At 36.3% G+C, this 72,089-nt stretch overlaps 2 protein-coding genes across 4 annotated transcripts in view; both read left to right on the top strand.

Annotated features, from left to right (window-relative positions):
• Positions 1–25,745: 25,745 nt before the first annotated feature.
• Positions 25,746–36,625, top strand: Prl (prolactin). 2 transcript variants are annotated; one of them, XM_006253912.3, is made up of 5 exons: positions 25,746–25,973; positions 27,595–27,764; positions 29,483–29,590; positions 32,269–32,448; positions 35,495–36,625. In XM_006253912.3, the coding sequence occupies exons 1-5, from the start codon at positions 25,946–25,948 to the stop codon at positions 35,684–35,686; spliced, it is 678 nt and encodes a 225-aa protein (XP_006253974.1). In that variant the 5' UTR covers positions 25,746–25,945; the 3' UTR covers positions 35,687–36,625.
• Positions 36,626–66,770: 30,145 nt separating this feature from the next.
• Positions 66,771–72,089, top strand: part of Prl3d1 (prolactin family 3, subfamily D member 1) — a 6,030-nt gene continuing 711 nt past the window's right edge. Inside the window, exons 1-4 of one of the 2 annotated variants that reach the window (NM_001083940.3) lie at positions 66,771–66,864; positions 68,029–68,183; positions 69,671–69,778; positions 71,586–71,765. In NM_001083940.3, coding sequence (NP_001077409.3) covers positions 66,834–66,864; positions 68,029–68,183; positions 69,671–69,778; positions 71,586–71,765 — 474 coding nt within the window. In that variant the 5' untranslated portion in view covers positions 66,771–66,833. Of the gene's footprint in view, positions 66,865–68,025; positions 68,184–69,670; positions 69,779–71,585; positions 71,766–72,089 lie in introns of both variants that reach the window. The other variant, XM_008771671.3, reaches the window with a different exon arrangement.

The raw sequence follows: 72,089 nt of genomic DNA, 5'->3' as shown, positions 1-72,089 counted from the left end.
CCTGTCTAAAATCAGTAGTTGCTGTTTGAATTCATGGAATGAACCTGGGAGCTTAATTCCTATGGGATAGTTTTCATAGTGCTGAAAATGCTATTCAATCAGAGTAGAAAACTTATCATTCATCATATCCAGCTACAAATTGCAAGGTACAGTAATGACTGTCCTGAAAAGACCTATCTATTGGTATAATAGTAGTATGAACACTTCTTAATAGAAGATAGTGACTAGCAGAGACTCACAACTAAGTTATAGTAGAATAAAAGACTTCAAAATGTTGAGCCATTAAGGGAACAAGTATTGACATAAACACACACACACACACACAGAGAGAGAGAGAGAGAGAGAGAGAGAGAGAGAGAGAGAGAGAGAGAGAGAGAAAGAGAGAGAAAGAGAGAGAATCAGACAGACAGACAGAGACAGAGACACAGAGAGACAGGCAGACAGAGACAGACGACAGAAAGACAAAGACAGAGAGAGATACAGAGAGAGACAGAGATGCAGAGAGAGACAGGGAGAGAGACATAGACAGACAGATATAGACAAATAGACATAGAAACAGACACCCTGGTCCTCTCCCCCGAAGGTTCAGGGATCACTGGAAAGAGTAAATAGAAAGAATGTGAGAGACAGATGAGATGAATTACTACCAAGGCAATATAGTATTATGGACAGAACAGGACAGTTGTACAAATGAGTCCATTGCCTTGGGGATAGCATAAAATCTGTGCAAGACTAAGACAAACAAAATTACTGCATGAATTGAGGAACTTGGCACACAGTCTTATCACTGGTTATGGAACTATTAGTAATTGTTAGTTGATGGGAGAGGGAGAGACAGTCTTCTGGCAAGCTGACAACTCTCTAGTGGGAACCCACAGATCCTTGAACACTGTGCACCACAGATTGATCTGGAGGGTTTAAAGAAAATGGAATACATAACTGAGTGAGTAAGAAAGAGAGTAGACTTGGAAAGAGTTTGGGTGTGGTAACATGATCAAAGTATATATGAAACTCTAATAATAAAGTAATAAAAATAATTAAGAAAATAAGAACTATCAAGAGAAAATGAAAGAGCACTGGGACATCTTGAGAAGACCTCATCTTTGGGTTATGAGCATGGAAAAAGATCATAGCAAAGGGAGAGAAAATATTTTTAAGAAAATTGCTCCAGAAAATTTTCTAACTCTAGAGAAGGAAGTTCATTCAGATAAAATAGGCCTACCAAAATCCTATTAGATAATATCAGAAAAGTATGCACCTATAACATGTTATTGGTAAAACATAGATGCATGTAACAAAGTATATATTAGATACATGTAATAAAGAAGTTGTATTAAGCACTACAACAGAAAAAGTCAAGTTATTTGTAAAGGTGGGCCTATCAAAATACCATCTCATCATTCAATAGAAAAATTCTGTGTAAGAAGGGCATGAAAGAATATATTCAAAATTCTGAAAGATCACAATGATACCCAAATTACTATAACTAATAAAATTATCTGTTAATATTGACAACAGCTTTTACCTCCATATACATATGTGCACATATAAACATGCACACATTAATGTACATCAACACAAAACATTAAAACACTCAATAAATAGCCATAGATCAATAATAATATACCTTTACTACAGGAAAATCATTTTAAATTTTGATACTTTAGACCAAGGAATTGAAAAATTATTTTAATGTAAAATGTGTACTGTATAGTCAATAATAATCTTATTAGGAACCATTTCAGACCAAACCTGACACTTGGGAAAACAATGCCAGAGATAGGAATATTCTCTGGGCAGGGAGATTATCCATTTTGTATTTATAGCTCCAGAAAGTTTATAGGATATGAAGTATCCAGGCAAAGAAAGGTTTTGTCCAGATAAAAACATTCATCCTTAGGCTAAAGAGATGACTGCTTGCTGTACAGGCACAAGGACCAGATGTCAATCATCTAAATCTATGTAAAAGCCCAAAATGGACACACCAGGCACACCTGGATCCCATAGCAGGAGAGATGCACATAGTCAGACCCTTGGGTTATACTGACCAGCTAGACCTTCCGAATCAATGAGTTCCAGGCCCAATGATATGACTTCTCCTATAATATAATGTGGCGAGTGATTGAGGAAGACATTTGGTGTTAATTTCTGGCTCCCATATGTGCATGCACATGTATATATCTGAGCACATATGTGCACAGGCACAAAAATCTAAAAACAAATGCTTTCTTTTTTTTCTATTCTTTTTTTTTCGGAGCTGGGGACCGAATCCAGGGCCTTGCGCTTGCTAGGCAAGCGCTCTACCACTAAGCTAAATCCCCAACCCCACAAATGCTTTCAGTGGTAGGTGACAAATGGTCTGACTTGCCCTACAAAAAAATGTTAACAGAACCCTTGTTAGATACAGTGTGTGTATACATGCATGTGTGTTTTAAAGCATATCTAGTTATTTTTTCTTTCCAGAAAATAAAGAGAATGTTTAATTTATCTCATTATTTCAAAGTTTGTTGTATGACTCTTACATAGCTTTTGGTCAGTTTTACTCTGTAAAAAATGTAAATAACAACAAAAGGGAGTGGTTGGGAGTCTGACTTTTAGACAGTTACTTCATTGTAAACGAATGAGATTATTAATGTTTTCTTCCAGTATAGTAACTCACTGTGGGTATGTGTACATGTATACATGTGTGCATGCATGCATGCGTGCATGTTTATATGTTTGTGTTCATGCATGCACACATACATAAAGCTATGTTAAAATAGCATACACACATAGATTTTACCTATGCTTAAGCAATTCAATGAAGCACCACTCACCCAATATTGACTAGATGAATGTATCCCTAAGTTTGGACAAGCTAATGGTTCTTTATGTAGTATTTTAGCCTTTATATTCTTCTAAAAAGAGGAGGACAGGTTGGTTCTATTCTGAATAGTCTGTTTCCAGCGATGAGTGAATCTGCTACTTCTGAGAACCATCTACCAAGCACATTAATGACCATATTCATGGAGCTTAGCCTGTTTATAGCCACCAAAAAGAATGCCTTGCAAAGTATTAGGAAGACCCAAAATAGGTATGCCAGAGATGAACTTTCATCATTTATTTCTATCTACCGTTGGCTATATAAATCACTAATCCTTGTGTTCGATGTCATTTACACAAGTACATAACCTCTTGGCTTTTCTATAGTAGTGAGCTAGATAACTTCAGTCCTGTTGTTGATAAATATTTATCTATGCATGTGAAAAAATTGGCAAACTGAATATATGTTTGAGGTAAAATACTTATTGGTCCTAATACATTTTTAACTGATGGTCCATTTGGTTTGTACTATATGAAGATTACTATCAAACTAAAGGATCAAAGTACTGGAATTGAAATAGGTAATCTTCCAAGGAGAAAGATTAGCATGGCATTTAAGGAGAGCTGGAAGGGCACACTTTCTGGTGAAGCTGAGCACAATACACTGGTGAGAAACTAGAAAAGTCATACCTGGCACCAGAAAGAAAGCTTCATTTAGAAAAGTATAATAAGGCAAAAAGTCGAATTGTAAATGAGGAAGGGAGACCAATTAGCATATATGTAGATACTGACATTCAAAATCAAAGTGAATGAACAAATATCAGGAAAATTAAATACAAATACTCCTGAAAACCAAAATATCAAGAGCTCTGTTAGTCTGGGATCAATTCTTCTTGGAATGTGTGAATAACACAGTACTTATTTGGGTGGGTGGCAGAAGACTGTGATATCAAGGTACAAAGAGAATGAATCAATGACAATGGCACTTGGTAGTTCAGAGCTCCTCTTAAACTGTAAAAAATCATACACATTTTGGATATTATCCCTCTCTCAGATTAGGGTTCGTTAAGATTCTTTCTCAATCTGTAGGTTGCAAATTTTTCCTATTGAGAGTCTCCTTTGCCTTACAGAAACTTTGGGTTCAAAGCCCTTAGATATTAGGGAAATATAAATCAAAACAACTTTGAGGTTTCCTCTTACAGCCATTAGAATGGCCAAGATCAAAAGCTCAAGAGAGCACAAGTTGGCAAGGATGTGGAGCGAGGGGAATACTTCGTTGCTGGTGGAAGCACAAACATGTACAACTACTGTGGAAATCAATTGTGGTTATCCGGACAACTAGGAGTAGTTCTGCCTCAAGATTCAGCTATACCATTCATGGTCATACAACAAATGCTCCAATGTCCCACAAAGACACTTGCTAAACTATGGTCATAACAGCATTATCCATAATACCCAGAAACTGGAAACAACCTGGGTGCCCCTCAATTGAAAATGTATAAAGAAATTTGTGGAACATCTACACAGTGGAATACTATTCAGCTATTAAAAATAAAGACATCATGAATTTTGCAGGCAAATGCATGGAACTTGAGAATATCATCCTGAGAGAGGTTACCAGTCTCAAAAGGACAGCCACGGTATATACTAACTGAGCCATAAAATACAGGCACCATGCTACATTCCCAAGACACAAAGAAGTTAAACAAATAGAAAGGCCCAAACAAAGAAGCTTGAATCTCACTTAGAAGGGAAAATAAATTAGTTATAAGAGGCAGTTGGAGGGAATTAAATGAGAGGAAGGGGTATGGGGAAAGGAATGTAGGGGTTCAAGATCAGGTGTGTGGAAGGACAGGAAAGATAGCTAGATGGGCATGAAAATGAATGGAAATCCACAGTTGAAGGAAGTGAGGATTTTGGGGGCATGTGCAGGACATGCCAGGGACCTATGGTAAGGATGGTGCTCAAGAATCAATGGTGATAACTTTAGCTGTGATTTACAACATTGAGGATATGGAACTTGAACAGGCCACTTGCTCTATCCAACAAAAACCCCAGTGGTTTTTGAGGTGGTTTAGAGAAACTGACCTGCCTGCAAAATTTCAATCCAAATTTATTGTGTCCACAGGAAAGGTAGGCACAGGGGATGGAGCAGAGACTCAGGGATTAAAGGGCAAACCAATAACCAGTCCAACATGAGACCCATCGAATGGACGAGCACCAATCGCTGACATTCTTAATGATACGTGTTATGCTGCAGAAAGGAGCATGTTGTCTTCTGAGAGACTCCACCCAGCAGCTGACTTAGACAGATGCTGACACATCTACATAAAAAACAGTGGTTAGGGAGGATTGCAGGCCCTGAAAGGGATAGGAACTCAACAGAAAGACCAACAGAGTCAATTAACTTATACCCCTCAGGCTCTCAGAGTCTGAACCACCAACAAAAGAGCATATACAGGCTGGCCCTAGGCCTCCCTGCATGTATGTAGCAGATGTACAGCTTGGTCTTCATATGAGTCCTGAACAACTGGAATGTAAGCTATTCCTAAAGTTATTGCCTGTCTGAGAGATATATTCTTCTAGCTGGCATACCTTCTCTGTCCCTCAGTAAGAGAGGACACACCTTGCCTTGCAGAGATTGAAGGGCCAGGGTTAGGAGGATAAGCAGGGGGCCCCAACCCTCTCAGACAAGAAGGAGATGGGAGATTGGGGAAGACTAGTGAGAGGCAGTGACTAGGAGTAGGGCAGTGAGCAGGATGTAATGTAAATACGTAAAAAATAAAATAAAATTTAAAAAAAATTATATACATTTAAATTGTCACTTAGGCCTCAAGGTTCATGGTCAGAAGGACCCACTCACATTCATGTTTTTAAAGTATTAGTATTTGCAAGGAAGAAAATTTTGCATTTACTCATATGCCTGAAAAACAAGTGACCATCCATCTCCTAGAATTTAGAATATTCTCCTTATTCACACATACAAGAAAAACTAATTTAAATAAGGTATAAGTGTTACCCATGAATATAGGTGTGAATTTATACTGTATGTATGTATGTATGTATGTATGTATGTATATATTATACTGTATGCACATACAAATATATACACATATATGTATATGTGTATAAGAGAGAGCAGATGCACACACATATAAGTATATATTACAAAAGCTGTTATACATACACTTTGCTTGCTGCAATAAACTAAAATTAAGAAATTATTTATTATTTCTGAGAGCCTTTTCATTGTTCCACAGTCTAATTTTGGGGAAAAATTTGTGTTGGATTATATACCCATTCCCCACTAGACTAAAACTATATACAATCTGCTTTATCTAATTATTACCATTCAATAGTATGTTAAAACATAATCATGCTCTAAACTTACTCAGGATTAGAAACAATTTAAGTCATCAGCCTTTCTTAAGAATAAATTTTTGTTTATTGTAATCTTGGCCACTGCTTAGGTTAGAATTCACTGGCTACAGTATTTTTATACTCTTCAGTTTGACAGTCTCAATTTTTTTAAATTTTAGAATTAAAACAATCCTTAAATATTTAAAACTCCCTGTCAGCATGAACAGTTAAGGTGACCTGACTACAGAAACATCCGTGGATAATATCTCTTGATATATGTTTTTACTTCTTTTTCTCAGATATAATAATTTAAAATGAAATACTGAACTTAAGAACAATTAATGCAAATAAAGAGAGTCAGTATTTCAGATAGAAAAGGACTTTTGATTATCCTCTTCTATCATTTCTAGTAAAAGTAAAATGAGTATACTTCTTTGAAAACACTAATAGGATCTACATTTATTTAACCTCAGATATCTTTATCTTTTTAATAAAGTTCATGGTTTATATAATAACCATGGGGATGTTTATATTTTCAAGGCAGGATATAAAAAAATGTGTTTTGTTAGATTTTAAAAGAAAGATTTATTATCTTCATAGTCTCATGAAATAGAATCCCCTACTATTCCTTATCCTTGCTAGGAAGAGTGGAGTAAGGAAAAAGAAGATGCTAGGCAGGGTAGAGGAAAAAGGGGGCAGAAGAAGAGGATGAGAAAGAAGAAAAAAGGAGCAGGAGGAGAAAGAGGAGAACAAAGAGAAAGAGTCAAAGCAGAGAATGAAGGGCTAATGGAGGAAGAACAATAGGAGGTCACAGTAGGGAAGGCTAAGAGTGGAGTGAGATAAAGAGGAGATAAACTAAAGAAAGACAACAGGAAAGGGTATAATAAAAAAGAATAATTCAACTTGAACATCACAAAATCTACTTGAACAATATAAAGAATGAAACACAGAATAGTAATTATAGAGAATGGACTACATCTAAGAGAAAAGGATGAGTAAGAGACTTTTTGTCATTATTGCATGGTTCTGGCCTGAGGGAGATGCTAATAATAGCATTAAGAGTAGCTAAATCACTGTTTGCAATCCCAAAGTCATTAGACAAGGAAAATGAAAACGAAAAGTAAGAAAGAAAATAGACTCAGGGGAGGTGCTTTGAATTAGGTGCCTTGAATTAGGTGCATACGTTATTGCCTGTCTGTGAGATATATTCTTCTAGCTGGCATACCTTCTCTGTCCCTCAGTAAGAGAGGAAGCACCTTGCCTTGCAGAGATTGAAGTGCTAAGGAGGATAAGCAGGGGGCTGAGCAGCAGGACCAAGGACCATAAACATATTTTATTTGTGTGGATGACAAGGGATGGGATTAAACATTAGAATCTTTTCTTTTTAAATCAGCAATTAGAGAAGAAAATAAACAATATTCTTCATGTACTATAACAAAACCCAAATACTATGTATCATGTAAAATGCTAAGAGAGTAACCAATTACCTGACGAGTGAAAACATGAAGACTTCATATGTCAGAATGAAAACACAAGAAATTTACATCAACTGATAGAAAGAGAAAATGCTCATGGAAAGAGAAAATTTAGAAATCTCAGCAAAAACAATAAGAGATATAAATAGAATGTATCGGTTGAGGAATAAAGATCTTGAAGAAAAATGAAAAGAGTTTCTAGAATCTATGAGTTAATAAAATTCAATATAGCTTCAATCAAATAGTAAACAGAAATAATCAGGTTGGTGAATATAGTATATTTATAGATGCAATTATGTTAATGAAATGCAAGAAGTGAATTCAATATCATGTACAAGAAAGAACATAGTACTAACACCTAGAACAGGAAAATTCCTGAAAATATGGAGTAGAAATCAATACATTTCACTCAAGAGGACTAAAACCACTATCACACATGAAGATTGACCTAAAATTACATAGAAAAAAAGGAAGACATTGGAAATAGAAAAAACGTAAATTTTCAAAATACTGAAAATTAAAATATAATATTTTTATACCAGCCAAACTCCTCTACAGAAATAAAAGCAAAACTGGACATGGTGGTGTACCCTGCAAATCTAGAATTTAGAAAGCTGTGAAGAGAAAAACAGGGGTTTATAATTAGTCTGAATTTATATAGTGAAAGTTTATTGCAAATATAAAGGTAAATGAGACAGGTCTTCCTGGTTGCTGCTGCCGCAGAGAGCCCGTGGGCAGCACCCCGCGAGCAAACTTGAGCCTCGGGACCACAGGTAAGACCAACTTGTCTGCTGCAAGAAAGCTGCCTGGTGAAATCGGGACACACAGAGGCAGAATTCCTCTAGGACCGGGCACGTCCTGTGTTTACCGGAAGTCCCACACCCGCGGATCCCGGCCGGCAGCAGCTCTCTGCTCCCAGACCCCATGGGAAAGAGAACTCACCGCCTGGTCAGGTGGGCACTCCTGAGGCTGCAGAGCAGAAGAGACCACCAACACTGCACACCCCTGCCCACATCCCTGGCCCAAGAGGAAACTGTATAAGGCCTCTGCGCTCCCGTGGGGGAGGGCCCAGGAGCGGCAGGACCCCTGCCTGAGACACCGCCAGAACCTGAAGGAAACAGACCAGATAAACAGTTCTCTGCACCCAAATCCCGTGGGAGGGAGAGCTAAACCTTCAGAGAAGCAGACAAGCCTGGGAAACCAGAAGAGACTGCTCTCTGCACACACATCTCGGACGCCAGAGGAAAACACCTAAGGCCATCTGGAACCCTGGTGCAATGAAGCTCCCAGAAGGGGCGGCACAGGTCTTCCTGGTTGCTGCCACCCCAAAGAGCCCGTGGGCAGCACCCCGCGAGCGAACTTGAGCCTCGGGACCGCAGGTAAGACCAACTTGTATGCTGCAAGTGACCTGCCTGGTGAACTCAAGACACAGGCCCACAGGAACAGCTGAAGACCTGTACAGAGGAAAAACTACACGCATGAAAGCAGAACACTCTGTCCCCAAAACTGGCTGAAAGAAAACAGTAAAACAGGTCTACAGCACTCCTGACACACAGGCTTATAGGGACAGTCTAGCCACTGTCATAAATAGCAGAACAAAGTAACACTAGAGATAATCTGATGGCGAGAGGCAAGCACAGGAACCCAAGCAACAGAAACCAAGACTACCTGGCATCATCGGAGCCCAATTCTCCCACCAAAACAAACATGGAATGTCCAAACACACCAGAAAAGCAAGATCTAGTTTCAAAATCATATTTGATCATGATGCTGGAGGACTTCGAGAAAGACGTGAAGAACTCCCTTAGAGAAACACAGGAAAACATTAATAAACAAGTAGAGGCCTACAGAGAGGAATAGCAAAAATGCCTGAAAGAATTCCAGGAAAACATAAATAAACAAGTAGAAGCCCATAGAGAGGAGACACAAAAATCCCTGAAAGAATATCAGGAAATCATAAATAAACAAGTAGAAGCCCATAGAGAGGAGTCACAAAAATCCCTGAAAGAATTCCAGGAAAACACAATCAAACAGTTGACGGAATTAAAAATGGAAATAGAAGCAATCAAGAAAGAACACATGGAAACAACCCTGGATATAGAAAACCAAAAGAAGAGAAAAGGAGCTGTAGATACGAGCTTCACCAACAGAATACAAGAGATGGAAGAGAGAATCTCAGGAGCAGAAGATTCCATAGAAATCATTGACTCAACTGTCAAAGATAATGTCAAGCGGAAAAAGCTGCTGGTCCAAAACATACAGGAAATCCAGGACTCAATGAGAAGATCAAACCTAAGGATAATAGGTATAGAAGAGAGTGAAGACTCCCAGCTCAAAGGACCAGTAAATATCTTCAACAAAATCATAGAAGAATACTTCCCTAACCTAAAAAAAGAGATACCCATAGGCATACAAGAAGCCTACAGAACTTGAAATAGATTGGACCAGAAAAGAAACACCTCCCGTCACATAATAGTCAAAACACCAAATGCACAAAATAAAGAAAGAATATTAAAAGCAGTAAGGGAAAAAGGTCAAGTAACATATAAAGGCAGACCTATCAGAATCACACCAGACTTTTCACCAGAAACTATGAAGGCCAGAAGATCCTGGACTGATGTCATACAGACCCTAAGAGAACACAAATGCCAGCCCAGGTTACTGTATGTTGCAAAACTCTCAATTAACATAGATGGAGAAACCAAGATATTTCATGACAAAACCAAATTTACACAATATCTTTCTACAAATCCAGCACTACAAAGGATAATAAATGGTAAAGCCCAACATAAGGAAGCAAGCTATACCCTAGAAGAAGCAGGAAACTAATCGTCTTGGCAACAAAACAAAGAGAATGAAAGCACACAAACATAACCTCACATCCAAATATGAATATAACGGGAAGCAATAATCACTATTCCTTAATATCTCTCAACATCAATGGCCTCAACTCCCCAATAAAAAGACATAGATTAACAAACTGGATACCCAACGAGGACCCTGCATTCTGCTGCCTACAGGAAACACACTTCAGACACAAAGACAGACATTAACTCAGAGTGAAAGGCTGGAAAAAATTTGCCAAGCAAATGGTCAGAAGAAGCAAGCTGGAGTAGCCGTTCTAACATCAAATAAAATCAATTTTCAACTAAAAGTCATCAAAAAAGATAAGGAAGGACACTTCATATTCATCAAAGGAAAAATCCACCAAGATGAACTCTCAATCCTAAATATCTATGCCCCAAATACAAGGGCAACTACATATGTCAAAGAAACCTTACTAAAGCTCCAAACACACATTGCACCTCACACAATAATAGTGGTAGATTTCAACACCCCACTCTCATCAATGGACAGATCATGGAAACAGAAATTAAACAGAGACGTAGACAGACTAAGAGAAGTCATGAGCCAAATGGACTTAACGGATATTTATAGAACATTCTATCCTAAAGCAAAAGGATATACCTTCTTCTCAGCTCCTCATGGTACTTTCTCCAAAATTGACCACATAATTGGTCAAAAAACGGGCCTCAACAGGTACAGAAAGATAGAAATAATCCCATGTGTGCTATCGGACCACCACGGCCTAAAACTGGTCTTCAAAACAATCAAGGAAGAATGCCCACATATACTTGGAAATTGAACAATGCTCTACTCAATGATAACCTGGTCAAGGAAGAAATAAAGAAAGAAATTAAAAACTTTTTAGAATTTAATGAAAATGAAGGTACAACATACCCAAACTTATGGGGCACAATGAAAGATGTGCTAAGAGGAAAACTCATAGCGCTGAGTGCCTGCAGAAAGAAACAGGAAAGAGCATATGTCAGCAGCTTGACAGCACACCTAAAAGCTCTAGAACAAAAAGAAGCAAATACACCCAGGAGGAGTAGAAGGCAGGAAATAATCAAACTCAGAGCTGAAATCAACCAGTAGAAACAAAAAGGACCATAGAAAGAATCAACAGAACCAAAAGTTGGTTCTTTGAGAAAATCAACAAGATAGATAAACCCTTAGCCAGACTAACGAGAGGACACAGAGAGTGCGTCCAAATTAACAAAATCAGAAATGAAAAGGAAGACATAACAACAGATTCAGAGGAAATTAAAAAAATCATCAGATCTTACTATAAAAACCTATATTCAACAAAACTTGAAAATCTTCAGGAAATGGACAATTTCCTAGACAGATACCAGGTACCGAAGTTAAATCAGGAACAGATAAACCATTTAAACAACCCCATAACTCCTAAGGAAAAAGAAGCAGTCATCAAAGGTCTCCCAACCAAAAAGAGCCCAGGTCCAGACAGGTTTAGTGCAGAATTCTATCAAACCTTCATAGAAGACCTCATACCAATATTATCCAAACTATTCCACAAAATTGAAACAGATGGATCACTGCTGAATTCCTTCTACGAAGCCACAATTACTCTTATACCTAAACCACACAAAGACACAACAAAGAAAGAGAACTTCAGACCAATTTCCCTTATGAATATCGACGCAAAAATACTCAACAAAATTCTGGCAAACCGAATTCAAGAGCACATCAAAACAATCATCCACCATGATCAAGTAGGCTTCATCCCAGGCATGCAGGAATGGTTTAATATACGGAAAACCATCAACGTGATCCATTATATAAACAAACTGTAGGAATAGAACCACATGATCATTTCATTAGATGCTGAGAAAGCATTTGACAAAATTCAACACCCCTTCATGATAAAAGTCCTGGAAAGAATAGGAATTCAACGCCCATACCTAAACATAGTAAAAGCCATATACACCAAACCAGTTGCTAACATTAAACTAAATGGAGAGAAACTTGAAGCAATCCCACTAAAATCAGGGACTAGACAAGGCTGCCCACTCTCTCCCTACTTATTCAATATAGTTCTTGAAGTTCTAGCCAGAGCAATCAGACAGCAAAAGAAGATCAAGGGGATACAGATCGGAAAAGAAGAGGTCAAAATATCACTATTTGCAGATGACATGATAGTATAATTAAGTGATCCCAAAAGTTCCACCAGAGAACTACTAAAGCTGATAAACAACTTCAGCAAAGTGGCTGGGTATAAAATTAACTCAAAGGAATCAGTTGCCTTCCTCTATACAAAAGAGAAACAAGCCGAGAAAGAAATTAGGGAAACTACACCCTTCATAATAGACCCAAATAATATAAAGTACCTCGGTGTGACTTTAACCAAGCAAGTAATAGTCTGTACAATAAGAACTTCAAGACACTGAGGAAAGAAATCTGTGAAGACCTCAGAAGATGGAAAGATCTCCCATGCTCATGGATTGGCAGGATTAATATAGTAAAAATGGCCATTTTACCAAAAGCAATCTACAGATTCAATGCAGTCCCCATCAAAATACCAATCCAATTCTTCAAAGAGTTAGACAGAACAATTTGCAAATTCATCTGGAATAACAAAAAACCCAAGATAGCTAAAGTTATCCTCAACAATAAAAGGACTTCAGGGGGAATCACTATCCCTGAACTCAAGCAGTATTACAGAGAAATAGTGATAAAAACTGCATGGTATTGGTATAGAGACAGATAGATAGACCAATGGAATAGAATTGAAGACCCAGAAATGAACCCACACACCTATGGGCACTTGATTTTTGGCAAAGGAGCCAAAACCATCCAATGGAAAAAAGATAGCATTTTCAGCAAATGGTTCTGGTTCAACTGGAGGGCAACATGTAGAAGAATGCAGATCGATCCATGCTTATCACCCTGTACAAAGCTTAAGTCCAAGTGGATCAAGGACCTCCACATCAAACCAGACACACTCAAACTAATAGAAGAAAAACTAGGGAAGCATCTGGAACACATGGGCACTGGAAAAAATTTCCTGAACAAAACACCAATGGCTTATGCTCTAAGATCAAGAATCGACAAATGGGATCTCATAAAACTGCAAAGCTTCTGTAAGGCAAAGGACACTGTGGTTCAGACAAAACGGCAACCAACAGATTGGGAAAAGATCTTTACCAATCCTACAACAGATAGAGGCCTTATATCCAAAATATACAAAGAACTCAAGAAGTTAGACCGCAGGGAAACAAATAACCCTATTAAAAATGGGGTTCAGAGCTAAACAAAGAATTCACAGCTGAGGAATGCCAAATGGCTGAGAAACACCTAAAGAAATGTTCAACATCTTTAGTCATAAGGGAAATGCAAATCAAAACAACCCTGAGATTTCACCTCACACCAGTGAGAATGGCTAAGATCAAAAACTCAGGTGACAGCAGATGCTGGCGAGGATGTGGAGAAAGAGGAACACTCCTCCATTGTTGGTGGGATTGCATACTTGTACAACCATTCTGGAAATCAGTCTGGAGGATCCTCAGAAAATTGGACATTGAACTGCCTGAGGATCCAGCTATACCTCTCTTGGGCATATACCCAAAAGATGCCCCATCATATAAAAGAGACACGTGCTCCACTATGTTCATAGCAGTCTTATTTATAATAGCCAGAAGCTTGAAAAACCCAAATGCCCTTCAACAGAGGAATGGATACAGAAAATGTGGTACATCTACACAATGGAATATTACTCAGCTATCAAAAACAACGACTTTATGAAATTCGTAGGCAAATGGTTGGAACTGGAAAATATCCTGAGTGAGCTAACCCAATCACAGAAAGTCATAAATGGTATGCACTCATTGATAAGTGGCTATTAGCCCAAATGCTTGCATTACCCTAGATGCCTAGAACAAATGAAACTCAAGACGGATGATCAAAATGTGAATGCTTCACTCCTTCTTTAAAAGGGAAACAAGAATACCCTTGGCAGGGAAGAGAGAGGCAAAGATTAAAACAGAGACTGAAGGAACACCCATTCAGAGCCTGCCCCACATGTGGCCCATACATATACAGCCGCCCAATTAGACAAGATGGATGAAGCAAAGTGCAGACTGACAGGAGCCGGATGTAGATCGCTCCTGAGAGACACAGCCAGAATACAGCAAATACAGAGGCGAATGCCAGCAGCAAACCACTGAACTGAGAATAGGTCCCCCATTGAAGGAATCAGAGAAAGAACTGGAAGAGCTTGAAGGGGCTCGAGACCCCATATTTACAACAATGCCAAGCAACCAGAGCTTTCAGGGACTAAGCCACTACCTAAAGACTATACATGGACTGACCCTGGACTCTGACCTCATAGGTAGCAATGAATATCCTAGTAAGAGCACCAGTGGAAGGGGAAGCCCTGGGTCCTGCTAAGACTGAACCCCCAGTGAACTAGACTGTGGGGGGGAGGGCGGCAATGGGGGGAGGGTTGGGAGGGGAACACCCATAAGGAAGGGTAGCGGGGAGGGGGATGTTTGCCCGGATACCGGGAAAGGGAATAACACTCGAAATGTATATAAGAAATACTCAAGTAAATAAAAAAAATAAAGGTAAATGAACACTAAAAGGAAAAAGAAGGGAATAAGAAAGGAAGGAAGGGAAAAAATGAAGGAGGGAGGAAGAGAGAAAAGAGTGAGAAGGAGAGAGAAAATATATAACTACAAAGTGAAAACATATTAGAAAAATTTAAGTAATAGCAAAAATTTTATAAAATGTATAAACATGAAAGAAGTAACCTAGATTTGTTAATAAAATTCTTTATAAAAATGACATAACAAATAATCGTGGCTCTTTATAAAGGAGAGAAAATCCCCAGAAATGCTCAAAACTATTTATTTTTCTTTTCACACTCTAAAAATGAAAACACACACAGCTGTTTAAAGCTAAAGTAATGATCTTTTGTGCTTTGCATAACTTCTGTCCTCATAGTGTATTATAAAAACAGAACATCTTATAAAGTCTGCATGTTATTATGATTCAAAGGTTTCAATATAATATTATTAATGCAAACTAGGCAGAGATGAATTAAGAGATGCTTTTGAAGTTGCACAGCAACTACTAAAACTGCAAGGGCTTAGACTGATCTAATAAACATCACAAGGTAGTGACCATTATTTCAGTTCAATCAAAGAAAAATAGATACATTGAGTTCCCATGGGGTAAGGATCATCAATGCCCTTGTAATGAAATCTATCATAGAACTATATTAGTATAACTGCATACTTTGTTGCATGGCAGAAACTCTAACATTTCCAGGCAGATTGTAAAGCACAGGCTCAGTAACAAGAATTACTAGACCTTCAATTCAACTCTATTCATAAGTAATTATTCTGACATCCTTTCCGCAAAAACACATGCAAAACGTTTTCTCAAAAATATTTTGAATGTAGTCTTGGGGGTTGGAGAGGTAGAGAGGAAAGCATAAGTTGGAAACAGAAGACAAGAGTAACATAAGTACAGCTATATCCAAAGAAAGAGAAGATGCAAATATATGGATAAAATCACGATAGTAAAGGAAACTTTATACACCATTATAACAGTACACAGCATATTATGACTTGAAAATTCTAATAAGTATATTAGAATCATATATGCTAAAAAGAAAGTAAAATAAGGAAGAAAGATTAAATGCAGAAATATGATAGATTTAATATATATAATAGATAAGATAAAATACATAAACAAATGACATCTAAATGATGTGTAATATATGGCTGGTTAGATAGATGATAGATGAACAGATAGATTAAAGGTCGATTAATAGATAGGTAGATAGATATAGAGTGGTAGAAGATCGTTATGGATCAATGAATGAAGATGCATAAAAGGAATAAACATATGTAAGTAGATGAACAATCGAGTGATGAGAGATAGATGAGTATATCTAAAATGAGCCAAAAATTGTTTTGAAATATTGAGTATGAGGAACACTACCTCTGAATTTCTCTATGACCTAATGTATATTCAAAAGAGACAAAGAAAAGAGAAAATAGGAAGTTGTACTTTATAAACCACCTTCCCTTATGCAGTGACTTGTATATGCACTTATATAACTCTACAAAAATTAGTAAATTACAATTTGTTCTGAAAAACAAACTTATTTCTTCATTAACAGCCTTGCTTTAACTCATGCATAACTCTTTCTACTATGATTAAGCTTAAGCTACTATTTTATACAGTAATGAAAGTAGAACAATCTTAAGGTCTTTTTATGAAGTGTTTTGAGATGTGTCTTAGAAAACAATAATTGGTGTAAAGAGGGCTCCCATAACATTACAAAACACTCAGCTGTATTTTTAAGAGGATCAGGTTTTTTGAAATTCCACTGAAATAAACTGCAAGGCTTGATTTATTTTTCACAAGGTCAAAGCCATGACATTTCACAAAGCCTTTGGTCTTAACCTTGGAAATCCAGATGCTCAGGATAAAGGCAGAGAAAATGAGCAGGAAATCTCTAAAGGTCCTTTTCTATTATTGAATGCAAATATATTCATTAAGAAAGTGGCTAAATATAAAGGTATGTTCTACTTTTAATGAATTTTTTAATAAACAAATAATCAGTAGTTGTACATTTGAATCTAACTTTTGGAAGTAGGAGTGCTTGAGTGGAAACAGGATGGAAAAAAGATTCTACCTGCATCTTTCTTTTCCACTGTTTTGTTTTATACATTATCTGTGGCATGCACATTCCTTTTTTATTTTGAAATTAATGCCCTCAGATCTCCTAAAGGACAACTGAAAAATCCACCAATATCATTTTCTGTGGTTTTTACATATAGTTGCTTTGCTAAAGGTTTAGAAATATTATGAAATTTAAAAAAATAGAAAAATCTTAAAGTACTGGTCAGGTATTTAATAAAATTTAAATAATGTGTTTAAAATTGTTTGCAATACAAATTGAGGATATACTCACCAACATTTATTAGGCATATATAATATATATGCATTATACATTATATAATATAATACTATAATATTATTATATTATTAATATATAACATATAATCATATTAATAATATATACTATAATAATTAAGTATATTAATAATATATTTTAGATTATATTATATACTATATAAAGATACGTACTCATAAGTCTGAATATATATATACATATATATATTCATATGTATATAGGCCTGCCATGGAAAAATTGTCCTGTGGTATTTATTCATAGTGAAAGCTTTTAAGCAATTCATAACATTAATATGTAAGTGTTCATATTACAACAGGTTTCTGGTCTACTTTATGGAATGAAAAGTTTGGACCTCAATGAATTTAAAATGTAAACAAATTTCAAGAATTCACTAAAAAACATTCAGGCTTTCAAAGTTTAACAAGCAATTTGTGTTAACACTCTAATTTTGTTGACACAAAAAGTTATAAAAGTTTTAATTGAAAATTTGAGGTTGAGTTAACAAGGTTTGTAATGTTCTTCAAAAATGCGCTAATCTGCTGGGGATTTAGCTCAGCGGTAGAGCGCTTGCCTAGCAAAGGCCCTGGGTTCGGTCCCCAGCTCCGAAAAAAAAAAAAAAAAAAGAAAAAAAAATGCGCTAATCTTTATAGTATCCTGCTCAAGTGACACTATTATCATTTGTATCTAGTGGAATGTCTTCAAGTATTGGAGGATCTTCCTTGAAGTGCAGAGCAGGATCTATCCTTTTGCATTTCTTGCTTCTAGTCACTCACTGAGTGGTCTGCTTTGTCATGCTATGCCACTGGGAAATTCTGCCAGCTCTACCATAGGCCACTCAAAATAGGATGTATAGAGATGGAAATCTTTAGAACTATGAACCTTTCCTGATGCTCAGTCGGTTGATTATCTTCATAGCTATTATAATGGTAAAATCTGGTAATAGAGAAAATATGTAGAAAAAAATGTAATGACACTTCTTAAAAATGCCTGTAATTAAAAAATGACAAGCACGCCCACCAAATCTCTCTGGTGAAAACTGGGAAGGAAAATCTGTTTATATTGAATCACATTGCATTATGAGCAAACTCCATTTATAAAGAGAAAAGCTTTCAAGATATTTGTCTTACAGGCTTCTAAATATATTTTTATTATAGCAGTTAATTGCTGTAAAATATAAAATGTTATCTTTATTATTTTTAATATGTATTTATAACACAAAACAATGAAATTCATTTTGACAATTCTGAATATCATGTACTTTGATCATCCTCTATTCTTCCTTCTTCTTAAATGATCAAGGCTTTCCTGAGAATTAATGTCTCATTACTGAAGAGTTTTTCTAGGATCCAAATGTGAAAACACACATGCTCATTGCTGCTTCCATATAATTAGCCTACAGCCTTCATTATTGCAATGGATACTTTGTACGTGTTGCTGGAGTTTACCAGAAACTAGAGTTCATATGTGTTCTCTTTGTCTCTGCTTGAAATCAATGCCCTTTTCAGGAAGATATGCCCACTACTCCTCTATTCCATTGACTTCTAAAACATGAGTACAAAATGGCCTGCAGAAGAACGAATGTTCAAATGCCACGTCACCCATAATGTTGTTAATAATACTACCTCTCTCACATAGTTGACAGGTAACCTTTTATCTCCTTTTTATCTTCAAAAAATCTGTGATTTTCATTCTACTAATGATATCGAAGTGACAAGTAGAAAAGTTATATGAAGATTTTGTGACATATGCAAGACTCATATTAGTAAAGTAACTCCCAGAGACCAAAATGGAAGATAAATCCAACACCCATTTAAATTAAAAAAAATCAAGAGCTTTCATCTTTTATCTAAACACTATATTAAAAATTGTCTAACAAATGAATTACTTTTATTGCATGATTTATAATTTCACTCACATACACTTTGACATAGGCGATATTTTCTTGCAGATTCTACTTTCTCCTTTCATGTTACAAACCCAATTACTTTGACATTTTTTCTTGAGGTAATAATGTGGTTTTCAGTACACTTTCAAGGCCACATCTTTATCTCTTCATAGAATTTCCTATCAGACACATACAATTCTGGAGAGCCTTAAGATAGAAGGCAAGAAGCACAGTGATGAATGTGGTTCCTGGGCCAGTATTATCCACAAGAGAGTAAATTTATCTCATTTTCCTATTTGTAAACTGTGGCATTTGATCATATTTACACTAATGTTTTTCTGACTCATGTAACATCACACTGTAAACCAAGGAGTTTAGCTCAGAAGTTGCTCTTGGGAGTGAGTAATCTTTGTGATGAATAAAAGACTCTGAAATTGTATCATTACAGGAAGGGAAAAAAGTCAACTATACATATATTGGTCAAGCTAATAAAAAGGATATGAAGAGAATTTTATGGAGGTTTGGGGCAAAATGAAGTTCATGTGTCACCAGGACGAGTGTGATCCAAAGCAAGAGAAAGAAGGGGAAACCAAGTAGCATAGGTTAGCTGGGTGATATTAGAAGCTACGAACTTAAGAGCAAAAATGAACTATCTTCAATAATTCACAGTATTTTGTTTAAATACCATTGACATATTTATCAGATGATGAAACTCAGAATACTTGAGAGATGAAGACACAAATATGAGGAAATGTTCACAGATACAATGGTTTGGATACTGAATAGCTGACTAAGAGCAAGAGTATAGGGCTGAGCAAAAAGTTAACGAGCATAATGATCCAGGGTATTAATTCTACCCTTTTTCACTCTCCCTCTCCCTCTCCCTTCCCTCCCCCTCCTCACTCTGCCTCCCACTCCCCTTCCCCCTTTCCCCCTCCTGCTCCCTCTTCTCCTCTCAACCCACTCCTTCTCCCCCTCCCTCTTCCCTTCTCCCTCTCCCGTTCCCCTTCCCTCTCCCCTCTCCCATCCCCCTCTCACTTCTCCTTTGTTTCTTCCGTATGGGTGCAAGCCAGCAACAGTTGCATGTCTAAAGGTTAGAGGAAAACGTGCAGGAGTTTGTATATATAGTAGAAAATCTCTTACATTTTTCTTAAGGCTAAGCTCAATATTATTTATTATGTTTGCTTGAAATACATATCTAATTGTTACCTCCTACTCTTGTGTCTTGGATAAATTCTTCTGGAATTTTAAAATTCTATGCTATATGCTTTATATTCTGTTACTGAACACGGAAGCAGTATAGACTGCAGGAACTGCACTGCTTTTCATATGAAACATCACAAAACACTGTGATATTAACTCTGTTACTTATCATCCACTGCAGGAAGAAACTTCTCTGGTGAGGTTGAGTAAAACTCTCCCATAGATGCCATTCTTTGGGAATAGTAATATTTCATTATGAGTCATTTTCTTATTACATTCCTGTAGCAGAATAAATGTCAACATTTTTTAGGTACCTGCTTATAGATCAGAATTTCTCCATAAATTCACTACCATATGATAGCATAATATTGCTCTGAGATTGTCAGTCTTTTTCATATGTTTGGCATCACACCTGGCTTTAACTAGCATTTAACTCTAAAAAGGTAACAGCATGGTGATTTAAAAAATATTTGGGAATCCACATGTATTCCAACTGAGACAGAAATCACCTGCTAACTTCTTGTCCTTGGGAACCCAGTTTTTACATCTTAAGAACTCAGGATATTCCATGCCATGCTTACTTACAACAGCTTTTTATTTAAGAGAACCTAGGAGCAAAGAGACCGTTCTTGGAGCTACTCCCAACCTTGTACAACTAAACTAATTCCCATACCTTTTCCTAAAGTTGGTCACAAGACTCTGTTCCAGAGCCCTTCTCTGCACTAATTGGTCACGACCTCCTTTATTTTCCAAAGAGAGAAAGAAGATGAAGAACTGAATCAATCAGACATTGTTATGTTCAATTACATTTATTACTGATAGTTCAGATGTTTTTTTCTCTAATTATCCATCTGCACAGCTGTCTACCTATCCTCCTCCATAAGCAGAAACACACACACACACACACACACACACACACACACACACACACATTTATAGGTTCCTTTGTATTGTCCTTTCTTAGGGCTATGTGGCATGCAACATTTGTATTAGGTGAAGCTGTCTATTTTTCTCCTGTTTGTACTTTAAGAATCTTGACTACAAATAAGGGTGGACAAGAAATCTTTCTTTCTCTAAAGTTTTATTACTTGAATCCAAGCATGAATTTTATCGTGTTTTACTAAATATATCCCACATGTCTGAGCTTGTTCTAATTTTATATCTTTTATTTTTTGTGCTTTATCTTTTGTTAAATAGACTGTCTCATATTTTTACAAGTAAACAGTTTACAGTCTGTAAAACTTTTCTAGCTTTAGCCATCATCTTCCAGTATCTTTTGAAAATCTTTCTTTTCCCAAAAATCTCACTTTGTTTGAATATTTGATTTCTGTTTATAAACCATAAAATCAATACAATCAGACTTTCCTCCATTTTATCACAGATGTACTTATTGTTTTTTAAAGCATAATATGCATTATTTTTCTTCAGACTAACTACAGACGAGATTTTCTAGTCTTTCCACCATCAGAAGTCTTGTTTATGACCTTTAAAATGTACTTGTTCCTGCCTTTTGAAAAATGATAATTATATATTTTACTTGTTCTTAGTCAAAGAGCTTGTTATTTTAGGAATTGATTCACATATATATTTCATTTTCTTCCATGTTGATCTCAAATGACAAGGAGTTTAGTTAAACAAATATCACTTTAGTTAATATGTGAATAAGAAAATACATACTAGACTACAAAAGTGTGTTTCAATATGTGTATAAACAATGTGGTGAAGCCATGAACATAGAGAAGAACCTAATAGTGCTACTTTTCTTATTAAATTAGTGAAACTCCTAACTTTATTCTAAATATTTATCATTATACCCTTATATCCTTTGAAGAGTGCAGGTCTCACCTTTTGATAATGAAACTTCTTTTGCAGCAAATGAAGAACATTTAAGAAAGTCACTATGAACAACTGGTCAAAATGCAGAGAATAAAACTGACTGTGGGACACAGCTCCAGATCATACCTAAGGCTCAGTGAGCATCATGGAAGAAAGAACAGAAAGACTTTAAGAGCTAAGACCAGGATATCTGCTGTGAGGTACTGTCTTACATGTGTGACAGATAGGCTGCACCCATGAAGTCACAGAAATAGGATTTCCTAAGCAATATCTTTGTAAGAACACCACCCATTTACATACTCATGTGAATGGGGAAATTCTCACAAAGACTCACTTCTAGATGAAGAACTAGAAGCAGTTTATATATTCTTAGTAATTTTCAATATTTTGTTAAGCAATTAATTAAAAATGTAAGTTAAAATACCCATTAGATATACATATTAATTTTATTATGAGAATTTTAAGGAACAATTCATTTCTCTCCTTTAGAATTTCCATTATATCTTATAATCGACTTTTTCAGATGATTGATACTTTATAAATATATGTTGTATCCTAAATTGAAGAAGAAAAACAAAATTATCCAAAATTGTGAAATAGATAAATAAGAGAAAACATGAATAAAAGATAATATCTTAACCAATTTTATGTCTTTGACAGAAATTGTCAATGCAGTTTTACCATGGACCATCAAAACCCAGACTGCAACCAAATAACTTTGAGAAATGAAAGTACACACAAATTTCTTGAGCTTTCCATTCATTTGCTATCACAGTTTAACAAAGGGAAATATTTGCAAAACAGCATATACCTATGTAAAGTGAATAATAGAAACATATGAATAGTTACAAAATGGGTCAGTTAGGAATCTTGACACAAACATGATTTTGAGTTATTTACATCCTTCAAGATCTCCAATCATAGGGCGTGTGCTACTGAGAGGTGGCAGAGAGCGAGCTCTAATCTTTACAGAGAAATATGCCACTGTTCAGTCCAGTAAATCAATGGACACAATGACTTTGTTTTTTTTTTTTTCTTCTGGTATCTCAAAAAATTACAACACAATTACATTTTAAGATTTTGTTGTCAGTGGCCATTTAATGGCAGATTTCCTTAGGTTTAAGATTCTGGAAAAGGAGGTAAGTGATACACAGAATTGTCTATCTTTACCTCTGAAAATTGAGGCTGTTTTGTCCAAGAGGATATTCACATAGTAAGCATGCATACAGGAAAGATCCCAAACCTACATTTAGAGAGATTGAAGAGGTTCAACACTTGCTTAAGTGGTTTGAATCTTGACTTTGATTACACCAAAGTAAATAGGATGAAAACTAGGGAATTTATCAAAAGAGAAGCTCAAGGTCATACTGTTTAGTAAGATTTTTAAGTTCCCATAAGAGCACAGACTTGGATTAAGGCACATATATGTGGAACTGGAAGCTGTAGAACTTGGAAAAGCAAGCTGGAGAGATATCTCAAAGGTAAACAGTATATTCACTGGGCATTCCAGAGGACACAAGTTCAGTTCCCAGGACCTGCTCTGGAGTCTTACTCCCCCGTGTAACTCTAGCTGCAGGACATGCGACACCCTCTTATGGAATGTGTGGGTATTTCTGTTCATACACACACCTACATACACACAGACACACACATAGACACACACACACACACACACAAACACATCAGTAACAAAATATTTTAAAAATCTCTTAAAAGAAAGAAAAAAACATACAATACGGCATGATTTAAAAAAACAAGAACCAGGTCATCTGTCAGTCCAAATTCAGAAACAGTAAAGCCAAAACTAAAGGTCACAAGCTGCTTCAGATGAATGAATCCCCAAATTAAAGAAAGTCATCAGCAACTTCATTATTATTCACCATAATGACATCATTTAGGAAATCTCTAAAACATGAGTGGAACTTTGGAGTGCATTAAAAAATGCATTTTTGTCACTATGTCCTAGAGTGCTTTGGGGTCAGAAGAGGCAGGCAGATAGATCATGAGGTCATAACGATTTATTTATCTATATCTTCCAGGTTATTGGAGATAAGTGGTTAGAATTGTGATTGATTGCACTATGTGCTTGCATCTATGTGAACTTGTGTGCCTGTGTATGTGTGTGTGGGGGTGACTGTGTGTGTGTGTGTGTGTGTGTGTGTGTGTGTGTGAGACTTGTGTGTATATGTGTATGTGTATTGTGTGTATGTGTATGTGTAAGAATGTGTATGTGCGTGTGTGTGTGAGTGTGTGTGTGTTTGTGTGTGTGTGTGTGTGTATTAGTATACTTTGCTCTAAAAATGACTGCGCTCCTTCCACAAATGAACTGTATAATGAATGGATGATAGGTCATTCTCCTTGGGAATGGGTACACATGAATGGATTTTAACTGGCATTTTCCTGTCTTTACATGTTTTCCCATGATTCTTCAGCAACAATTCTCCCCAAATTTAACTTCATTATAAAAGAATGTCTGTTGTTTTTGCACTTAGGTTCTCCTAGTCTCTGTTTATTAATATAGGAATTGGGGATGAAAATGCAATGTTACATACTAAAACCAAAAGATAAACATATAAAATGGCATGCTATAAACAAACTTGCTCATCTGGCATGGTATAATTGTTTAGAAAAATTTTATTAGTTATTTTATTTAAGTCCATTTCACATGATATCCCCTTCCCGATTTCCCTTCCAAAACTCCCTATCACACCCCCTCCCCCTGCTTCTATGAGAGTGTTCCCCCACCCACCCACCCATTCCTGCCTCACCCCGCTAACATCCCCCTATACTGGGACATTAAGCCTTCACAGGACCAAGGGTATTCCCTCCCATTAATGCCAGATAAGGTCATCTTCTGCTACATCAGTTGGAGCCATGGGTGCCTCCATTTGTACTCTTTGGTTGGTGGTTTAGTCCCCGGGAGCTCTGGGAGGTCTGGTTGATTGATATTGTTGTTCTTCCTATGTTGTTGCAAACCTCTTCAACACATCCAGTCCTTCCCCTGCTTGTCGTTCTTGAAAAGGCAAAAAGGGCATTTAAAGAGATTCAGAATGTGAGGACTCTTACATTTTTAAGTTGAAGTCAACATACCTTGGTATTTAGTGGAAACATTTTGAAGCTTTTAATTTACCCAATAATCTTGAATGAAAAATTTAAAACTAGCAACGTTTGAGAAGCAATTTCCAAAGTTAAAAGCAATGGTACACATTGCAGATTCTGTGAAGAAATGAGGGTAAATTTTTAAAGGAATTATCTTCTATACGTTTTATAGATTCTCTATCTCAAACGAGACTCAAGATGTCAGTCAGCCTCAGCATTTCTCTCATTTCCTTTTGCTGTAATTAATCAAAATCCTTCCTTTCTGGCCACTATGTCTTCCTGAATATGAATAAGAAATAAAATACCATTTGATGTTTAAAATTATTGGAGCTATCTTAATGACGGAAATAGATGATTGGGAGGGGAAGAGGATGCCTGATTATATATATATTCATGAAGGTGTCGAAGGTTTATAAAGTCAATGTCTGCAGATGAGAAAGCAGTGGTTCTCTTAGGACTTCTTGGGGAAGTGTGGTCCCAGTGGTCATCACCATGAACAGCCAGGTGTCAGCCCGGAAAGGTATGTGCTGCAGCTCATTGAATAAGTGGCTTTCTCAGTATTCCTGATGTGGCATGGGGTTGTATACCTAATGCAGGTTTCAATTTTAGAGGGGGATGAGGAATAACTGTTTTTCTCCAGACATGGCATGACCAAAACTACTGACACAGACCCCAAGACAGCTGTGGTTTTGTCCAAATTTGTTCCTTATTCATGTCAGCACAGATATTAAAATGATATTTGGGTTTAGAGCAAGGGTGATGGGGTTGATGCTATTCCACAGAAGAGGATGGGAACATCATGAGACACTTAACTTGCACTCCAGCTAAGATTCACCACCCATGTTGAGTTAATCACAGAGATGCAGCTGTCTGTGAGTTAACAGTGGAGTTTAGAGTCATAGCCTATTTTTTGACTTTGAAATTTTTCATGTGCAAATATAACAGACTATTAGTTAGATTAGTGCCTTCCTAGTCAGAGGGAGACATCCTTCTTTTAGAGATGTGAAATAGCTAGAGGTAAATATTGATGACATAATGGAAGTACGAAAGGAAAAAGGAGACTTGAACTGGTTGCTAATGGGGAGAAATCGTGGACCCTTCGAAATACCCAGTACTGCAAACTGAGCCTGAAAATAAGAAGCAATCTAGGTCACAAAGTTGGTATTGCAGAGACTGGGCATTTGAACTGACACAGATACCAAGAACCTTGGGTCTACCTTTCACAATTATAGAAGGACGCCAAAAACATTTTCCACATTGCCTGGTCTCATTGAGTTGGTTAGTTCTAATAAATCTGACAAAACCTTCAGCAATGCAGGCATAATGTACATAATGATAGCAGGGGTCTGGTTTACACTGATCTGAGAAGCGACATTTCAATAGAAGGAAGAAAATAAAGAGGCTAATATTAACTAATTGTTTTTAATTTCTTAGTGACACTAGGGAAAACAAAATAATTAATAGCAACAACAATTCATTTGTGACATGTATAAGAAAGTTCTTTTTGATTTTCATCTCATTTAAACTGAAACTTCTAATATGATAAATGTTCAGATAAATGTACTCAGAGTTACAGAATATCTATCATGTTCTGAATTATAAAAGCTACTGCTACAATACTATTATCTGGAAAGAATATTACTTTCACATGTATAGATAAACTATGGAGTTTCTGAAAGCATGCATATATATATACTTGTATTGCATAAATATATTTTAAGTATGTTTTGGAAAAATTAGAATTATTTTCAAGAAACATATTCCAATAGCATGTAAAGTTTTCAGCTAGTGAGCTATTTAATAATGCTGTATATCAATTTTGTGGTTAGCATTGAATTAAACATTAAAAATTCTTAGAGAACGTGACTACTCAGACTAGAAGAAATATTAGCTTGGATTAATTTATACTCAGAATGTTTGCAGAGCGAACAAACACTTCTGAGGCAAGCCTAAAAGGACGAAAGCTACCCTCCTCACACCATACATCTGTGAAAATATTAATATCAGATAAACACACCATGTAGGATGTTGACTCTTTCTTCACTACAAGTGCAAGCATACGTGTAAGATGCTGGGGACAGATAAGGTTTCTCTTCATCTGAGTAGATCATCACACACTGATACCTGAATTTCTTTAGCAGGGACACTCCTCCTGCTGATGATGTCAAACCTTCTGTTCTGCCAAAATGTGCAGACCCTGCCAGTCTGTTCTGGTGGCGACTGCCAGACACCTCTCCCGGAGCTGTTTGACCGTGTGGTCATGCTTTCTCACTACATCCATACCCTGTATACAGATATGTTTATTGAATTTGTAAGTACTTCACTCATTTCTAGCATTCCTTGAAAAGGGTCTCTTTGCAACCATTCTGCTGCATGTCTGTTAAATAATGATCCGAAGTTCAAACACTATATCTACATAAGAAAAATAAAAATCTGGCTTATAAAAATTGGGACAAGTAGAACAAGAGGATTTCATAAAATCTTACAGATTCACAAAAGTGGAATGACCTTCAATATTTTGTATTTCATATTTTTAAATGTGAACTGGAGGTGTGAAGCCCTCGATGTAGTGATGGAAGTCTTCACAGTCTCATTTCTGTGGGTCCAGGCTCTAGGGGACTTTTTGTTTAGGAATCTGTAAATGCCCAGTGAAGGGGAGCAGTGTAGAATGAGTGAACTCTGCGGATAGGCTAGACATAACCTAAACTGAAGCCACAGGGCTGTGAGGAGAAAAAGTAATCAGTATTCAGAAAGCCCCAAACGGTGGGAGGTGTTTGTTAAAACTTTCAGAGCATGGTTTCAATTAAAATAGGCAGCCTGGTTCAGAAGCAGAGAAAGGTCCTCTCTTGTTGATACAGGCCTTTCAAAGGACTTACCTGATTTTTGAGTCAATCCACAATGCAGGGAGAACTTCAATACCTCAATTGGTATCCAGAAAGTAGTTCATCACCTACATTAAATCTGAATATATAATGTTTTTTACTTATTAATATCTCTTTCAATTATTGACTGTTCATAATTCACTTTTGAAATCTTCCTAGAAATTCTTCTAAATTCTCAGAATTTTTTTCTAAATTTTAGTTTATAGTAACATTTTATACAAGTGTCAACCAGTGAACATGCATGAGACAGATCTGTGTCCTCTAAACATATGTAACAGTTCTGCAGCATGTGGACGCCTAACAAGTGGACTTTGAGACCTATTCCCCTAACTGGATTGCCTCGAGTAGCCTCACTGGGAGAAATTGCAACTAGCACTACTGCAATTTGGTAGGACAAAGCCTGCTGATAACCACGGGAGGCCTTTTCTCAAGAGAAACAAAGGAAGTCTGTGTACAGGGACTTTAGGGCACAAGGATTGGGAGGACATCCAGGAAGATGTCAGGATGTAAAGTAAATAAATAAATTAGCTAATTAAACAAAACAAAACAACCACCCCCCCCATTACAAAGAAAGTAAAGTTCAATACAATATATGAGTAATGGAAAAATAAACAGAACATTTAGAAAGTTTTTCAAATGAGTTAATATTAATTATAATTTATATATTAAATAATTTTTCTATTTTAAATGCTCACTTCAAATATGTATGTTTGCTGTTCTACAGTTTATCCACATTTTATATTTATATTTATATTTATGTTTAGCATTTATCAAGAATTCTGTCTTGTACATGTTCATAGATTCAGAAGTACTCGAATGAAAAGATGTGTTTCATAATGTCTAATTGAAGGAGTCATATAAATCTGAAACTATGGGAACAATAAATTAGTAAACAAAAATAATATGTGCTATGGCATTTATGTTTATTATGAGAAATGACACTTTGATTTTCCAAATAGTAATTTATAAAAAAGACAAGAAAATAAGAAAAGACATACTAGGCTGGGAAATAAGTAGAAAATGGTTACTTATTTCTGAATTTCGAGTGCTAATTTAAAATTAAATATCTATTAAATACATTAATATTCTAGTTATATATGCTTTAAATTCTCAGACTTTGTTAATGGAATTTCTGTATAATTTCTAGGATAAACAGTATGTCCAAGATCGTGAGTTTATTGCCAAGGCCATCAATGACTGCCCCACTTCTTCCCTAGCTACTCCTGAAGACAAGGAACAAGCCCAGAAAGTCCCTGTGAGTCCTTACCCCAATTCTTCCCAACATAATTGAGGCAGTACATTGGTTTTGGTGTACCCTATGTTATTAGAGCACTGAGACAGATATAGTAATCACCAGTGCAAAGTTAAAGGGGGGGGCGTGATTTCCCAAAAGAAATATACATTGCAGAGTGGGTAAAAAAAATGGAATACTTAATAATATTGTATCTAAGCCATAAACTGTCTATGAAGATGGCACTGCATATGTTATCCTGAACTGAATTTCATGATTATGGATAAATTGACATTCATATCTGTAGGAAATATGTAAGACATGCATATAAAAAATGCTAACTTAGTTGTATTTTTTCTACATTGGCAGACTCCTTTACTGACCACTGCTCATTACTCCTTAGCTTCCAAATTCTCCTGGTTATGCTCCTCCTTACTTACCTACATCTGTGTTCTTCCCAGACTTCTTCACCTTATTTTGTATCTTATATCAGAAGTTCCCTCACCAAGAAGTATTTGAAAACTCACTTTAACGTGTTTTTTACATGGGTAACTGGGGTCTCATATGATAATAATGTCTTAATGTTATAGTATCTCTGATAACTAACTTTTATAAACCATCCATAGCCAATTTTAACATAACTAAAGAAAAATATATATACAGGATGACTATGTTATGGAGAAGTCAAAGAGAAGCCTTGTCTCCAAAATGGTTTGGTCCACTTGGTTAATATTAGTGATATTTATCTTTAATCAATGATCAATCAGTCTCTCTTTTCTCTCTCTCTCTCTCTCTCTGATTCTCTCTCTTTCTCTCTCTATGTATATGTACATACATATATACACAAATTTATATTTATATTTACTTATATCTGCACACTTAATAATATATAGAATTCTATATTCCATATTTTATATAATTTATATTATATAATATTTTATATTTATATGATATACATATATGTATATCTCCAAAATGTTTATGTGTTCTCTTTGATTTATCACGTCTCAGTTCTATATTTCTGCTATTCTCATTAATACTATTGTGTCAATAGAACCAAATCTGAGATAACAGGATGAACACCAAGAGAAAACTTTTGGTGCAAACTACTTTAATGATAGGAATTCACAAAGCACACTAATGACATTGCTACAATTCATCCTTTCAAAAGTTCCATTTTGCAATGTATTATTATTTCACTTTTTGAAATTAAGAACATGGGCTTTAGAAGGTGATACTAAATGTGTATGAGTTTCAGTACTAGTAGGTAAGCCATGGTGGCTTCATCTAACTCAAGATTTCACTCTTCTGCATGTGCTATTCTGCTCCCAGGAAGCTATGTTGTCAACCATTTGCCCCCTACTTTCCCTGCTCAAACCTTTTATACTTTTCCATTTTAATATATCTTGAATTGCTCTCTACTCATTATTTTCATTGTCACTTGGGTAGAAAAGAGACACCTGTACATTAAGTATTTGAAATCAGGGATGAGTTTTATCTATATTTTGAGAGTGAACAAATAGCCACTTGTGAGTAAAACTGCATTGTGGTTTGCATTCATGCTTGTATTTAAGCTGTGCTGTATCATTGTTCTTCAATTGTACAAAGCAACCTATGGGCCATGCTTCTGGAGGGGATGGAAACGAAGTCATGTACACTGCAGAAAGAACATTCTACATACTCTTTTCATAATATCTTTTTTTACCATTCTAAAATAATATGAAAATAACATATTTTTATAATGATCAATCTTATTTTCTAGTGTGAAAGAAAATGATTGGGGTTACAAGTTATTGACAATGGTGGTGTTTATCTTTCCCAAGGGCCTCTTTGAATCCAATAAATTATAATACCCACTGAGTGCCACAAAAGCTTTGCTCTGTTATGAACATTCAAAGTAATGGAAGAAGCTGACCAGACCATGAAGGCTGATGGTAGAATTCTAGAGGTTAATCAAAACATAAATAATTTGATATTTTAGGGAAAGAAGTCACTTAAAGGTTAAGATTTAAGTCAATTAAGTATGAGGTTCTGAATTTGATGCCAAAAATTAGTTTAAAACACTAAGCATGAATGTAGCCAGACATTGTGGTGCATGCTTTGCATCCTAGTAACTCAGTAGGCAGGAACAGGTGGATCTCTTGCTCTGCACTTGATTTCAGCAAAAGGCTGAGTATTCATAAGCATCTCTGTTCCAGGTCAGAAATACAAAACAAATCAAAATAAAAACAACAGAAAACCAACTCATGTGGGTGCACACCTACAATTGCAGCACAGGAAATGGCAGCAGAGTTTAGCCAGTCATCCTAGGCTACTGGACGGGTTCCAGGCTTCGGAGATGCCATGTCTCATGGCTTCTGAGCAATGACACCAAAGTTGTTTTCTAGTCTCCAAAAGATTAAGCATGTATCCCTGTGTATGTACACACACAGACACAGACACAGACACAGACACAGACAGAGACAAACACAAATAGACAAAAAGAAGAGTATTCATATACAAAGGTATTTTTTGTTTTACTCATTCAAAGTATATGCTAAGAGTTGTTTGACTTTTCTATAATATTTGTGATCTAAAACTATATTAATATATACGTAGTTATGGAAACAAATATTTTCTTCAACCTCTATGAACGAAACCCACATCTAACAAACTCTTTTGTATTTTATCTGTTTTAATTATTTATCAACATTGTGGATTAGCCGGAAGTTCTTTTGAACCTGATCCTCAGTTTGGTGCACTCCTGGAATGACCCTCTGTTTCAACTAATAACTGGACTAGGTGGAATCCATGAAGCTCCTGATGCTATCATATCAAGAGCCAAAGAGATTGAGGAACAAAACAAGCGGCTTCTTGAAGGGATTGAAAAGATAATTAGCCAGGTGAGCATTTTCCTGAAAGTTCAATGCTTTTCTGACTCATGGAAACACAGATTTCTTTCTTTTTTAAAAATTTTTTATTAGATATACTCTTTTACTTACATTTCAAACATTATACCCCTTCCTGAGGTTTCGTGTCTATAAGCCCCCAATCCATCCCCTACACCTCCCACATACAAGTATTCCCCTATACATGCCACTTATTGTCCCCCATATTCCCCTGCACTGGGGGTCCAACCGTGGCAGGACCAAAGGCTTCCCCTTCCCCTTCCCCTGGTGCCCCAAAAAGGCTATTCTCTGCTACATATGCAGTTGGAGCCCTGGGTCAGTCCATGTATACTTTGTCGGTAGTGGTTTAGTCCCTGGAAACTCTGGTTGTTTGGGATTGTTGTTTTATGGGGTTGCAAGCTCCTTCAACTCTTTCAATACTTCCTCTAATTCCTCTCAAGTGGGTCCTATTCTCAGTTCAGTAGTTTGCTGCTAGCATTGACCTCTGTATTGGACCTGTTCTGGATGTGTCTCTCAGGAGAGATCTATATCTAGTCCCTTTTGGCATCCATTTTCTATCTTCACCAATCTTATCTAGGTTTGGTGGCTGTATATATATATGGGCCACATGTGGGTCAGGCTCTGAATGGCCATTCTTGAGTCGCTGCTCTAAACTTTGATTCCTTAGCTCCTCCTATGGATATTTTTTCCCCTTTATAAGAAGGAGTGGGAGCGTCTGCATTTTGGTCATTCTTCTTCTTGAGCTTCCTAAGTCTATAGATTGCATCTTGGGTAATTCGAGCTCTTTTGGCTAATATCCACTTATCAATGAGTACAGACCAAGTGTGTGTTTTTCTGCGATTGAGTAACCTCACTCAGCATGATATTTTCTAGTTCCATCCATTTGTCTATGAATTTCATGAAGTCATTGTTTTGGATAGCTGAGTTTTGATACTCCACTGTGTAGATGAACCACATTTTTTTTAATCTATTAAGGGCATCTGGGTTCTTTCCAGCTTCTGCCTATTATAAATAAGGCTGCTATGAACATAGTGGAGCATGTGTCTTTGTTATATGTTGGAGCATCTTTTGGATATATGCCCAAGAGAGGTATAGTTAGGTCCTCAGGTAGTGTAATGTCCAATTTTCTGAGGAACCTCCAGACTGATTTCCAGAGTGGTTGTACCAGTTTGCAATCCCACCAACAATGGAGGCATGTTCTTCTTTCTCCACATCCTTGCCAGCATCTGCTGTCACCTGAGTTTTTTATCTTAGCCGTTCTGACTGGTGAGAGGTAGAATCTCAGGGTTGTTTTGATTTGTATTTCCCTGATGACTAAGGATGTTGAACATTTCTTTAGGGGCTTTTTGGTCATTCGATAATTCTCAGCTGAGAATGTTTTGTTTAGCTCTGTACCCCATTTTTAATAGGGTTATTTGGCTCTCTGGAGTCTAACTTCTTGAGTTCTTTGTATATTTTGGATATTAGCCTTCTATCAAATGTAGGATTGGTAAAGATTTTTTCACAATCTGTTGCTGGCCATTTTGTCCTAATGACAGTGTCTTTTGCTTTACAAATCTTTGCAGCTTCATGAGGTCCCATTTGTCGATTCTTGATCTTAGAGCATGAGCCATTTGTGTTTTGAAATACTGCTTTCTGCAATGAGGAACAAATGTTGAAATATTCTTCTTCGTAAAATCAAAGTTTACACATTCTTCTATGTAGGCTTTTGGTAAGGGAAGCACAAAACTGTAATAACAGTAGATTCTAGTTTCTCTGAATCTTATAAATCAACTGTGGTATAAGACAGGTGTGGCCTTCTTGATGCATGTTACAAATCCCCAAATGGTTTGCTATTTCCTGGGCACTGATGGTGAACTGTTCCATAATGAAAGGAAAGCAGACAATAAAATTGACAGGATAAGTTTTCTTGAAGAGAAAACACACACACACACACACACACACACACACACACACACACACACGAGTGATATTCTGGTTCAATATGCACCCTAAATACACTAGAGAATTAAAGTGTGAAGGAGGAAAGATAATCAAAATCAGTTTAGAATCCTTTTATGCTGACATTGACCATTATCCAAAAGAGACTGAAAAGATACTGTCCCTAAATGTCTCAAAAAGAACACAGTTTCTTTATAATGTATCGTATTTTATCATATACAAAAAGATAGTTTATCTAAAGTATTGTTTGACTTGAATCTCCTATATTAAAACTCATATTATTGCATTGCATATAGCCAACTCATTTTCTACACCTAGATTGAATTAGTATTTGAATTTCTCCATTCAGAAAATTGTCATTGTTAGTGAGATTGATAGATGAGCAGCTTTGTAAAACATGTAAACAAAATGCCACCTGTTGAAAAAATTATGAATATAGACATAATAATTATTTTATACTTCTCCTTAGCTGTTTGGTGTATATGCAAATGCATGCTATATTTTTGTAATTTTCAGACAACTGTACACATCAGATTAAACACACATACAGAAAAATGCAAACAGAAAAACATCAAAGGAGTAACATACAGTAAACACTCTGATTTCAAGGTATTATGGTAATTTCTGTGTGGTTACATTCTGATTTAATGATTATTTTATAATCAGTTAATCCCAGGTATATTTCTTCTCATTGTTAATGTTCCAAACATGTGCAGTTAAGTTCAAAATACTAAGAGAACAAATGATTCACTATCAGAAGCAACAAAGTACAAAATTGATGTTGACATGATAAATACTTTAAGTAAGAAAGTAGGCTCCCCATCTTCCATGATACCCTGGTAAATGCCTAGGACCTGGTTAGTCCCCTGTTTACACTGGCAAGTATAAACTTCAATTCATATCATTTGAATCATACAAAACATATGTTGGTTTAAACTTTTGGATGGCTAATAGACTTGTATCCTACCTTATACCTAAGATCTCTGAGTTTGCTAAAAGTTTACATTGTTCTTTCCCCAAAATGTGAATTCCACATTTTCAAGAAATAAGGAGGCAAAAATGTTCATATATGAATTGGAATTATTTGTTTTCTTATTAGGCCTATCCTGAAGCCAAAGGAAATGAGATCTACTTGGTTTGGTCACAACTCCCATCCCTGCAAGGAGTTGATGAAGAATCCAAAGACTTGGCTTTTTATAACAACATTCGGTGCCTGCGCAGGGATTCCCACAAGGTTGACAATTATCTCAAGTTCCTGAGATGCCAAATTGTCCATAAAAACAACTGCTAAGCCTACATTCATTCCATGTACATCTGAGATGTTCTTAAAAGTCTATTTCTTCAAAGGTTCTATTTGCATTACAACTTTCAGCACATGCTTAAGTATAATTGGTCTCTTCTTAAATAATAAAAACAAACTTTTAAAAAATGTCAAAGTCTCGAAAGGCCATCTTTCAATGTTTCCTTTGTTAATTTAATAGAAAATCATATACGAATTGGAATTATTTGACGGATATTGTCATCATCACAATCATCATAACATTATCAAATTTTGTCATGAATACCAGACTCTAGTTTTACAAATAATGCATATAGAAAAGTAGTTTAAATCAGAAAGTTAATATAAGCCAAGATTTTTAGAATTGAAGAAAGAAGAAACTATTAACAAGTCCATCTTTTCTACCAAAAAGGAAGAAAACTGGATCATTTATTTGACAGAATTTTCAGGTATAGGAATGAGTAGACCAAGTGCTATGGAACTGAATTGCCTCTAAGAATACCCTATCAGCTAAGCAACCTGAAATTGGTAGGATACAATGAGATATTATCCCTAAATATCTTCTTAAAATTGGCTTTAGCAAATTTCCTTGGGACTCTCAAGTCTTTACAGTAATTATTTTACTCAATAAGACATAGTTAAGAAACTGAGGTTCAGACAGAATAATAGCAGATTACAGAAAATTAAGTGGAACAGTGTTTTCCACCTATACTGAGTTAATCAACTTAAGTGTTGGGAAGGAAAAGTTGGTAACTGATTGAGGACAAAGAGTGCTGTAGGAAACGTTTTTTATAGTTTTATTATTATTCCTACAGAATCTAAATAAAATGAAAAGTTTCATTCTCTTGAAATTGGTCACTGTGTGAAACATTCTGTGACATATTTCTATCTTCTACTTTGCCTATTCATGGGAAAATGCATCTGGAAAATAAATATACCTAATAATAAAAATATTTGTATAAATATTCCATCACACATAGAAGACTTGCTTGACAGTTTTAAATTGTTAAATAAAGGTCAGTGCATAGGGTCAGTTTTTTATCTCCAAGATTTGAAAGAGGCACATGATGCCTCCAATTTACACACTCTTCAAGAACCATTGCTGATTTCACAACAGAACTAAATGATTAGACCTTGACTACTGAGGCAACTGAAGAACACTTTACTGCAAAGTAAAAATAATAAATAAATCAAGCTTGCAATGATGTAAAGGTTCCCAATCTTTGGAATGGCTCCCATGATACCCTAAGTCACTATGTAGATTATTTTAGAATAATTGTTAACAACTGTTCTAACTCAGCAACATGATAAGGCCATCAGCAATTCTGGCACAACAGTTATAACTTCCATCAAAAATTATCTGATTTTAGTGAGTCTATCCCACATATGGAAATTCAGACTTTGTATCCAAAGTCAGTAAGAAAAATATGTGAAAAAATTAAAACAACAAAAGAGCCCAACAAAATAAAACAAACTAAACAGTCAATCAATCAATCAATCAAACAAACAAACAAAAAAAAAACAAACAAAACCAGTGCTTGAAGAAGTCATGGTTTCCGTTAATAAGGTTATGATAAATTTTTTAATCAGATATTTTTATTCACATTTCAAACGTTATCCACTTTTACAGTTACCTTACGGAAACACCCAATCCTACCTGCCCACCCCCTACTTCATTGAGGGTTCTTCCCCCCAGCCCCATCTACTTCTTGGCATCAGCAATATTATCTGGGTTTGGTGGCTGTACGTATATGGGCTGGATCCCAAGCTGGGGCAGTCTCTGAATGGCCATTCCTTTAGTCTTTGTTCCAAACTTTGTCTCCATGTCTTCTCCTACGAATATTTTTTTTCCTTCCTCTAAGAAGGACTGATGGATCTGCACTTTGGTCATCCTTCTTGAGTTTCATGTGGTCTATCTTGGGTGTTCTGAGTTTTTGGCTAATATCTACTTATCAGTGAGTGCATACCATGTGTGTTTTCCTACAATTGGGTTACCTCATTCAGGAGGATACTTTCTAGTTTAATGCAATTGCCTATGAATTTCATGAAGTCATTGTTTTTGATAGCTGAGCAGTACTCCATTGTGTAGATGTACCAGATTTTCTGTATCCATTCCTCTGTGAAGGACATCTTGGTTCTTTCCAGCTTTTGGCTATTATAAATAATGCTGCAATGAACATAGTAGAGCATGTGTCTTTGTTTTATGTTGGAGCATCTTTTGGGTATATGCCAAAGAGAGGTATAGCTGGGTCCTCAGCTAGTGTAATGTCCAATTTTCTGAGGAACCTCCAGACTGATTTCCAGAGTGGTTGTACCAGTTTGCAATCCCACCAACAATGGAGAAGTATTCCTCTTTCTCCACATCCTCTCCAGCATCTGTTGTCACCTGAGTTCTTTATCTTAACTCATTCTTAGTGATGTGAGGTGGAATCTCAGGGTTGTTTTGATTTGTATTTCCCTGATGACTAAGGATGTTGAACATTTCTTTGAGTACTTCTCAGTTACTTGATATTACTCAGCTGAAAATTCTTTGTTTAGCACTGTCTCCCATTTTTTCAATAGAGTTAATTGATTCACTACCTTCTTGAGTTTTTTTCTATATATTAGAAATTAGCTCTCTATCAGATGTAGGATTGGTAAAGATTTTTCCTAGTCTGTTGGCTGCCATTTTGTTCTGCTGACAGTGTACTTTGCCTTACAGAAGCTTTGCAATTTTATGAAATCCCATTTGTCAATTCATGATCTTAGAGCATAAGTCATTGGTGTTCTGTTCAGGAAATTTTTCCCATTGCCCATGCTTTAGAGGCTCTTTCTCACTTTCTCTTCTATTAGTTTGAGTGTATCTGGTTTTATATGGAGGTCCTTGATCCACTTGGACTGGAGCTTTGTAAAGGGAGATAAGAAGGGATTGATTTGCATTCTTCTACAAACTGAACTTCATTTGAACAAACACTACTTGTAAATGCTGTTTTTTCCCCACTTGATGTTTTTAGCTACTTTGTCAAGATCAAATGACCATAGGGGTGTGTGTGTGTGTGTGTGTGTGTGTATGTGTGTGTGTGTGTGTGTGTCTGTGTGTGTCTGTGTGTCTGTGTCTGTGTGTGTGTGTTCATTTCTGGGTCTTCAATTCTATTCCACTGATCTACTTGCCTTTCTCTGTACCAATACCATCCAATTTTTATCACTAATTCTCTGTAATACAGCTTGAGATAAGGGATGGTGATTTCCACAGAAGTTCTTCTATTGTTGAGGAAAATTTCTTTTTTGCTATCCTGGGTTTTTGTCATTCCAAATGAATTTGCAAATTGCTCTTTCAAATTCTAGAATTGAGTAGGAATTTTGATGGGGATTGCATTGACTCTGTAGAGTGCTTTGGCAAGACGGTCATTTTTACAATATCAATCCTGTCACTCCATGTGCATGGGAAATCTTTCCATCTTCTAACATATTATTCTATTTCTTTCTGCAGAGATTTAAAATTCTTGTCATATCAATTTTTATTATTTCAAGTGACTTTTAAAAAGGAAAAGTACTGCTGAGATAACAAATAATCTTAACATTTAAGTCATATTTATAGGAGAAAATTAGTTACAGCCATCAAGTTTATTTTCTGAAAGGTAAATTGAGCATAAAATCCTAGGACTTTCAGATATATTCAAACAGTTACTTGAAGATTACCCAGGGTAAATCAAAGCTCCATGTAGCAGGGCACACTCCTGGCTATCCATTTAAATGCCTTGGATTCTTGAATGAAAGGAACAGACATAAGCACGTAACACACACACACACACACACACACACACACACACACACACAGAGAGAGAGAGAGAGAGAGAGAGAGAGAGAGAGAGAGAGAGAGAGAGAGATCCTTTTATATGCCTTAAACAACACAATACCAGGGCAACTCTCTAACTTCCATGTTTCTAACATCTCTCTTCCTATACTCCTGAATTATTACTTACTAAAGTCTAAATTCCGTCTGTGCTACCCAAGACCCAAATGGGTCACACATTGGTGTTTCCCCACATAGCAGTTCTTCTTTTTCTTCCTTTCTCTCTTTATTCCTTGGCTGGTAACCTCAAGTTCTGTCTGTTATGTGCCCAGCTAATGGCTGGGCAACTTTATTTACCAATTTGAGCCAACTGGGGTCAGGGACCCTCTGCTTTTTACAGATAGATATGCGAGTTCCCATGTGATTTTTGGAGCGGAATTAACACAAACAGCATTAGAACCAATCCACAACATATCACTCTTTTCATCTATTAAAAAGGTCTTTCTCTCAGATACACATTGAATATAGTTATAAGTTATGTAAACCATAATGTATGCTATACACTAATAACACATAATTTATCAATTTTGTCAATTAAGGTACATTACTCTAATATCTATCTTTACTCAAATAGTTTATAATTCTACAAAGATTTATGCTCTGATTTTAACTTGCATTACTATCTGAAAACCATCTTTTAAATCTATTTCACCTTCCTCAATGCTAAACAACTTAAATTTGATTATATGTCTATAACTAGTCTTCAACCCTGTCAGAGATTTGAGAATGAATTAAATATTACCTGAATATGTAGGAAGCACAGAAGCTTTATTAATTTAATATGAGTATACGGTCAATGTGTTCAGACACACCAGAAGAGAGAATCGGATCCCCATTCTCTCCCCAGATGGTTGTGGGCCATTATTTAGTTGCTGGGACTTGTACTCAGGACCTCTGGAAGAGCAGTCAATGCTCTTAATCAGGGAACTGTCTCTCTAGCCCAAGTTAATTGATTCTCTGGAGTCTAACTTCTTGAGTTCTTTGTATGTATTTGATATTAGTCCTCTATTAAATGCAAGATTCACAAAGCTCTTTCCCCAATCTGCTGGTTGCCATTTTGCTCTATTCAGTGTGTTCTTTGCCTGAGAGAAGCTGTGCAATTTTATGAAGATCCACTTGTCAATTCTTGATCATACATCATAAGCTATTGGCGTTATGTTCAGGAAAATTTCCCCAGTGCCCATGTGTTCAAGACTCTTCTCTACTTTTTTTTTTTCTATTATGTGAGTGTATCTGGTTTTATGTGGAGGTCCTTAATCTACTGGAAATTGAGCTTTGCACAAGGAGGTAAGAAAGAATCAATTTGCATTCTTCTATATGCTGATTGCCAGTTGAACCAGCACCATTTTTTCCACTGGATGGTTTTAGCTCCTTTGTCAAAGATCAAGTGATCACAGGTGTGTGGTTTCATTTCTGGGACTTTGATTCTATTCCATTGATCTACCCGACTGTCTACGTATCAATACTGTACAATTTTTATCACTACTTCTCTGTAATACTGTTTGAGGTCAGGCATGGTGATATCCCCAGAAGTTCTTTTATTGTTGAGAATAGCTTTTGCTATCCTGGGCTTTTTGTTATTCCAAAGGAATTTGCAAATTGCTCTTTCTAACTCTATGAAGAATTGAGTTGGAATTTTGATGGGGATTGCATTGAATTTGTAGATTGCTTTTGGCAAGATGACCATTTTAACAATATTAATCCTGCCAATCGTGAGCATGGGAGATCTTTCCATCTTCTGAGATTTTCTTCAGTTTCATTCTTCAGACACTTGAAGTTCTTGCCATACAGATTTTTCAGGTGCTTGGTTCTGTCAGAGCCTGACAAATAGAGAGGCAGATACTCACAGCCAACCATTGGACTGAACACTGGGCCCCCAATGGAAGAATTAGAGAAAGGACTGAAGGAGCAGAAGCTGTTTGCAACCCCATAGGAAGAACAACAATAACAACCAAGAAGACACCTCAGAGCTCCCAGCGACTAAACCACCAACCAAAGAGCACATGTAGAGTGACCCTTGGATCCAGCTGCAAATCTAGCAGATGATGGCCATGTTTGGCATCAATGGGATTAGAGGCCTGTTGCCTATGAAGGCTGGATGCCCCAGTGTAGGAGGATGCCAGGGCAGGGAGGTGGGAGGGAATGAATGGGTTGCTAGGGGGGGCACCCTCATAGAAGCAGAGGAAGGGGGATGTCACAGGGTGTTTCTAGAGTGGAAACTTGGAAAGACGATAACATTTGAAATGTAAATAAAGAAAATATATAAAAAAAACAGGAACAAGTCATTTCTTGCAAAAATTTTGATCAAGATTTCCTAATAGTTCTCTCTTCACTTTCAGGTTTTCTATTTGGAATATTGCCAAACATTCAAGTGATGAAGACTTGCTTCATAGGCAGTGGTTCTCCTATTGTGTAGTAAAAACTTGAGGAAGGAGATTTTAACTATGAAGATGTTACATTTGATATAGATTGATGGGATTTAGAGAGTTTCACAAGCCTGTCATCTGCCTACTGGTCTGTCTATTTGTTCTCGTTCTAAATGCATCTCCATTTCTTACTCTGCTTTTCCTCCATTCCTCCACCCTTCTGCCAATATCTTCTCCTTTCTCCTTTCTGGTCATCATGATGGAACTAGCCCCCCTTTGTTGCATGCTTGTGACATGAACAATTAAGCTGCATAAGTTCTGGGGCTGGGGATTTAGCTCAGCGGTAGAGCGCTTACCTAGGAAGCGCAAGGCCCTGGGTTTGGTCCCCAGCTCCGAAAAAAAAGAACCAAAAAAAAAAAAAAAAAAAGCTGCATAAGCTCAGAGTAACAAGATGAATTACCTGTAGACAAAAGCCTCTGATTCTATGAACTAAAATCACACCCCCCCTTTTTTACATTTTAAGATGATTCTCTTGGGATATTTTGAAACACTATTAGAAAACTGACTGTAAAGCTATATAAAAATTAAAATATATGTGATTCTCATGTTGTACTCTTGGCAAATGAGCAAATAAACATTAATGAAAAAAACTTCATTTTCCCTTCCTTGGAAGATTCCCCATCGCTCTCCTGTTCCATTTGTCTTTGTTAGGTTTCTTTTGTTCTATTAAACTCCATGACCAAAAAGCAACTGAGGGAGCAAATTTTCATTTCCATTATACTTTCTCATCACTGTCCACTGCTGCAGGAATTCAGGGTAGGAAAATAAGGTAGGAACCTAGAGGCAGCAACTAAAGCAGAGTCCACGGAGCAATCTTGTTTATGACTTACTCATCTTGGTCTTACTTTCTTATAAGAGTCCTCCCACCCCTGGTTGTGCATTACCCAAGCCAATCATTTATCAATAAATGTAATAATAACTATGCAACAAGCTAACCCTCAAGCGAAACTTATTGGGACATTTTTCTCAATTAATGTTTGTCTTCTACAATGCATCTAGGTTGCTTCATTGTGTTGACAAAACAAACAACCAAAACAAAACAAAACAAACAAAAACAGATCAATGCACTATTGTAAATAAAACATACTCTCATATCTACAGCATAAAATCCATCCAACACTCAAGATGCTTATTTTTTCCTTCATCCATTTTCCTGTGAATTACATTTTCTTAAGAGCTAACCGACAACATATTGTATAAATGTACCATATTCTGTTGCCCTATCTTCAGCTGATCAATACTTAGGCTGTTTCTAGTTTTGGCTTCTAAGAATAAAGGTACAATTTTCATTATGCATGAAGAAATTTCTGGGTCATAAATTGCAAAGTTCTTTGGGTCTATGCACATAGTGGAACAGATGAAATATTTTATTCTTTCTGTTTGTCTTTGTTTTTATTGGTTATTTTATTTATTTACATTTCAAATGTTATCTCCCTTCCCAGGTTCCCCTCTGCAAATGCCCTATCACATCCACCCTCGCCACTGTTTCTATGAGGAAGCTGCCTTCCATCCATTCTCACCTCACTGCTCTAGCATTACCCTGAACTGGTAATTTATAGTTTTAAATTACTGGTTCATTAACACTATTGTAACTTCTATATTTTTGCAATTATTTTTACAAATTCTCTAATAAATATTGTTAGGATTTTAATGATTTGCCTGTAATATGTAGGTCGATTTTGTATTTTCACAATATTAATATTACAAAAAATAAACATGAGATATGTTTTAAAATTTTAAGGTCTTTTTAGTATTTTTTATTATTTATAAAATTATAAAATTTATATTTTATAAATATTCTTATAAACTTCTATATAAAATATAACTATAATTATCAAGTACAAAGTATAAATAAAATAAAAAATAAAATTATGAAAATAATATACACAAAGTTTATATTACAAAATTTTTTAAATTATTTTATTGCAAATCTGTTTCACTGACTTTGGTTAGACTTATTCCATGATATTTTTCTTTTATTCTGAGATTACTATGAAAGTTATAATTTTCTTAATCTCTTTCTGGGTATATTTGTTATGTAGAGTTACCATATTAGTGAAAACTAGAGATTTTTCTATTAATTATATATTCTGTTACTTGCTGCTTAATTAAAATATAGGTCCTTTTGTTAACTTTTCTGAAATATTAGAAAAATATGTAGTGTTCTTTTATCAACAGTTTTTATCCTATAAGTATAATATTGCAGTATTTAATACTACCTCCTTTGGTACAATAAAGGAACTTACAATATAAGAAAAATAAAAACAATTTATGTTTTTATTTTTTTATTTTTATACACTTTATCTCCTTCCAACATCGTATTGTTCCCATGAAAATATCAAAGAGTAAATTAAACAAAAAAGGAGAGATTATACATTGTTATCTTATTTGATTTCAGAAGAAATGCTTTGGGTTTCTTTGAATAGAATCAGTTTTATTATGGCTTGATATAATTGTCATATATATATGACATATATATTTAGTCTTTGTAAGACATTTACCATGAAAGGACATGGCTTTTCTGCTATAAAGGAATAAGGGAAAATTATAACACAAGCATCAAATATAGTAGGTGATGGATGGGAAGACAAAGTAAAGCTAGTAATAAGGGGAGTGGTAATTAGCAGTAATGGCCATATTCAAAACAATGAGTAAATAACAATGTGGGACACTTTCTAATACACACACACACACACACACACACACACACACACACATTAGATATTTTATATTAACATATAAAGTCTCATTATTACAAATAGAAATATCTTTTGGAGTAAGAGTCATTGGGCTACCATAGAACCTTTCAGCTCTTGAAGATATTGTGAATAGTATTGCTTAATCTCCAAGACTCAGTGGTGGAAGACATGGCTTGCTTATGTTATAGAAAATAGATAAATATAGCTGACACTCAACTTGAAGCTTCACAAGCACTAGGTAGTTTTTTCATGATGTAGTTACTATACATATTACCGGAGCAGAAAAGCCATCATCCATCTCACTAGCTGATGAAACATATAGATTACAATAATGCTCTACCTCCAAGATATGACCACCATTTAACATGGCACAGATATAATGTGAATTACAAATTATTCTTTGATTAGACTTTAGGACTGCTTAATTACATGGACCCCATACTAGACATTGTTAATGAGGCCAAGATCTTGAGAATAAATTCATCATATGTCCAATGAATAAGTGTGCTGCAATTTATCTGCTACATGCACAGAGTAATAAAGTTATTCCAATAGAATTTATCTATGCTCATAAATCAGTGTAGTCTCTACCCCATATCCAAGAGCTTATAGAGGCACTAGTTAGTAATTAACATGGAGATGCTGGACACACGGCAAGGAGTAAGGCACTTTGGAGTGCTCAGCTATAAATGTGATGTGTTCATCACAGTCCTCATATGAAGAATCTGCTATCTATATAGAACATGAAGCAGAAGGATGGCAAACGTGAGAAGTGATTTATGATAACAAAATCCAACAGGGTAGATGCACAAATGAAATTATGTAGACATTGACATTATGTAAAACCCCTGAAACGATTGAGCCATACAAAAATCACAGTTCAGAGGAAGGAAATGGACAGAGGACCTCACCATTGTCAGGAAACTAAGGGTAATAGGTAGCTTCTGGGAGCAGAAAAATTAGTTTTCGTCAGTGAAGTGGCAGGGTATGTAAGCTAAATTTTAGCCTGGGTACCGCTTTTAGTACTTACCCAAAGTAAACTGGATTCTATGTTGAAATGATTGACTATTTATTTATTTATTTATTTATTTATTTATTTATTTATTTTACTGTGGATTAAAGGGAAACAGAACAGCAAATTATGTGGGTACAACATAGGGGATGAACTAAGAGGCCATATATTATATGATAAAGTAAAACTTGCATTAAATTCTCAAAGAATAAACATTTCATAGGTAAAGTAATTTTAGATACGTTCTTCTAAAATAATACTCCAGTTTAGTCACTGCTGGAAAATGAAAGCTTTCTAAGCTCTTCAAAAGGAAGCTTCATAGGCAGCTGCCACCCCAACTGTTTTTAAAAGTACTAGTAGTAACAAGATATGCCATTTCTCTATGAAAAGCCTTCACAATGACAGCAGATTGGGAAAAGAATGAAAGGAACTCCATGAAATAGTGGATGAAGTTTAAAAATGGATGCTGAGGAAAGTAGGAAATCATTTTCCAGTAGGTAATATTTTCTAAGCCACACTACCATGGCAGAAGATATCTGAGCCCAAACAGGAGTGGTCTTCTTCAATATCATCAGTGTGACATTTGTAATGAAAGCTAAGTTCATTCAACTGATAATAATGTGTGGTAGAGGAGATGCCTCAGCACATAAAGATGGCTCAGATATGTCTGAGGCAAGTAAACTGAATATAATCCCTGAGGAGCACTTTCTTTTGTGGGATAAACCCACTCTGAAACAATACCGTCTGACCTCCATAGGTAGGTCATGTGCGTATGCCCATATCCATTCCTCCATATAGCAACCCTTGTATGAAAAAAATGCAAGAAAATTTATTATGAAAATTTTCATTAAATTGGATAAGAATCTACTTGAAGTCCCAGCTACACCATTCTTGGCATATATCCAAAAGATTCCCCACCATGCCACAGGCACATATGCTTTATTATTCTCATTGCAGCCTTATTTTTGACAGCCAGACCTGGAAACAACTCAGATGTCCTACAACAGAAGGATGGATACAGAAAATGTGGTTTATTTACACAATAGAATAATACTCCACTATTAAGAATGAGGACAACTTGAGCTTTGCAAGCTATATGCTTTGCTGGCATATAGATGGAACTAGAAAATATCATCCTGAGTGAGGTAACTCACTAATGTACTTACTAAGAAGTGGATATTAGTCCAAAAAGGTACAGAATACCTAGGATACAATCCACAGAACTCAAGAGGGTTATCAAGACAAAGGGCCCAAGGGATTATGATTCAGTCCCACTTGGGATGAAAAAGAAAGCAGTCACTGTGCCCTGGACTATGGGATTCAGAGGAGACCTTGGAGGGGGCGAAAGAATGGGGGGCAGGAGTCACAAAGGAGAGCAAATCTGTGTTCTGATCGAGTTCTCAAACTTTAATTAAAAAATAGCGGCTTATAAAGACAAGCAGGAGGGAAGGTCACCCAGGACCCAGGACCAGATCCATCACTGCCACTACCCTCCCTAAAGCGCTAAGTCGTAAACTGCAGGTATAGATTGATAAAATCAGGAGACAGAAACTATAAAAGTGATAAGAACAGACAACTGGCTAGGTGTTCCAGAGAGTGTAAGTGAGATTGACATTCCTGAAACATTCATGAGATAGAATGTGTGTAAGCAGCAGGCTTGGTACCTGTACCACTGGGGAACAGGGAGAGGTGGTAGTGGAGTGGAATAGAGGGGTGGAGGGAGCTTGGTGGGACAGGGGAGGGAGAGGGAAAAGGGGAATATGATCAGGTATTGGGTGCACGGAGAAGTTAATTTGTGAGGGCCAGCAGAATGAATGGAAATTTTCAACCTTTGTTGGAGGGAGATGGGAGCAGGAGCCTCTAGAATGTACCAGAGACCTTGGAGGTGAGACAATCTCAGGACTCAAAGAAAGGGACCTTAGATAAAATGTCCAATATTTGAGAGAGAGAGAGAGAGAGAGAGAGAGAGAGAGAGAGAGAGAGAGAGAGAGAGAGAGAACTTGTAGAATCCATCTCCAGTAGAAACAGAGGATCAAGTGGAGGTATAGTGTTGTCATCCCACAGTCAAAATCTTGTGATTTGTAGTTTCCTGAAAGTGAGATTATGTATGTCTTACACAACCATTCTTTTATCTGAACCTAAGTAATTTAAGTCCCTGTTTAAGGCCTCTCCAAAAATATGGAGCCAGCCTCTAATGCTCTGGGAAAGAACAGTCCGGAAGAGCTGTTTATTCCAAGCTCATGATTCTGTATGTTTCATTGCAAAAGAAAGAAGAGTCTTGAGAACTGTGGGGATACTAAAGAAGTCTTCTTTTAGCTCAGTAACTATGAACTGTTGAATAACACAAGGAATTGGTGTTAGAGATCAGTGTGTGTGTTCAAATAACAGCTTCATTTATAGTATCAATGGCTTGTGTCATCTGAAAGTCCCCTCTACACTTTTCAACGACCAACATTCGGGCATTAAACAGTTATTGGAAAGGAATTAACAACTGACAATGAAATAGTTTTCTAATTAGGGGTTGAAATCTTGTTTAAATAAAGTTTGACAAAGACGAAGCTAGAAAAAAAGAACAAAAAAAAACAACAACAAAAACAAATAAAACCATTTAGAAAGGAAGACTCAGAATTCTTCCTTTCTAAATGAACTGAAGAGACATAAATGGAGAAGGGACTGAGGGAAAGGAGGTCCAGTGACAGGCCCAAATTGGAACACATCTTAAGGGAAATCTCCAAAATCTGACACTATTACTGATGCTATGGTGTGCTTAAAGATAAAAGCACAGGATAGCTGCTCTCTTGAGAGGCCCAACAAGGCATTTACTGAGACAGATACAGATACTTATACCCAACTAATGGACTCAAGTTGGGCACCCTTGTGGTTGAAGTAGGGAAAGGCTGGAAGAAGTTGTGAAGGAGGGTGACCACATAGGAAGACTAGTAGTCTCAACTAACCTGGACCCCTGTGATCTCTCAGACACTGACCCACCAACCAGGCAACATAGAGGAGACGGTGTAAGGACCCCAACACAAACACAGCAGACGACTGACAGGTCTGAATTCAGTGAGAGAAGACACAAATCACCCTTGAGAATCTTGAGGCCCTAGGGAATGGGGAGGCATTGGTGGGTGGGTTGGGTTTGAAGTATGGTGACATCCTCTTGGAGATAGGGGGCAGGAGGAATGAGATGAGGAACTGTCAGACAGCAGAATGGGATAATGACTGGACTATAAACATTATTAAAGATAAATATTTTTTAGAAAAGGTTTTCTTAGTCTAAGACTCAACAAATAATCTTTTCACTTTATCAAACTAAAATTTTAAAAAAGGAGGTAATATTAAATTTAAAAGATGAATTATTCCTAAATAGTAAACTTTCATTCTACACAATGGGACAAACTTTTATTCCAAATGTAGATTTTTTACTATCTGGGGAAAGTAAATATAAAGGTTTACTCTTCTTTCTGTTAAAAGAAAATCAATTTATTCTGTAGTGGTTCCAATGCATATGCAGGGAGACTGCTATTACAGTTTCATAGTAAAGGTGAAACAACTAGTGATGAATATAATGTAATTTTTTTTGAGAATCTTCTTCATGCAATTGTTTTCTTTAAATCCATGCTATATTCCTCTCTTTCATTTCCTCCTCTGTATGCTTCCTTATTATTTCATTCAATGTCTTGTGGTCTGTTTTAATTCCATAGAACCCACTAAATACACTCTATGTGTAATAAAATTAAGATCATTTACTTTAGCACAGGAAGCATCTCAGAACTTCATCCTTGTATAATATTCAGAATCATTTCTCCAGATTTCATCAACGACACTAACTGATCAAGTTATAGAGCTTCCTTAGCTCCTCTTTCACTAAAGATGGCTTTGTTTTTATAAGATTAATTATGTGCAACTCTTATGAATATAGTCATGGCTGCTGTGGATTAATGTGTGCAATGGAACAGTGATGTCTAGCAAATAATTCAGCAAAGAGTATGCCAAATATTTTCTGACCACATATGTCTATTACCTCTGGCTCTCGCAATTTTAATCACTCTTCTATGATCATTCCATTTGGTGCTGAAAACTCATGAGTGTTTGACAGGTGCATGAGCACCAGTTGCTGGTTTCTGAATTAATCACTATATAGTGCATCAGAAACTTTTCTGATGAAAATAAAAAGATGCATGAGTCTATGTGTATTTAAAGAAATGAATATGGGTCACTAAATGGTCATTTTATTTTGAAGAATAATAACATCAAGCTCAAGTTATTTCTTCTCTTGTATTTAACCCTTTACCTATACTACAGTATCTAACATCAATAAAATGATTGGCTCACTAAAACATAATTTTATTTTGCCCTTAATTTGTCCTACCACCATTTTTCTAACTGGTATGAACAGACCTGTACCGACGTCCCCAAAGGATTGATGTTCTCCACTAATATCTCATTTGCACCTTTGGGAATAAAGATTCTAAAGATTTAATTACTGTAGTATATTTGCAAGTGTGTGTGTGTAAGTCTGTGTGTGTGTGTGTGTGTGTGTGTATGCGTGTGTGTGTGTGTCTGTTTTGCTATGTTCAGATGTGAACTTCAGTATTTGTGACATAAGAAGTAATGCAATTCTGAACTAGACTATAAAAGTAGGATTGATTTTGTCCTGTGCTGTAGGCTTTAAATCCCATTATTCATGCTACTTCCAATACAGTAGAGACAGGAATATAAGATAGTCATTATAAGAGTTAAAAAGGTGTGTATCTCAGGAAAGCTTTGGTGACTCTGTTTCTTCGTATAATGAGTCAAATTTTCTTATAGTATCAATGTTATCCAGTAAGCATCACGATTCAAAATTATTCCTGGATTGATTTCTCCATACTCTATGGAGATATTTCCCCAAATTCCATGACTTATTATGTGGTGTCAATAACCTGATGCTCCATGTCCTGTATCACATGTCTAACCATAAAATGAGTCTTGTTCGAGGATGATACCTTAAGTTCATCATAGCAAAACAGACACACGCACACACATACACACACACACACTTACAAATATACTACAGTAATTAAATTTTTGAAACTGGAGAGAGACCTCACCGCCTGGTCAGGTGGGCACTCCTGAGGCTGCAGAGCGGAAGGGACCACCAACACTGCTCACCCCTGCCCACATCCCTGGCCCAAGAGGAAACTGTATAAGGCTTCTGGGCTCCAGTGGGGGAGGGCCCAGGAGCGGCAGTACCCCTGCCTGAGACACCGCCGGAACCTGAAGGAAACAGACCAGATAAACAGTTCTCTGAACCCAAATCCCGTGGGAGGGAGAGCTAAACCTTCAGAGAGGCAGACAAGCCTGGGAAACCAGAAGAGACTGCTCTCTGCACACACATCTCGGACACCAGAGGAAAAAGCCAAAGACCATATGGAACCCTGGTGCACTGAAGCTCCCGGAAGGGGCGGCACAGGTCTTCCTGGTTGCTGCCGCTGCAGAGAGCCCGTGGGCAGCACCCCACTAGCGAACGTGAGCCTCGGGACCACAGGTAAGACCAATTTTTCTGCTGGAAGAAAGCTGCCTGGTGAACTCAAGACACAGGCCCACAGGAACAGCTGAAGACCTGTAGAGAGGAACAACTACACACCCGAAAGCAGAACACTCTGTCCCCATAACTGACTGAAAGAGAGGAAAACAGGTCTACAGCACTCCTGACACACAGGCTTATAGGACAGTCTAGCCACTGTCAGAAATAGCAGAACAAAGTAACACTAGAGATAATCTGATGGCAAGAGGCAAGCAAAGGAACCCAAGCAACAGAAACCAAGACTACATGGCACCATCGGAGCCCAATTCTCCCATCAAAACAAATATGGAATATCCAAACACACCAGAAAAGCAAGATCTAGTTTCAAAATCATTTTTGATCCTGATGCTGGAGGACTTCAAGAAAGACGTGAAGAACTCCCTTAGAGAACAAGTAGAAGCCTACACAGAGGAATCACAAAAATGCCTGAAAGAATTCCAGGAAAACATAAATAAACAAGTAGAAGCCTACAGAGAGGAATCGCAAAAATCCCTCAAAGAATTCCAGGAAAACATAAATAAACAAGTAGATGCCCATAGAGAGGAGACACAAAAATCCCTGAAAGAATTCCAGGAAAACATAAATAACCAAGTAGAAGCCCATAGAGAGGAGACACAAAAATCCCTGAAAGAATTCCAGGAAAACACAATCAAACAGTTGAAGGAATTAAAAATGGAAATAGAAGCAATCAAGAAAGAACACATGGAAACAACCCTGGATATAGAAAACCAAAAGAAGAGACAAGGAGCTGTAGATACAAGCTTCACCAACAGAATACAAGAGATGGAAGAGAGAATCTCAGGAGCAGAAGATTCCATAAAAATCATTGACTCAACTGTCAAATATAATGTAAAGCGGAAAAAGCTACTGGTCCAAAACATACAGGAAATCCAGGACTCAATGAGAAGATCAAACCTAAGGATAATAGGTATAGAAGAGAGTGAAGACTCCAAGCTCAAAGGACCAGTAAATATCTTCAACAAAATCATAGACAAAAACTTCCCTAACCTAAAAAAAGAGATACCCATAGGCATACAAGAAGCCTACAGAACTCCAAATACATTGGACCAGAAAAGAAACACCTCCCGTCACATAATTGTCAAAACACGAAACGCACAAAATAAAGAAAGAATATTAAAAGCAGTAAGAGAAAAAGGTCAAGTAACATATAAAGGCAGACCTATCAGAATCACACCAGACTTCTCGCCAGAAACTATGAAGGCCAGAAGATCCTGGACTGATGTCATACAGACCCTAAGAGAACACAAATGCCAGCCCAGGTTACTGTATCCAGCAAAACTCTCAATTAACATTGATGGAGAAACCAAGATATTCCATGACAAAACCAAATTTACACAATATCTTTCTACAAATCCAGCACTACAAAGGATAATAAATGGTAAAGCCCAACATAAGGAGGCAAGCTATACTCTAGAAGAAGCAAGAAACTAATCGTCTTGGCAACAAAACAAAGAGAATGAAAGCACACAAACATAACCTCACATCCAAATATGAATATGATGGGAAGCAATAATCACTATTCCTTAATATCTCTCAATATCAATGCCTCAACTCCCCAATAAAAAGACATAGATTAACAAACTGGATACGCAACGAGGACCCTGCATTCTGCTGCCTACAGGAAACACACCTCAGACACAAAGACAGACATTACCTCAGAGTGAAAGGCTGGAAAACAACCTTCCAAGCAAATGGTCAGAAGAAGCAAGCTGGAGTAGCCATTCTTATATCAAATAAAATCAATTTCCAACTAAAAGTCATCAAAAAAGATAAGGAAGGACACTTCATATTCATCAAAGGAAAAATCCACCAAGATGAACTCTCAATCCTAAATATCTATGCCCCAAATACAAGGGCACCTACATACGTAAAAGAAACCTTACTAAAGCTCAAAACACACATTGCACCTCACACAATAATAGTGGGAGATTTCAACACCCCACTCTCATCAATGGACAGATCATGGAAACAGAAATTAAACAGTGATGTCGACAGACTAAGAGAAGTCATGAGCCAAATGGACTTAACGGATATTTATAGAACATTCTATCCTAAAGCAAAAGGATATACCTCCTTCTCAGCTCCTCATTGTACTTTCTCCAAAATTGACCATATAATTGGTCAAAAAACGGGCCTCAACAGGTACAGAAAGATAGAAATAATCCCATGCGTGCTATCGGACCACCACGGCCTAAAACTGATCTTCAATAAAAATAAGGGAAGAATGCCCACATATACATGGAAATTGAACAATGCTCTACTCAATGATAACCTGGTCAAGGAAGAAATAAAGAAAGAAATTAAAAACTTTTTAGAATTTAATGAAAATGAAGGTACAACATACCCAAACTTATGGGACACAATGAAAGCTGTGCTAAGAGGAAAACTCATAGCGCTGAGTGCCTGCAGAAAGAAACAGGAAAGAGCATATGTCAGCAGCTTGACAGCACACCTAAAAGCTCTAGAACAAAAAGAAGGAAATACACACAGGAGGAGTAGAAGGCAGGAAATAATCAAACTCAGAGCTGAAATCAACCAAGTAGAAACAAAAAGGACCATAGAAAGAATCAACAGAACCAAAAGTTGGTTCTTTGAGAAAATCAACAAGATAGATAAACCCTTAGCCAGACTAACGAGAGGACACAGAGAGTGTGTCCAAATTAACAAAATCAGAAATGAAAAGGGAGAAATAACTACAGATTCAGAGGAAATTCAAAAATCATCAGATCTTACTATAAAAACCTATATTCAACAAAACTTGAAAATCTTCAGGAAATGGACAATTTCCTAGACAGATACAGGGATCGAAGTTAAATCAGGAACAGATAAACCAGTTAAACAACCCCATAAATCCTAAGGAAATAGAAGCAGTCATTAAAGGTCTCCCAACCAAAAAGAGCCCAGGTCCAGACGGGTTTAGTGCAGAATTCTATCAAACCTTCATAGAAGACCTCATACCAATATTATCCAAACTATTCCACAAAATTGAAACAGATGGAGCACTACCGAATTCCTTCTACGAAGCCACAATTACTCTTATACCTAAACCACACAAAGACACAACAAAGAAAGAGAACTTCAGACCAATTTCCCTTATGAATATCGACACAAAAATACTCAATAAAATTCTGGCAAACCGAATTCAAGAGCACATCAAAACAATCATCCACCATGATATAGTAGGCTTCATCCCAGGCATGCAGGGATGGTTTAATATACGGAAAACCATCAACCTGATCCATTATATAAACAAACTGAAAGAACAGAACCACATGATCATTTCATTAGATACTGAAAAGCATTTGACAAAATTCAACACCCCTTCATGATAAAAGTCCTGGAAAGAATAGGAATTCAAGACCCATACCTAAACATAGTAAAAGCCATATACAGCAAACCAGTTGCTAACCTTAAACTAAATGGAGACAAACTTGAAGCAATCCCACTAAAATCAGGGACTAGACAAGGCTGCCCACTCTCTCCCTACTTTTTCAATATAGTTCTTGAAGTTCTAGCCAGAGCAATCAGACAACAAAAGGAGATCAAGGGGATACAGATCGGAAAAGAAGAGGTCAAAATATCACTATTTGCAGATGACATGATAGTATATTTAAGTGATCCCAAAAGTTCCACCAGAGAAGTAGTAAAGCTGATAAACAACTTCAGCAAAGTGGCTGGGTATAAAATTAACTCAAATAAATCAGTTGCCTTCCTCTATACAAAAGAGAAACAAGCCGAGAAAGAAATTAGGGAAACGACACCCTTCATAATAGACCCAAATAATATAAAGTACCTCGGTGTGACTTTAACCAAGCAAGTAAAAGATCTGTACAATAAGAACTTCAAGACACTGAGGAAAGAAATTGAAGAAGACCTCAGAAGATGGAAAGATCTCCCATGCTCATGGATTGGCAGGATTAATATAGTAAAAATGGCCATTTTACCAAAAGCAATGTACAGATTCAATGCAATACCCATCAAAATACCAATCCAATTCTTCAAAGAGTTAGAGAGAACAATTTGCAAATTCATCTGGAATAACAAAAAACCCAGGATAGCTAAAGCTATCCTCAACAATAAAAGGACTTCAGGGGGAATCACTATCCCTGAACTCAAGCAGTATTACAGAGCAATAGTGATAAAAACAGCATGGTATTGGTACAGAGACAGACAGATAGACAATGGAATAGAATTGAAGACCCAGAAATGAACCCACACACCTATGGTCACTTGATTTTTGACAAAGGAGCCAAAACCATCCAATGGAAAAAAGATAGCATTTTCAGCAAATGGTGTTGGTTCAAATGGAGGTAAACATGTGGAAGAATGCAGATCGATCCATGCTTTTCACCCTGTACAAAGCTTAAGTCCAAGTGGATCAAGGACCTCCACATCAAACCAGACACACTCAAACTAATAGAAGAAAAACTAGGGAAGCATCTGGAACACATGGGCACTGGAAAAAATTTCCTGAACAAAACACCAATGGCTTATGCTCTAAGATCAAGAATGGACAAATGGGATCTCATAAAACTGCAAAGCTTCTGTAAGGCAAAGGACACTGTGGTTAGGACAAAACGGCAACCAACAGATTGGGAAGAGATCTTTACCAATCCTACAACAGATAGAGGCCTTATATCCAAAATATACAAAGAACTCAAGAAGTTAGACTGCAGGGAAACAAATAACCCTATTAAAAAATGGGGTTCAGAGCTAAACAAAGAATTCACAGCTGAGGAATGCCGAATGGCTGAGAAACACCTAAGAAATGTTCAACATCTTTAGTCATAAGGGAAATGCAAATCAAAACAACCCTGAGATTTCACCTCACACCAGTGAGAATGGCTAAGATCAAAAACTCAGGTGACAGCAGATGCTGGTGAGGATGTGGAGAAAGAGGAACACTCCTCCATTGTTGGTGGGATTGCAGTCTGGTAAAACCATTCTGGAAATCAGTCTGGAGGTTCCTCAGAAAATTGGACATTGAACTGCCTGAGGATTCAGCTATACCTCTCTTGGGCATATACCCAAAAGATGCCTCAACATATAAAAGAGACACGTGCTCCACTATGTTCATCGCAGCCTTATTTATAATAGCCAGAAAATGGAAAGAACCCAGATGCCCTTCAACAGTGGAATGGATACAGAAAATGTGGTACATCTACACAATGGAATATTACTCAGCTATCAAAAACAACGAGTTTATAAATTCGTAGGCAAATGGTTGGAACTGGAAAATATCATCCTGAGTGAGCTAACCCAATCACAGAAAGACATACATGGTATGCACTCTTCGATAAGTGGCTATTAGCCCAAATGCTTAAATTACCCTAGATCCCTAGAACAAATGAAACTCAAGACGGATGATCAAAATGTGAATGCTTCACTCCTTCTTCAAATGAGGAAAAAGAATACCCTTGGCAGGGAAGGGATAGGCAAAGATTAAAACAGAGACTGAAGGAACACCCATTCAGAGCCTGCCCCACATGTGGCCCCTACATATACAGCCACCCAATTAAGCAAGATGGATGAAGCAAAGAAGTGCAGACTGACAGGAGCCGGATGTAGATCGCTCCTGAGAGACACAGCCAGAATACAGCAAATACAGAGGCGAATGCCAGCAGCAAACCACTGAACTGAGAATAGGTCCCCTATTGAAGGAATCAGAGAAAGAACTGGAAGAGCTTGAAGGGGCTCGAGACCCCATATGCACAACAATGCCAAGCAACCAGAGCTTCCAGGGACTAAGCCACTACCTAAAGACTATACATGGACTGACCCTGGACTCTGACCCCATAGGCAGCAATGAATATCCTAGTAAGAGCACCAGTGGAAGGGGAAGCCCTGGGTCCTGCTAAGACTGAACCCCCAGTGAACTAGACTATGGGGGGAGGGCGGCAATGGGGGGAGGGTTGTGAGTGGAACACCCATAAGGAAGGGAAGGGGGGAGGGGAATGTTTGCCCGGAAACCGGGAAAGGGAATAACACTTGAAATGTATATAAGAAATACTCAAGTTAATAAAAAAAATTTTTTTGAAACTTTATTCCCAAAGGTGCAAATGAGATATTAGTGTAGAACATCAATCCTTTGGGGATGTAGGTACAGGTCTGTTCATACCAGTTAGAAAAATGATGGTAGCACAAATTAAGGGCAAAATAAAATTATGTTTTAGTGAGCCAATCACAGAGTAGATGAAACCTTGGTGATAATGTTGGTAGCATTTTCTCTTCTCATGTCATGAATCATGCCTTTATTATAGTATGAATTCTTTCCAGTAAGAATCAATGTTCCAAGCCACTCACTGTTTGTTTGATTTACCCAAATCATATAACTTAAGTACATGTTATCAGCAAGATTTTCCATGGAATCATGTGGTCGGAGAAGGTTCCAGTTAGCTGAGCTTGCCTTGAAGTTATCTCCCTAAAGCCTTTACTGCATATTCCTTCTGCCATGACGAGTCTTTCAGGATGTGATCAATTTCTTCATATCCTGAAGCTGCAAAATGTTGTTCTCAACAGGATGGAATTTTTCACATCCTCTTGGGACATTTTCTTTCACATCCCTTTTAGTGTTCGTTTTGCCTAAAACACTTCCTCCCAAAATGGAAGACCTTAATTTTAGTGGAAATAACAGAACAACAGAGTATTGACTTCGTAGAAATCCACGTAAGGTGTCCACATGACATGATGCCCCATAATGATGACAAAAGAAAGAAGTAGACAATGTGGTAAAAATCATTTTGAAACACGAATACCACTAAACATGAAGTAGAATCCAGACAATATATTTACCATGAAAATTTGATATTTAGTGTCACATAAAAGTAATTAAGCAAACTACTCAACCAAATTATAAAATGAACATTATTTACAAATCATCAAAAGTATGTATCAAGTTCCTGACATAGTTTTTTTTAAAAAAAAAAAACCTTTTTATATCATTCATTAATCACAGCATTCTTTGCATATAAAACTAGCATGGGTGGGTGGATTGTTCTGTCTGTGAAGTCTGTACCTTATAAACACAATGACCCAAGGTTTATCCTCAGAAATAAAGATACCTGGCATGGTAACATGCACTTGAACCCTATTGGGGAAAATCAAACACAAAGATCACCAGATGTGTGTTCCTTTAGATTATCCTAATTAGTGATTGCAGTTCTACAAAATACTGTTTGTAAAGAAGTCAGCAGTACTTCTGACAGGGAGAACAAAACTATTCTCTGGCATGTATAGCAGCATAGACATATCCATAAATACATATCCACAAAGATATAGAAACACCTGAGACTACCTCAAACTCATATGACCTACTTTCATTTTTAAAAACCTTTTAGTAAAATATGCATTGATGGAATAGTTGGAGCCTCAGCCTTACATCGGAGTAGAAAATTGACCACGTTAAACAAACTCCCTGAAAATAACCACACGAACACTTAGTTATGATTATTTTTGATGGCGGCTTCATGTGCTGGTGTGTCTTTAAACCAACAATATTAGTTTCTATGATTTTATCAGATATCAAATCTTAAAGGAAAAAAACAAACTTAATTTGGTTCTTTACCTTCTGACTGTAAAGTGTACATTTCTCCTTCCACCCATGCCCGGGGGGACCCTACATTTCTTAAACTATGTAGGAAATAGTTTAGAGGTTAGATCAGATCTATGTATGACTGTGATGCTAAGAATCTGTCTTTATCTTGAGGGTTATGAGCTGTAACCGCATACTGTCCCTGATGTCTACTGCAGATAACATTTTTGAGGATTTTAAGAAATTCAAATGCCATCGATTTATAGAGTTGTACTTTGGGTAGACGGTATAGAAATTCACCTTTTACTGGAAATTGCTGCTAAGTCAAACTGTACATAATTGATGGATACATTATAATGTGTCAGTGAAGAAATACTGACAGTTTGATAGCCAGAGTAGGGCATGACCATTTAGGTGAGAATGGTATACTCAAAAATAAAACCAAGCCATAGGATGATGGTTACCATAACAGAGGTTTTCGATGATCCCACTATTTAAACAATCAAGAGGGGTTGGGAAAAAATAAGTACACTTCAGTCCTTCCACGAACTGTATCATTGGGGTTCCCATGCTTAGTCCGATGGTTGGCTCCAAGCACACTCATCTGTATTGGCCAGGCTCTGCCAGAGCCTCTCTGGGGTCTGCTCTACCAGGCTTCTTTCAACAAGCACTTCTTGGCATTGGCCATAATGTCTAGACTTGGTGTCTGCAGATGGAAGGATCCATAGGTGGGGTGGTTTTACTTTCAGTCTCTGCTCTACTCTTTGTCCCTGCATTTCCTTTAGAGACAAACAATTCTGGGTTAAAGATTTTGAGATGGGTGGGTGGCCCCATCCCTCAACAGGGAGCCATACCCATCCACTGTATTTGATCTCTACAGGTTCTTTCTCCCCCTTTGGGGGTATTTTGGCTAATGTTAACCTGTTGGGACCTGGAAACCTCTTGTCTCCAAGGCATCTGGGACTTTCTATTGGCTAGGAAGAACAACAGTATCAACTAAGTGCTCTGAGCTCAGAGCTCCGAGGGACTAAACCACCAACCAAAGAGTACAAATACGGGTATATACGGGCACTCTAGCTACATACTAGAGAGAGAATAGTGGGAAGGGAGACCCTGCATTCTGTGGAGGCTTGGTGCCCCGTCATAGGGATGTGCTAGGAGGATGCTATAAGAGGATGCTAGGAGGGTGAAGCAGGATTGGGTGGGTGAGCACCCTTATAGAGGCTGGGGGAGAGGAGATGGAATAGGAGGGCTACGGAGAATAAACTGGGAAAGAAGACAACATTTAAAATGTAAATAAATAAAATAACCAATAAAACAGAAAAGATATTGGTATTTTAAGACAGCATTGCATCCACAGGCCATTTTCAATACCATTAATATTTTAAAATACTAATTTTTCACTGCATGAATAGAAATCGTCTTTTTGTTTATTGTGTCTTCTATTTTGATGTTGTTGTGAACTGTATCCAGTTTGGTTGTCTATTTAATGGTGGCCTACACAAATGAATTTGGAAAAGTTTTCTCCTTTAACTTTTGACATAATTTATAAAGAATTAATATAAATCCCTGTTCAAGTATTGGTTAGATTTCACTAGCAAAGTTGACAGATCCAGAATTTTGCTTTGATGGAAAACATTTTATTATGTCAACCTTATTCTTTCTTTTAATTTGTTCATGATTTCTCTTTCTTTTTTTTGAAATACAAATATCCCTAACAAATTAAGGATTCTAGTATTTCTGATGAGTAAGCAACTTATACAGGACAAATAAGAATGAAACTGATCACTAATTCTCCTTTGATTGTATTCACTGAGACACTCTGAAGGATGCTTCTATGATCCTCTCATTTGTTCTCAGTTGGAACGTACTGGAATGCAACCAGAAAATGTATATTTTCTTTTTTCTTTTTTTTTGGCCAAAGAAGATTAATGTATTGTTATGGGAATTACAGTAGTAAAGTTGTTATAGTGTATTATTAACAGCCTAAAATAGAGAAAGCAGATAATCCAGAAATCTCACTACTAAATATGCAAAGTCAATTAAATTAAATCAATATGAAAGAAGGTATGTTTCCAAAAATCCCCACAAACAACAACAATGACAACAACAAAACATATGTATCTGGAAGCAAATGACACAATATTGGTTTGAGGTCAAGCATGTACTAAGGCATCAAAGTATACTGTGGTAATATCCCTCTTATATTAAGAATGTGAAAGAGAACGAGTCATGTAGATTCATGATTATATAATACAAGGGTTGCTTCAGCACGAAGTATAGGCAAACAAGTTATTGTAAGGAATTGGAGACGTCAAGACAGAAATCTAAAATTCATTTTTGGACAATCTAAATAAAAATGCTTTCGTCAATATACAAACAATAGTCACAAGCTCCCTGTAGTACATGAGCTCAACGGCAGAATGAGTGCAGTTGAACGAAGCAGGATGTAGCACTACTTGACCACATAGTGTACCTAAGTATCTCCTCAAATGCGTTCATCTATTGATTGGAACAATGCAACATACCAAGATGAAAAAGACAAGGTTCAGGCAGAATGATGCTATATTAAGTAGAACTAGAGTACTTTCTCCTATCCATTCTTACATAAACAACTTTCTCTTTAATAGTTGATAAACCTTGATATTTTTTCATATTCCAGCACACCTTGTTAAAATTTTATTTGTAATTTTACAGATTCTTATCTCAAAGTTGCTCACCATTTGCAATTGCTCAATATAATAGAACTATGCTTTAAATGGTTCACTCGTCTAATAAATTGTTTTGAAAATCAATAGATAGTAGTAAAAGTAAAAAGTATAATTTAATAAGGAGCTTGTCAGACATAGAAAAAAAAGTCCTATATCTATAAGTTAATTGATACTCAGTGTCCACAGACAGTTTATTTTCCAGAAATATTTCCTAGGAAGCACATGACACCAAAATTTACACATTTTGTTTCCACTGTTATAGATTACATAACAGAATAAAATAGACCAATTGCCAAATAAATTAAATATTTTGGTCAAGTAACATGAAAGATTTGGGCTACTAATATTACCTAATCTACTAGAACATGCAATGAGTTTCATGATTCCACAAGTCACTGTGTAGAATATTTCAGGGTAATTCCCAAATATTTAAAAATTCAATGGCAAGGTAAAGCCAACAGCAAGCCAGGCAAAGTGTGGCAAGAGGCAAACTCATCGTTCAGCAGGTACTATTATGAGTGACAATTAACTCCTTTTTTTTTAAGTTCCAAATCACATAAAAGAATCTATGCATTACAAAGAATCTATTGTAATACAGTGAAAATATGGTACCTAAAATTGACACAATCTACAAGTAAAAGTGGACTTTTGGTAAATGTGCTTTAAGGATGTTATGTGCTTGTGAGAGTTGCCTCCTAAGCATTGTGTTTAGACTTGTTCACTGCTCTAACTTTGACCTCATCTAGTGAGAGAAACATTATTTTATTAGATATATTTCTTGATTTACATTTCAAATGTTATTCCCTTTCACGGTTTCCTGTCTATAAGACCCCATGCCCTCTGCCTCCCCATATGCGTGTCCCCCACCACATAGCCCATATTCCCTGGCCCAGGGGGTCCAATCTTGGCAGGACTAAGGACTTACCCTCCCATAGGTGCCCCAACAAGGCTATTCTCTGCTACATATGCAGTTGGAGCGCTGAAGCTCTGGTTGGTTGGCATTGTTGTTCTCATGGGGTTGCAAGCCCCCTCCGCTCTTTCAATCCTTCCTCTATTTCCCCCAAACTGGGTTCTGTGCTCAGTTCAGTGGTTTGCTTCTAGCATTCACCTATGTATTTGACATGTTCTGGATGTGTCTCTCAGGAGAGATCTGTATCCAGTCCTTTTTCGCATGCACTTTTTAGTTGCATCAATCTTATCTACTTTTGGTGGCTGTATATACATTGGACACATGTAGGTCAGGCTCTGAATGGTGATTCTTACAGTCACTGCTCTAAACTATGCCTCCATATCCCCTCCTATGGATATTTTGTTCCACTTTTAAGAAGGAGTGGGAGCATCCACATTTTGGTCATCTTCATTGTTAAGCTTCCTGTGGTCTAAGGTTTGCATCTTGGGTAATTCAAGTGTTTGCAGAAATATTCACTTTTCAATGAGTGCATGCCAAGAGTGTTTTTATGTGATTGGGTTACCTCACTCAGGATGATATTTTCTAGTTCCATCCATTTGTCTATGATTTCATGAAGTCATTGTTTTTGATAGCTGTGTAGTACTCCATTGTATTTTTTTGAATCCATTCCTCTGTTGAAGGGCGTCTGGGTTCTGTCCAGCTTCTGGCTATTATAAATACCGCTGCTATGAACATAGTGGAGCATGTGTCTTTGTTTTATGTTGGAGCATCTTTGGTTATATGCCCAGGAGAGGTGTAGCTGGGTCCTCAGGTATTACTATGTCCAATTTTCTGAGGAACCTCCAGACTGATTTCCGGAATAGTTGAACCAGTCTGCAATCCCACCAACAATGGAGGAGTGTTCCTCTTTCTCCACATCCTTGCCAGCATCTGCTGTCACTGGAGTTTTTGATCTTAGCCATTCTGACTGGTGTCAGGTAGAATCTCAGGGTTATTTTAATTGCATTACCTTGATGACTAAAGATGTTGAACATTTCTTTAGGTGATTCTCAGCCATTTGATATTCCTCAGCTGAGAATGTTTTGTTTAGCTTTGTACCCCATTTTTAATAGGATTAGTTGGCTCCCTGGAGTCTAACTTCTTGAGTTCTTTGTATATTTTGGGTATTAGCCCTCTATCAGTTGTAGCATTGGTAAAGTTCTTTTCCCAATCTGTTGGTTGCCATTTTGTCCTAAAAACAGTGCCCTTTGCCTTACAGAAGCTTTGTAGTTTCATGAGGTCCCATTTGTCGATTCTTGATCTTAGAACATAAGCCATTGGTGTTCTGCTCAGGAAATTTTCTCCAGTGCCAATCTGTTCGAGACACTTCTCCACTTTTTTTTTTTCTTTTTGCTATTAGTTTGAGTGTACCTGGTTTGATGCGGAGGTTCTTGATCCACTTTGTCTTAAGATTTGCACAAGGTGATAAGCATGGATCGATCTGCATTCTTCCACATGTTGACCTCCATTTGACCCAACACCATTTGCTGAAAATACTATTTTTCTTTCATTGGATGGTTTTAGCTCCTTTGTCAAAGATCAAGTGACCATAGGTGTGCGGGTTCATTTCTGGGTCTTCAATTCTGTTTCACTTATCTATTTGCCTTTCTCTGTACCAATGCCATACAGTTTTTCTGACTATTGTTCTGTAATACTCCTTGAGTTCAGAGATGGTGACTCCCTCAGATGTTTGTTTATTGTTGAGTATAGTTTTAGTTATCCTGGGTTTTTGTTATTCCAAATTAATTTGCAAATTGCTCTTTCTCTCTCTATAAAAATTGAGTAGGAATTTTGATGGGAATTGCATTGAATCTGTAGATTGCTTTTGACAAAATGGCCAATTTTACTATATAAATCCCATCAATCCATGAACATGGGAGATCCTTCCATCTTCTCAGATCTTCAATTTCTTTTTTCAGAGACTTGAAGTTCTTGTTCTTGACAGATCTTTCACTTGTTTGGTTAAAGTCACACCAAGATATTTTATACTATTTGGGACTATTGTGATTGGTGTCATTTCCCTAATTTCTTTCTCTGCCTATTTATCGTTTGACTAGAGAAAGTCTATTAATATGTTTGAGTTAATTTTATACTCAGACACTTTGCTGAAGTTGTTTTTCAGGTTAAGTAGTTCTCTGATTGAAGTTTTGGGGTCACTTAAGTACACTATACTATCATCTGCATAGTGATATTTTGACTTCTTCCCTTCCAATTTGTATCCCTTTTACCTCCTTTCATTGTCTGATTGCTCTGGCTAGGCTTTAGATTACTATACTGAATAAGAAGGGAGAGAGTGGGCAGCATTGTCTGGTCCCTGATTTTAGTGGGATTGCTTCAAGTTTCTCTCCATTTAGTTTAATATTAGGTACTGGTTTGCCATACATTGCTTTTCCTATGTTCATGTATGAGCCTTGAATTCCTGTTCTTCCTAGGACTTTTATCATGCTGAATTTTGTCAAATGCTTTCTTAGCCTCTAATTAAATGATCATGTGGTTCTTATTTTTGAGTTTGGTTACATAGTGGATTACTTTGATGGTTTTCCATATATTAAACCATCCCTGCCTGGGATGAAGCCTCCTTGATCATCATGGTTGATCGTTTTGATGAGTTCTTCGATTCAGTTTGCAAGAATTTTATTGAGTAGTTTTGTGTCAATATTCATAAGGGAAATTGGTCTGAACTTCTCTTTCTTTGTTGGGTCTTTGTGTGATTTTAGTATAAGAGTAATTGTGGTTTAATAGAAGGAATTTGGTAGTGCTCTGTCTGTTTCAATTTTGTGGAATAGTTTGGACAGTATTGGTATGAGGTCTTCTATTAAGGTCTGATAGAATTCTGCACTAAACCCATCTGGTCCTAGGCTCTTTTTTGTTGGGAGACTGTTAATAAATGCTTCTATTTCTTTAGGAGTTACGGATTTGTTTAGATGTTTTATTTGTTCTTGATTTAAGTTCCATACCTGTATCTAACTAGAAAATTGTCCAATTCTTCCATTTTTTTTAATATAGGCTTCTGTAGTGTGATCTGATGATTTTTTTTAATTTCCTCAGATTCTGTCTTTTTTTTTTTTTTGGTTCTTTTTTTTTTTTTTTGGAGCTGGGGACCGAACCCAGTGCCTTTTGCTTCCTAGGCAAGCGCTCTACCACTGAGCTAAATCCCCAACCCCTCAGATTCTGTTTTTATGTCTCCCTTTTCATTTCCGATTTTGTTAATTTGGATACACTATCTGTGACCGCTGTTTATTCTGGCTAAGTGTTTATCTATCTTGTTGATTTTCTCAAAGAACCAGTTCCTGGTTTTGTTGATTCTTTGTATAGTCCTTTTCTTTTCTACTTGGTTGATTTTAGCCCTGAGTTTGATTATTTCCTGCCTTCTACTCCTCTTGGGTTTATTTACTTCTTTTTGCTCTAGAGTTTTAGGTGTGCTGTCAAGCTGCTGACAGATGCTTTCTCCTGTTTCTTTTTGCAGGCACTCAGAGCTATGAGTTTTCCTCCTAGTACCACTTTCGTTGTGTCCCATAAGTTTGGGCATGTTGTATGTTCACTTTCATTAAATTCTAAGATGTCTTTAATTTCATTCTTTAATTCTTCCTTGACCAATTTGTCACTGAGTAGAACCTTGTTCAACTTCCATGTATATGTTATTGTTGTTATTGAAGACCAGCCTTAGTCTGTGGTGATCTGATAGGGTGCATGGGGTTATTTCTATCTTCCAGTGTCTGTTCAGGCCTGTTTTGTGACTGATTATATGATCAGTTTTGGAGAAGTTACCATGAGGTGCTGGTAAGAAAGTATATCCCTTTGCTTTAGGATGGCATGTCTATAAATATCTGTTAATTTCATTTTGTTCACAACTTCTGTTAGTTTCTCTATGTCTCAGTTTAATTTCTGGAGAGAAATATTTTACAGTGTTTGTGGTTATTGGAAGAAATAAAACAGTCTAGAAAAATTGACTGTTGTAGATATAGAGGGAACAAACGTTCATATAATTATTGAAAGCATTCCTTATATCCAGAAATACTAAGTAATTTTCCAGAAGACATGACAGACATAAGATCTTGAACTAAGGTATAGTATAGGGGAAAGGTCCTGCTGACCTGAAAATGAGTAATCAATCATTCCAGATGATCTTAGTGATTTGGAGAATGGTTTGAACTCTCCAGATCATATGGGGGAAATGCAGTGTGACACATATTGAGGTAAAACTGTGCTAAATGTAAAGACGGTGTTAATATCCCTGAGGGAAGTTTGTTGCTGATCAATAGACATTGATTCAGTCTGGCCCCAAGCTCTGATTATGCTTGGGTACGGTCTGGTAGTATATATAGGAGGCAGAAAGTTGAATGAAGACATAGCTTAGGTGAAGCAGATTTCCTGGCTGGGAGCCTACACTGTCCTGGATCTGCTCAGAAATGCAGCTGACTTTGACTCTTTCGGGCTCTGGTAAGTTGACATTCATCCATGTACCTCTTAGTAAACATTAATAGTGCATACATGTTCATGATGTGTTGGAGTGTATATTTACTTTTGAATGTGATGTGCTTGTCAAAGTGCCTCCAAAATATTTCAGTTTTGACCTGTTGATATCAGTAACTATTGCCTCGTCTTTGAAAGAAACATTTTACCATGTTTCTGGTTAAGGGAGGAGATTTGAGTTTAGTAAAATAGTCTTGAACTTCAAATATGTACAAATAATGACTTATGTTCTTGAGCTCATGTTTAATCAAAGCTCCATGTGTTTACATCTACTCTGCATCTTTGGAGAACTGATATTTGATCCTCTTCCATAGAAGAGGTAACAGAGAGATGAAAGGACTTTCTATATTCTACTTGCTCAATTACTTGTGAGAGCAGTGACTTTCAAGTGGGATTTCTCCTTGTGTTGTAGATGCAAGAAAATTCTCAGTTATTATACATTGTCTTCATTAACAGGAGAACAAAAGGGGATAATGTTCCTGGTACCTGTGGAGCACCAGCAATTGACACCTTCCACTATGAAGCACGCTTCCAGAACAACAAAATTTATAACTTAATTTGCGTTATTGAAAGTAATAGGGCTTATTGATAATTAAAATATTAAATGACCTAAAAGACTAAATACTCCAATTACTTCAATTTCAGAAACAGGAAGTTATTATCCACTTGTGTACCAAACAAAATATTTTCTCTATCTGAATCAATCTGAATTAACCATTAACTATCAAATTCCCAAAGTCTTAAGTAATTTTATATATAAGGAAAGTGAATTAATTGCAATAATAATGTATTTAATAAAATGAAAAACAAACATAAATCTCAAGAACATCAACTATGTTCACATAATGACTTGAGATTTCTATTTCAATGATTAGTCAAAATTCTATGTGCTTAAAACTACTTGAAAAATTATGTTTGAGCAAATTCAAACTCTGAGAGGTCTCCTCCATTTCCAGTTCTGTAATGGAGAAATGTCATTAATTTTTGTATTTTCCAAGTTATGAAAATAAATAACCTATTAAACAATAGCAAATCAAACCACATGGCCGATAGCCCTCAGAAAAGACAACATTTTTTTATTGTTGTAACTTCATATGCATAGATCATTTCAGTTTGTTTCTCTGACAGCAGGTATGCAACTGTTGCTGCTGGTGTCAAGCTTGCTCCTTTGGGAAAACGTGGCCTCCAAACCAACTGCCATTGTGTCCACTGATGACCTATATCATCGTTTGGTTGAACAGTCTCATAATACATTTATCATGGCTGCAGATGTATACCGTGAATTTGTAAGTAATGCCCTTGCTTCTGGATTCTTATCTTAAAGGTCTTTCAAATAGCCAAACACTAATAAAATTGGAATGTATCATGTACACAATTACAAACTTTTCACCATTATAGGTAATAGAAAGAATCATATACCAAAAGTAGAATGGGCAGAATGTGAAGTTTCATTCAATTCTCAAAAAAATATTACAAAGCATTAAATGATATTGTAAAGTTTTCTATAATAACTATAAAATAACAGCTTGTTTTGATCTTTGTCACAGAAACTTTGATTTCCTGGTAATCTATTCTTGGGTTCTGTCTTTATGTTCATTCCTTACATATTGATCTGGAGATAGTTAGTGAAGGAGAATTGCATTGAAGTTACTTATGTCGAAAGAATAAATTAAAAAAAATCAAAACCATGAGGTACTTAAATAAAAAGAATAAAGAAAAGGGAAACCATGCAAATAGTGAAAAACAAAGATAAAATACAATAACTCTCGTTTAAAATTCACAGATTCTAAGAATTATGGTTTTTCATTTTCAGGAAAGAGCCTTAGTGCAACTGAAGAGCTAATTTAGACCAAAAATACATTACCTCTTCCTTGGGGATATAAATCATTGGTTCAGAATCTTGACAGTGAGGAAACAATAGACACATTTCCATTGAAAACTGAGTATATGTACTATATATACATCCTTACATCCATAGGATATTCCCATTTTTAGTTTCCTTCCCTAGTGTTTTTTAAACCTCTTTAATCTTCTCTTCTAATTTTTCAGCAGTATAACATTTCTAAGAACTCTTTAATTTTTGTAAATTGTCTGAAACTTAAAATTAAGTAATTTTGTATTTTCCTAATTAATACCTTATACAAGTACATTTTTCATATTATTAATATAAATATTTTATATTGATATCAATATATTTTTGTGAATTCTTAGTTTAATCACAGCTGTATATTTCCTTAAAATATGCCTGGAATTTAATGGTTAATTTGTTGACTGTATCAACAATAATGAATTGCATATTTATCACAAACATTGTGTGAACACCACTGGTAATATTTAATATCAAAGTTATAGAGGCACAATCCCTGCTTTGAAAAGCACATCATCTTTCTATGAATAAAAATGAGATATTTAGGGAACTGGAAAATAATATTAATTTTATAACATTTAGCCAAAGTCCAAGGAAATCTGATACTTAAAGATGTAGTAATTAGGAGTTTGGAGATACTTTGTTTCTTTCTTTACAAATCATAACATTAGAAAGGACAATGTAAAAGAACATTAAGGGGGAAGTGATTGGGAGGACAGTAGCTTAGTTTTCATATGTATGAGAAAGGAAAGGTAGGCAGATTATGTTTCCAGCAATCCATTGTGTCAAGTAATGCATAGTTCTAAAATTTTAAAAATATGTTGTTTATCAAATGAACTTATGATCATGTATGTTCCCATTAAATTGTGAAACCTCAAATGAATCAAAACGTTTAATTTCTTTCAGGATATAAATTTTGCCAAGAGAAGTTGGATGAAAGACAGGATACTTCCCCTGTGTCACACTGCTTCCATCCATACTCCAGAGAATCTAGAGGAAGTCCATGAAATGAAAGTAGGTTTCTTCCTTGTTTTGTTTTGCCAAACAAATAATGTTCCATATGTGCTAGTTTTGCTAGTTTTGCTATATATGATTATTAAGGCCATGAGAAATGTGATAATCTCAGCATTAATAGATGAAAGTGTCAGAAAATAATGGCATCATATAGTTGATAACTTTAGCACTAAGTCAGATCACTGCCAATTCACATTTTCCCTAGTTCTAACTGTCCAGCAAACTGTCTCTTTGTCCCCTTGGAAGCCCTTCTCTCAACTGGACACTCATTCTTAAATATATTTATATACATAAAAGAGCAAATACAAACCAAGTTGTATATGTGGGTATGACACCAAAAAATCTTCTGCCTTCCAGCAGCAGAAATACTTTCTTACTAAGTTTCTACAGTCTGTGGGACTACTTCTGTTCATTTATTATTTGTATAGTCTTCCCTGACTGGTCTGTCTTCATATATTTCTTAACTGAAAATCAGCTTTCTAAGAGACTCCTCTATACACGATCTCAGGATGACTTCCATTTTGATGGGATCTTGATAACTCTGAACATCTACTGTATATGGGCTAGGATCTCTTCCCTTTGACTACCTGTCATAAACATCAGAGTTTGGTTTACATAGAACTAAAATGCAAATTTGCTTCCTACACATAATCTATTCTCTAGTCATATGTGTATTACTAATACAAGTATAATAATACATATATAGTACATATATAATATACTCTGTGAAATAATTTACTACATAAAGAAAAATAGAAATAGAAATGGAAGAAAACATTTGTACAAACTGAATTTTCTAGACAATACACATAGCATTCTGTTGGCATGGAAATATTCAATGATGATAAACAATAGCTTATTGTTTTGAGGACACTATAAAATTTTTTCATTTGCATGTCAAGAAAGAATTTATCTTAAATTTCTTTCAGGTCATGCATACATTCTTCATCATTATTGTCTAATTTTCCTAGCATCATGTTGACCAGTACTGGCCTGTTTGTTTCATTCCTAAACATAAACATTTTTTGAAATTCTGATTGCACTTCTCTATGGTCTTTGTTTTCATAATCTCTAGGATTCCTCATAGCAAATAAAAACATTTTATTTTGAATTACCCTGGAACTGCACTAACAATTATTAGTCAAAATTTCATTCTGATTTCTACTGATGCCTTGAATTAAAGTAATGTTCTGTAATAGTTTTTCTACTGCACATGTCAATACATAAAAAACTTCCCTAGAACCAATGGATGTGAATCACGCAGATACCTGAAAAATAAAATTTGGAAAACAATTAATTTCAGTGAACATATTTTAATATTCTAAATAAAAGTTACAAGAATATGAGAAATCAATTTGTGTAACTAGTGTAGAAATTATTTGAGCCATTAGTTTCTGTCGGTGTTGACATCGTAAACTGAAAAGTTATGAGAAAATTATGAGAGTCATGTTTTTAGACACCTATCAAGCCCTATAGAACTGTTTTACTCACAGATAAGCAAGAAATCAAAGAGAATAGATTTAACTAGGCCACATGGTAAAATGCATAGAAACTCCAATATCATCATTTTGAAAGAAATATTAAGACCTACTTAGGTTTATTTAGCAAAGTGGAATTCCAAAGCTGAAAATATACCTTTATACAACATTTATTTAGAATGAAAATATTTGTATAATATGAAACCTTTAACATATATTATTAATAAAAATATACTGCGGTTTGCTTCTTTTGTGAAGAAACCATAGGCAGCTAACTATTCAGCTCTATGTCACTTAGCTTAATGTGGTGTCCAATAATATTTTCTTAGACTGAAGACTTCCTGAACTCAATCATCAATGTTTCAGTTTCCTGGAAAGAACCTCTGAAACACTTGGTGTCTGCAGTGACTGCTCTTCCGGGAGCTTCTGTTAGTATGGGGAAAAAAGCTGTTGATATGAAGGACAAAAATCTTATAATTCTGGAGGGACTTCAGACCTTATACAACAGGGTAAGCTGTTGTTTTGAATGCCTTTGTTCATGCTATATATGCAATTGGTAAATTGAGTAATGCAAAAGAATTTTGAAATACTCACATCAAAGGATAATTACTAAGAAGTTCACAGAACATTGCTTACCATAGAAAATTGTTGTGCCTCAGAGTAATTTGGACTGTAATTTTCCTGGATAGTTTGGGCACTCAGAAGATCGTATGACAATCATTTCCTGTATTGATTGTACCTTGTAGAAAGATTCAATAAAGTACACAAAATATGGATATATCTGAAAAGAAGAAAAGCATCAGGACGCTCTACCTGAGTAAATATGGTATAAA

This window comes from Rattus norvegicus, chromosome 17 (genome assembly GCF_036323735.1).
Source record: "Rattus norvegicus strain BN/NHsdMcwi chromosome 17, GRCr8, whole genome shotgun sequence".
Classification (NCBI taxonomy): Eukaryota; Metazoa; Chordata; class Mammalia; order Rodentia; family Muridae; genus Rattus; species Rattus norvegicus.
Note: the sequence above shows the minus strand (reverse complement) of the source record. Positions and strands in the feature narration are given on the sequence as shown.

Coding starts and splice junctions, on each gene's coding strand:
- Prl (XM_006253912.3), top strand. CDS start 25,946: ATGAACAGCCAGGTGTCAGCCCGGAAAG. Junction 27,765..29,482: donor CAGATATGTTTATTGAATTT/GTAAGTACTTCA, acceptor TATAATTTCTAG/GATAAACAGTATGTCCAAGA. Junction 32,449..35,494: donor TTGAAAAGATAATTAGCCAG/GTGAGCATTTTC, acceptor TTTTCTTATTAG/GCCTATCCTGAAGCCAAAGG.